This window comes from Anolis sagrei, chromosome 4 (genome assembly GCF_037176765.1).
Source record: "Anolis sagrei isolate rAnoSag1 chromosome 4, rAnoSag1.mat, whole genome shotgun sequence".
Taxonomy (NCBI): domain Eukaryota; kingdom Metazoa; phylum Chordata; class Lepidosauria; order Squamata; family Dactyloidae; genus Anolis; species Anolis sagrei.
This window is the reverse complement of record NC_090024.1, coordinates 224,575,253-224,647,341: the sequence shown is the minus strand read 5'-3', so window position 1 is coordinate 224,647,341 and position 72,089 is coordinate 224,575,253. Positions and strand designations below refer to the sequence as shown.

At 39.0% G+C, this 72,089-nt stretch overlaps 1 protein-coding gene across 3 annotated transcripts; it reads left to right on the top strand.

Annotated features, from left to right (window-relative positions):
* The first annotated feature begins 14,563 nt into the window (after nucleotides 1-14,563).
* On the top strand, nucleotides 14,564-56,466 carry ZNF217 (zinc finger protein 217). Of its 3 annotated transcripts, none has more exons than XM_060772092.2 (6): nucleotides 14,564-14,645; nucleotides 40,236-41,994; nucleotides 46,103-46,228; nucleotides 47,023-48,561; nucleotides 52,356-52,481; nucleotides 53,352-56,466. In XM_060772092.2, the coding sequence occupies exons 2-5, from the start codon at nucleotides 40,593-40,595 to the stop codon at nucleotides 52,463-52,465; spliced, it is 3,177 nt and encodes a 1,058-aa protein (XP_060628075.2). In that variant the 5' UTR covers nucleotides 14,564-14,645; nucleotides 40,236-40,592; the 3' UTR covers nucleotides 52,466-52,481; nucleotides 53,352-56,466. The 3 variants fall into 3 exon arrangements, with proteins under 3 accessions (XP_060628075.2, XP_060628073.2, XP_060628074.2); XM_060772090.2 differs by lacking the exon at nucleotides 14,564-14,645 and adding an exon at nucleotides 19,475-19,610; XM_060772091.2 differs by lacking the exon at nucleotides 14,564-14,645 and adding an exon at nucleotides 19,847-19,934.
* The last annotated feature ends 15,623 nt before the right edge of the window (nucleotides 56,467-72,089 follow it).

Genomic DNA, 72,089 nt, shown 5'->3' with positions numbered 1-72,089 from the left:
CGCAGAAAAAGCTTTCGACCAAACAAATTGGGACTTCCTATATCTAATGTTAAAGGAGATGGACATTGGCTACTCTATATTAAGTGCAGTAAAAGCAATCTACTCAAGACAAACGGCAAAAGCACTAGTAAATGGTCTACGCACGGAAGACATCGAAATAGAAAGAGGGGTGCGACAAGGGTGCCCCCTGTCCCCCTTATTGTTTATTCTAGTGCTAGAAGTCCTGTTAGAAGACCTAAGAAATGACAAAGAGCTAAAGGGCCTTACTATTAGAACAGAAGAATATAAAACCTTAGCGTTCGCAGATGATGTGGTCTGTATTATGGAAAATCCAGCAGAATCTATTCAAAAATGGATACTAAAGATCGAAAAATTTGGGAAAGTTGCTGGATTGAAGATAAATAGGAACAAAACAAAAATTATTACAAAAAACGTCAAATTAGAGAAAAAAGAGAAAATCTTTAGGAACTCAGGGATAGAAATTGTAAATAAAGTCAGGTACCTGGGCATTATAATCTCATCCTCTAATATACATCTGTTTAGGGATAACTATGACAGGGTATGGAGTAGTGTACAAAAGAAGTTCAAAAACTGGAAATACCTAAATTTGTCAACACTTGGAAAGATCGCAGCCATTAAGATGAGTATACTGCCTCAGATGTTATACCTTTTCCAGATGATCCCAGTTATCAAAACGAACTCTTGCTTCCAAAAATGGAATAAAGATATTCGGAGTTTCATATGGGATGGAAGAAAGGCCAGGGTGAAATTAAAAAATCTTACGGATGCTAGAAACAGGGGAGGATGGGGACTGCCAGATATACAGCTATACTTTGAAGCCTGCGCACTATCGTGGGTCAAAATATGGGCCACCTTAGAGCAAAAGAAGATACTGACGTTAGAAGGCCACGATATAAGAAGAGGGTGGCACGCCTACCTCTGTTATGGAAAAGCTAGAATAGAATATAACTTCACTAATCATTATGTCAGAGGAGCCCTGTTAAAAGTTTGGAACAAATATAAAAATGTTATGTACCCCCAAATACCCATGTGGGCATCGCCAGTGGAGGCCCACCACAAAAGAGAAATACCCAAAAGTAGATGGCTCAGTTACAGACAACTGCTGACAAAAACTAATAACGAATGGCATCTGAGACCAATGGAAGAACTAAAGGGAGATGATAAAGAAATAAATTGGTTACAATATATGCAAATTAAACAATGTTTCAAGGAAGATCTCAAGGTTGGGTTCAGTGAAAAAGAAAACTGTTGGGACATAATCATGAAAAAAGAGAAAAAACTGATTAGAATATTATACAAAAACTTGCTTGAGTGGAGCACTGAGAAAGAGGTGGTAAAAGAAAATATGGTCAAGTGGGCTAGGGATGTTGGTCATTCTATTTTATTAACTGAATGGGAGCAAATATGGAAAACCAAACTAAAGTACACTAAATCCATTAACATCATCGAGAATTGGTTGAAGGTTTTCTATAGATGGCATCTGACCCCGGACCAACTAGCCAAGTTTAACAAAAACCCTAACAACCGATGCTGGAGGTGCGGAAAAGAAGCCGGCACTTACTTCCATATGTATTGGAGTTGCAAAAAAATAAAAACTTTCTGGAGAATGATACATGAACATACACAGAGTATTATCAAAACAAAATTTGACATAAAACCTGAATACTATTTATTAAATATAATGGAGATCGGACTGGGAAAAAACGAAGAGAAAATCTTTTTCTACTTATCATCTGCTGCTAGAATATTAATAGCGCAAAAATGGAAAAGTAAAGAGATTCCCTCCAGGGAAGATTGGCTAAAGAAGATAATAGACTACAGGAATTGTGACAGCCTATCGTGCCTAATAGAGGAGCAGAGTAAGCATAAACAAATAAATTGGAAATATTTAAAAGAATATCTAAAAGAGAAAATCAAACTGGACATATAAATTTCTATGGGGAAAGGAAATAAGAATTACAAGAGAAAAGTAAAAGAATGAAAGAAGAAAAACAACAACCCTCTGTGGACTGAACGGAAGTTGTATATGTATGTGTGTTTATATGTGTTTACCCCATCCCCATTAGCCCCTCCCCCTATCTTTCCCAACCCTCCCCTCCATTTCCTACCCATATCCACCTCTAATGCTATACCTCACAATCTGTCTAAATTTTCTATCACAATGATTGTTCCCCCTCTTTCACTGTAAATGGAAAACTACACAAAAAATATTAATAAAAAAAAAAAAGGAAAATATATATAGAAAAGCCATCAATAGCATCATGAACAAGGCAATACATTTGTGTGCGTGTGTGTGTGTATCAGGAGTGACCTGAGAAACTGCAAGTCGCTTCTGGTGTGAGAGAACTGGCCATTGCCCAGGGGATGCCCGGATGTTTTACCATCCTGTGGGAGGCATAGAAATCTGGAGCTGACAGACTGGAGCTCACCCCGCTCCCCGGATTTGAATCACCAACCTTTCGGTCAGCAGTTCAGCCAGCACATGAGTTTAACCCATTGCACCACTGAGGGCTCCTAGGTAATACAATGATGCTATGTGAAAGATAGCTCAGCTGGGGCACACTGCAGAATTAATGCAGTTTGACACAACTTTAACTGCCATGGCTCAATGCTATGAAATTGTGGGAGTTGTAGTTTTTCAAGGTCTTTCGCTATCTCTGCCAAAAGGTGTTGGTGCATTACCAAACTACAGACCCCAATATTTCATAGCATTGAGCCCTGGCAGTAAATATGGTGTCATGCTGCAGTAATTTTACTGTGTAGATGCACCCTTGGATTCCAGGACGTATAGATTCAGCCCTTTCACCTGAGGTTACTCTCCCCTTTTTTTCACTTGTGGTGGACTTGTGAACAAACAAAAAAGTATTGGAACCTGATTCAAGCCCCTTCTACTCTGCCATATAATGCCATTTCAAACAGCATTATATGGTCAGTATACTCATATAATGCAGTTCAATGCAATCCAATTGCATTATATGAGTCTCCACTGACCATGTAATGTAGTTTCAAACAGCACTATATGGCAGTGTAGATGGGACCACAGATGCTGATGAAGACATTTTAAAATCAGAATTAACCTGAATTCAGGACTTTTTTTATTGGGGCTTCAAAATGAGGAAATGACAGATGTAAATTATAAGGTATTGCATTATATGATTTTAACAATGAACTCTCAACAAAAAAGAATGAATTTAGTTTTATGTGGTAAAACATAGTAATAAAAATAATAATATAAAAAGTAGAGTGAATTTAAAGATTTTTAAAATGGCAGAGATGGACAAATTGTCTATTCTATTCAGAGAGAAATCTTCTGAGCTTTTAAAATAAGATTGGGAACAATCGCTATCCTATATAAAGAAGAAAGGAGGAATAGCATCACTTGCATTTTACTGTTTTCTTTTTAGCAGTAGTTCAAGTGTAGTTAATTGTAGTGAGAAGTTTACTGTATTTTTATTAATATATGTAGCTTGTGAGTGAGAAGTCAGTTTTAATATGTTTGGACATGGGGAGATTTGGAGAGGGTAGTCTAGTCTTTTTTTGGGGGGGGGGCTTTGGGCATTTGTTTTTTTAATGTATGTTTTTTCTGGGTTTTAAATATTTTAATTATTGTAGTTTTAATGTATTGTCTAAGGCTTTCATGGCCAGAATCACTGGGTTGTTGTGAGTTTTCGGGGCTGTATGGCCATGTTCCAGAAGCATTCTCTCCTGACGTTTCAGAGGTTGTGAGGTGTGTTAAAAACTAGGAAAATGGGGTTTGTATATGTGTGGAATAATGTCCTGGGTGGGAGAAAGAACTCATGTCTGTTTGAAGTAGGTGTGAATGTTTCAATTGGCCACCTTGATTAGCATTTATTGGCCTAGAAGTTTCAAGGTCTGGCTTCTTACTGCCTGGGGGAATCCTTTGTTGGGAGGTGATTAGCTGGCCCTGATTGTTTCTTATTTGGAATTTCCCTGTTTTTGAGTGTTGGTCTTTATTTTCTGTTATGATTTTAGAGTTTTTTTTTAAATACAGGTAGCCAGATTTTGTTCATTTTCATGGTTTCTTCTTTTCTGTTGAAATTGTCCACATGCTTGTGAATTTCAATGGCTTCTCCATGTAGTCTGACATAATAGTTGTTCGAGTGGTCCTGCATTTCTGTGTTATCAAATAATATGTTCTATCCAGGATTATTTTGTAGTTTTGTCTTGCAGTTGTTATCAAAGCACAATACAAATTCTCAAATAAATAAATACCTTTGTATTTTGCAAGGGCTTGTTGAATTAGCTTCCGTTTCCTTATCCACCCAATCAATATATGCATACTGAGAACTGCCCTGAACTGCATATACTTGACATTCCAAATTCATGAGAAGTTACCCTCCTGTGACATGCATGCTTCTGTTCAGATTTTAAAACTCTTCAAATCATATAGTTGGTTGTATAGAGTCAAAGGATTTGCTCCTCCTCACAGAAGAATGCTGGATTCTTCCTTTAACGAAAACCAGTGTAATGATTTATAGAGTCTGTGGTTCGAAAGGAGAAAGGTATTAATAAGATTCTTAGTACAATTGTTTCACACTCTGGCCACACTTCCTACTGACCTTCACTCTGGAAATGTTCACTCTTGGGAAGGGTGCCGCAGAACAGAGGATGGTTTTCGAAGAACTGGTATGTCAGGTTTAATACCTAATGAACAAAACACATCATCTGCATCGTACTGGCAACACCAGCTTTCGTTTGTACAAGGCTACTCAAGTGAGCAAAATTATGCATGCCCAAGAGTTCTGAGTCCAGGGAAAGAATAGATAACAAGCATAAACAAGGTTTCCATGGTGCAATTTGTAGTGGACCGAAGCAACAACAAACAAGACATGAAAAGCTTTGTAGCGTCGAACTCTTGCCTCGTGTTTACTGTCGCTTTTAAATTATCTACAAGAAATCAAGAATACCCGTGCAATGCCCAGTTGCCACTAGCTATGTATTAATGAAGCTTTGATAAATAGTACCTGCAGAAACAGGATGGAAATACCATAAAAACACAGTATAGCAGTTGCAAGAGTGATTGCTCTGCTCATGTCAAACACTGAGGAGCGAAACATTTTCCCTTTTTATCAAGTCACTCAAACTTAGCCACTTTATGCCTAAAGATAAATGGGTTGTTCCTTAAAAGCAATCTGTATTCTGAAGTTTCTGCTGCTGTATGGATGGCACTACTAGCTGAAGACACTCTTTTGAAATTGAAGAGAAATCCAGTCCGAGTGGAAAATACTTTTCCTTCTATTCAGTAGCTGTTTCTATGGTGTGTCTACACTGTAGTATTAACACAGTCCAACACCACTTTAATGCAATGGAATCATGGGAGTTGTAGTTTGGGAAGACACAGCACTCTTAGACAGAGACCACTAAGGGCCTTGTAAAACTACAGCTGCTGTAATTCCATAGCACTGAGCCATGGCATATTATGGTATTAGTGGTATTATTATTTATGTCCTACTTTCCTCTCTTAAAGGAGAGTCAAAGCAGCAGTTAAAATGTGTCAAACTGTATTAATTCTACCATATTGATGCACCACATATTACCTTTTCACATTCTTCTCAGAACAAAATGTTATTGCACTCTAATATCACATTCCTAAACTGTAGAATTAATGCAGTTTGGCACCATTTTAACTGTTATGTGGTTTGAAGCTAAGGAATTGTTTGAGTTGTAGCATTACATGGTCCTTAGCTTTCTATGTTACGAGGTTTGGTGCCTCACAAAAATATAATTCCCAGAAATCCATAACACAGAGCAATTGCAATGAAATTATATTAATTCTACTGTGTTGCCTAAACAATTAATTTCAGATACTCAATTCACAAATTAAATATTCTAATTTCTTCTGTACAAACCCTCTTATGGAAAAAACATACTCCAGTCTTATGGTTTCCTCCTTCGCTGCCCTCTTTGTCAACACAAACATATTAAGAACATCTTAATTGATTTTAAAATTTCTATTAGCCGCATTTTTAACTGTTTATTTGAATTCTGCTTTTAACTGTTCCTTTGAAATCTGTGTAATTTTTTTAATTATTCTTTTTATGAAACTGGTTTGTTATTATTGAATTTTTATTTCTTGGAGCTGTCACGTCTGTTGTGGTACTTTTACGGCATTGAATGTTTGCCATTTTTGGTTGTGACCTGCTCTGATTCCCCATGGGGAGATTGGGCAGGATAGAAATAAAGTTTTACTTACTTACTTTTTAACTTATATGTTTATGTGGCAAAAAAGTTTAATCTTTCCTCAGAACTATCCAAGAAGCATTGTCTTCAATTCAGGCAAACAGAAATGCTGGAAGGAGAAACTGAGGGCCCATCCAGATAGTACCTTTATCCCAGGAGCTTCTGCAGCAAACAGGAGGATGGCCAGACGCTGTTCTCTGTAAACCTGGAAGTAATCACAACAAATGGCAAAAAACACAAGATTTCCAGGTTTTTAAGCTGAATATCCGGATATTCACATCTGTATGTCCCTGCAATTGGATATCACAGGATTTTTTTATCTTGGTTTGTTCCTGGGTTTTTAATGCTTTCTCCTGATTCATCCGTTCCTTAAAAGAAAGTGACGCTTGAGTAGAAGGCAAAAACTTTGTCTTGGGAAGAGGAACTTCATCCTTCACCTGTTTGTAGCAAAAAATTAAGTTCTTGGGGTGCAACAAGTACTTTCACAGTAATTAGTACACAATGAAACAGGAACATACACTTTCAAACCAGGAACAGAATGTCATAATTACTATAATTACTCAGACCTTGTTGTGTGGCCATCTGTGCAGACAGGTCTCATGGTGTACTTCTGCCAGGGAACAACAGGATGATGTTGTTGGGTTATACGTGTTGGTTCGTCATTGGGTGTATGCTGATAACATGTGTACAATTGATGACAAAAACTTATCACTGGCTGTTGAAACATGGATGTGCTGGAGAGGAATGTAAATACTGAGAGCCAAGGTCATGCAAGTGGCTAATAGGAAAAACCACGTGTAATGCAGGAACAGCTCTGGGTTGTTTGATGCCATAATTACACAACCAAATCTGTCTGGACAGATGGCCAGGCAGTCTGTAAAAAGTGACAATAATGACAAAGTTCCGTTCCTAGCTTGAAAGTGTGTGTTCCTGTTTCATTGTGTAGTTCTGACTTGGATAGAAGTAGCCTTACTCCAAAAACTTTGTTTGTGTGCCTGAAACTTGATGAAACATGTGGAGGACACAGTTTTTTTTGGACTGCACATAAATAGTACCCTTTGCAGAGATGTGGATATGAAAATAACCTCATATCCGCTAATATGGAAAGCCGAATAAAACCCAGAAACAGAACCCTGTTGTTGGATGCCACAAGTACACAACCAAATCTGTCTAGACATATGGCCAAGCAGCCAGGCTCTAACAATAGTAGATAATGACAAAGTTCTGTTCCTGGCTTTAAAATGTGTGTTCCTGTTTGTGTACTGCTGACTTGGATAGTAGTGGTTCTATCCTATGAGGTTTGTAAGTGTGGGAGATACTTCAGGGGACAAGTTTTCTACCCAGGACAAAAAATGGGACTTTTGCGGTTCGCCGTATATTCTAACATCCTCATATCCGCATCTCGCAATATGTATATAGTAAAGGTAAAGGTAGTCCCCTGACATTAAGTCCAGTCATGTCTGACTCTGAGGTGTGGTGCTCATCTCCATTTCTAAGCCGAAGAGCCAGCGTTGTCCGTAGACACCTCCAAGGTCATGTGGCTGGCATGACTGCATGGAGCGCCGTTACCTTCCCGCCGGAGCGGTACCTATTGATCTACTCACATTTAAATGTTTTCGAACTGCTAGGTTGGCAGAAGCTAGGGCTGACAGCGGAAGCTCACGCCGCTCCCCGGAATTGAACCTGCAACCTTTTGATCAACAAGCTCAGCAGCTCAGTGCTTTAACCCACTGCGCCACCAGGGGCTCCCGTGCAATATATATATATATATATATATATATATGTATAAAACTGCCGGTTTCCAGCGAAAGTTCTGCCTCCAGCAGCCATCTTGGGAGCCTCTAAATCTTGGAACAAAGCATGATATTTGGACAATGGAGGCAGCAATCCTGGGACCAACAGGTGTATATGTGGACCTCTCCTGAAGTCCCGGGATTTTTTGCCCCTCACTAAAGCCTGTGATAAAGTGCTGTCTGGAAGCGCCCCAAGAAAGAGAATTTATTATTTATTTAGCAGTTTTGTATACCGGTCTTCTCACCTCCATCGAGGGACTCAGGCCGGTTTCCAACAACAATATTACAAACTATCATTAAAACATCATAATCCAAATAACACTAAAACATTAAAATAGCAAAGTACAGTCATAATTACAGTGGTCAGTCATCATGTATTGTCGAAGGCTTTCATGGCCGGAATCACTCAGTTCTTGTGGGTTTTTTCGGGCTATATGGCCATGTAGAAGGAAAGTCAGGGAGCACAGTAGATGTGCTTTCCTGGTCCTTAGTTTCTCCAATTTCCGTGTGTCTTGGAACAGTTTCTCCCCGTAGAGATGTTCAATGTATTGTCGAAGGCTTTCATGGCCAGAATCACTCAGTTCTTGTGGGTTTTTTCGGGCTATATGGTCATGGCCATATAGCCCGAAAAAACCCACAAGAACTGGGTCAGTCATCATCCTAAAATAATTGTTGGTCATCATCCATCCATATCACAGGATCTTGAGAAGAGGAATGACCCTGTTTAACCATTTCCTATGGTAGGTGATCACAGCTGAAACCTTTCCATCTTCTCCAGACATTAGGTTAACATATTTTAGGAGCAGGGCATTTTCAGTGGGGACTCTACCCTAGATCCTTTTAACTGGGGACCTTCCCCTTGTCAGTTAATTGTGAGTTGGCCAGAATGTAATCTGGACACCTCCTTTTTATTGTGAAAGTTTCTGCAATAAAGGGGCTGTCTGGATGGGCCCTTAGATTCAGTTTGGTTATTTGGAGTGCTGATTCAGAAAATTGCGTTGGATAGACCACATCAGCTCTAGTTTCTGATACAGAACATATGTCACCCAGTAGTTGCCATCTACTGGCGGCCTGAAAAGTTAAATAGCCTCTGTGTATGTCTGTATATGTTTGTATGTCAAAAATTGGCATTGAATGTTTGCCATATATGTGTACACTGTAATCCGCCCTGAGTCCCTGCGGGGTGAGAAGGGCGGAATATAAAAGCTGTAAATAAATAAATAAATAATTGTCCACAGAAAACCCTGTTTAATAAACTTCAGTACTATAAGAGAGTTTCACAAGGCCAGTTACTTTAATTGCAACAGTGTAGCAATGGTTAGACCGTGGACCATATTTTAGTTCTTGCGCTCCACTGGTGGTCAATAGACCACAGGTTGGGAACCACTGTTCTGCAGTGTAGAATCACCCAAATTGGCACCGTATACAATGAATGGCAAATGAGTAGTTCTATATAAAAGATACACATCTTCTATAGTTTCCTATGGCTGTCTAGGGCCTCATCTACACAACTGTATAAAATCTTACCTTATCTGCTTTGAACTGGGTTATATGGCATCGTGGACTCAGATTATCTGCCTTGATATTCTGGGTTATATGGCTATGTGGAAGGGCCCTTAGTATCATGACTTTACCTCTTTTTCCTCTCTGTCTCAACAAATATGGAAAAGTATCTATTCTAAATAAATATTATGTTATTGTATAAATAAATATGTTGTTGTTTACACTGGTAGCATTGCTGTGTTCTGCTCACTCCAAAATGCTGATCAGTTTACCTTAAAGATGATTTGCCTAGAATAAGTTTTTAAAAAAATATATTTGTATTATTTTAAATTTACAACATCCTATAACATTTTGAACATATAGTTACCTGAAACATGTCAGTCAAGCAAATGAAATAAAACATAATTTAGTAGTAATATCTTCATTGTTTAAAGAAAAAACTTAACACGCAAGAGGGAATTGGGACTAGCAAGAAATAACTCAGGCATTGTTAATAGGCTTGCTGCCAAAGCAACAATGAGGGAGTTATTATTTTGATTCCCTTGTAACAGCCACTGAAATTAGAATATCTCATGCCCCTATACAACTGAAGACATTTGATAAAGATGACCCCTAAGTGATATGTTTAGCTGCTCAAATAAACTGTCAAAACTCCGCCCTCTTCACCAGTTCCCTCATTCTTTCTGTCTTCCTGGAAAACAAAAATCTAATCCATCAAGTCCATCCTCCAACCCCTTTCCTCCAATCCTAGGCCAGTTATTCTACTTTGCTGAGTCCTTTGTGCTTGCTAATCCAAGAAGGGCATTTTCTTACCATTCTAATTTGGAAGTTCTGCATTGCTCTCCAACACTTAGTCAACTGTTTGTTTTCTTTTTAATCTGGCTCTCCACCTAAATTACACGCAGACAAGATTTGACTATAGAATTCCACAAAATTCTGAAAATGAAAAATAATCTGCTGTTTTAAAAACAAGGAACCATATAACAACCCTATAGGCCAGTATCATTATAAATATCATTATAAGATTGTATAGACCAGTGTTTCTCAACCTGGGGGTCGGGAACCCTGAGGGGGTCGCGAAGGGGTGTCAGAGGGGTCGCCAAAGACCATCAGAAAACACAGTATTTTCTGTTGGTCATGGGGATTCCATGTGGGAAGTTTGAGCCAATTCTATCGGTGGAGTTCAGAATGTTCTTTGATTGAAATGAACTATAAATCCCAGCAACTACAACTCCCAAAAGTCAAGGTCTATTTTCCCCCAGACTCCACCAATGTTTACATTTGCGCATATTGAGTATTTGTACCAAGTTTGGTCCAGATCCACCATTGCATGAGTCCACAGTGCTCTCTGGATATAGGTGAACTATAACTCCCAAACTCAAGGTCCATACCCACCAAACCCTTCCAGTGTTTTCCGTTGCTCATGGGAGTTCTGTATGGCGAATTAGGTTCAAATCCATTGTTGGTGTTCAGAATGCTCTTTGATTATAGGTGAACCAGTTTGGTCCAGTGAATGAAAATACATCTTGCATATCTGATATTTACATTATGATTTATAACAGTAGTAAAATGACTGTTATGAAGTAGCAACAAAAACAATGTTATGGTTGGGGGTCACCACAACATGAGGGGTCACGGCATTAGGAAGGTTGAGAACCACTGGTATAGACGTTTGGAATGCTTTGCAATCACCAATAAACCATTTGACAATTCTATACAGAGGTCAGTATAATTTTTTCTACCTTGGATGTCGAAGCCTGAAGTTCAAAGCATATAGAATCATGGAATCATAGAGTTGGAAGAGACCTAGTAGGCCATCCAGTCCAACCCACTGCCAAGAAGCAGGAAAATTGCATTCAAATCACCCCTGACAGCTGGCCATCTAGCCTCTGTTTAAAAGCCTCCAAAGAAGAAGCCTCCACCACACTCCGGGGCAGAGAGTTCCACTGCTGAACAGCTCTCACAGTCGGGAAGTTCTTCCTAATATTTTATTTAAATTTAAAATTTAAAATAATACAGATGGAATCTCCTTTCTTGTAGTTTGAAGCCATTGTTCCATGTCCTAGTATCCAGGGCAGCAGAAAACAAGCTTGGTCCCTCCTCCCGAAGACTTCCTCTCACTTGTTTATACATGGCTATCATATCTCCTCTCAGCATTCTCTTCTTCAGGCTAAACATGCCCAGCCCTTTAAGGCGCTCCTCATAGGGCTTGTTCTCTAGACCCTTGATCATTTTTGTCACCCTCCTCTGGACACATTCCAGCTTGTCGACATCTCCCTTTAATTGTGGTGCCCAGAACTGGACACAGCATTCCAGATGTGGTCTAGTGGTACAGATGTGATCTAATAATCTACATTCAGAAACTGAATTCTATGGCAGTGTAGATGGGGCCTTAGAAGGAAGGCTGGAGTCACATGTGGAACCGAGGACTTTCAGATGGCCATTATACTGTATATTTTGCATCCACACATTCCTTGTTTTTAATATTAAATTTGTTACATATTCTTCCAATCCTTCTTCTATGGTTATCATATGGCTTACTGGTGGTTGCAAAGCATTCCAAAGCATTCCATACAATCCTATAATGATGTTGGTTTACTGTATATGATTTTGGTATAGCATGGTGTTTCAAGCATTGGATGCAACTCGAGAGAACAGAGTTTGTATCCCTGTTTGGCCATGGAGACCTACAAGATGACCTTGTATGCAAGTCACACTTTCTCAGCTCCAGATGAATGCCATAGCAAACCTCCTCCTAAGAAATCTTGCCAAGAAAACCCTATGATAGGGTCGCAATAGCTCTGAATCACTTGAAGGCATGCAACAACAATGGCTTACTGGAGAATGCAAAGTATTCCAAACACCCCTAGAGTTTTATAGTTGTTACATGTGTGTGCGCGTTAAACATCAGAGAACCAGAGATGCTGGACTCTTCTCTCAACAAAACAGCAGACCTAAAACTAGTGAATCCCAAACTCACAGATCTAAGATTTCCTACAAAAAATTACGTCCCTTATATATATCTATATTTCATCCATGGAGAAAAGAGTAGATTAAATCATGAGGTGGAAAAACAGAACCATAAAACCAACAAACTAAACCACCTTTCTTCACCCAAGGTATATTTTTCATACTTAGAAGAACCATTTTCACTTCAAAAGTTTATCAGAGAGAGAAGATTATCATTTATTTCAGGGTTTGCTAAACTTTAGGATGATTCCCCACTGATAACACAGGCCTGTGACATTAAGGGTCATAAAACCGTTTAAAATGTATGTTCTGGTTTTATAGGAATTTAGCATTTTATGTCCAAAAATGAGCTCAATTTTGCTCCATCATGTAAGAATTTTCCCCTAACTTGCTTTGACATTTATATGCAAATCGTTTTGAAATGGAATTTGTGAAAAGAACAGTGTGTGATACATTTTTTACCTATTTACCTATTTTCTTCCTAAATTAAATTTAATTTCTTCCTATATTTACCTATTTTCTTCCAGTTCCTCACAACTATATCTCATGCCTGAGCACCCATTTTCACTTTATGGCTTTGTCAGCAAAGGAAGGAGAGAAATGTTGTCATTTATGAAGGGTTCTCCAAACTTTGGGATGATTCCCTAGTGATAGTTTTCTTTTACAGTTTCTTCCACAAGACAGCCAGAGCTCCCATTTTATCAATTACCCCCCTTTTGTGGCAAAATCCCACCAAACCCCTTTAACAATGCAGTGTAAGGCATAGTGAAAAGGACTGCCAGTTTAGCCCTTCCAAAAGTCACTTGAGAATATGACCTCAATGCCTCAATACATCTTCAACAGGATGAAATATCACAATAGTAAAGAAGTGTGGCAAAATTACATGAGAGATTGCCAAGGGTGCATCTCCACTGTAAAATTAATACAGTCTGACACAACTGCTGTTTAAAGTTTTGCAATGTCTTTAGCTTTCTCTCCTAGGGTGCTCACCAAACTCCAACTCCCGCAATTTCATAGCATTGAGTCATGACAGTTAAAGTTGTGCCAAATTGCATTAATTCACAGTGGAGATGCACCCCAGTTTCAGGCTTTGACAATGCAAGTCAGAGGGAAAGTAATTTGAATGCCTGGCATAAAATTACAATTTAAGGTTGGTTTTGTCATTCTAGTTAGATTTATTAATATCACATTTATTTATTTTTTTCCATATTAAAAATAAATATATATTAGGATGATTTTAATGCCTTGTCTGAATGTTTAAATTTTAAATAAATATATATTAGGATGATTTTAATGCCTTGTCTGAATGTTTAAATTTTGATTTTTGTCATATATTTAATGGTTTTAATGATTTTAAGTCAAAGTTATATGTGCTAAAACAATCATTGTCAATGGCAAAAATGGCTATGGAAGTTTCAATTGTGTTAAATTAATGTTAATAACATGGAACTTTTTAGTTTTTTGGCGGCTCAGGGAGCTTCATCATTTAACCAGGCGTGTTTGGTTTTTGTGATTTGTGTTACTGTATGCCAGAATTTAATTTTTGCCAATAATATGATGTAAACTGCCTTGAATTCCCCCCAGGGGTGAGAAAGGAAGTATATAAATACAGAAAATAATAAATAGATAAATAAATGCATCTCTTTAGCCTTCTAGGAATCACTCTACCTGGGCCCTTTGTATCCCAGAGACACCCTGGATGCTCAAGCCCTATTATAGACAGTGATGCAGGAAAATGGTGCCCCTTATATAAAATGGTTAAATCAACCTTTGCTTTTTGAAATGTCTTTGGATATATGTGTGTGTAGAGAATATTTCTAAGTTGTGAATACTTAATCTGTGCTAGCTGTTAAAGATGAATGCATACATGCATGCATTGAAGGGGGAACCCAGCATTTGCTTGCAACTCCCCAAACTAATCTGCTTCCTCTCCTTCCCGCCTCTTATCTGTGGCTGTTGTTGCTGCTGCTGGAGGAGGAGAAGGAGAGAGAGGGGGGAAAGAGGGGAGGGGGAAAGAAGGCAGGACCGCCCCTTCTTTGGGGGTCAATGAGGCCAAAGCAAGGCAAAGAAACCTGATAAAAATCATCCTTTCTTCTCCAAGATGGCAAAGCACTCCTTCCAGCTAGATTGCAGTGTTTTGCAGACATCTGTAAGAGGGTATGTATGACAAAGCAGCAATGCTATTGGGGTTATTTTTCTATGTGCAATGGCTTGATTGCTTGACATTTTAACATTAAACCTCTGAGACATGGCCCTGTTGATGTGGAATATATCTGCATGCAAAGGGGATCGTTGAGGCTGATTATTTATTTCTCTCAAGTTAGATTCCTTTGCAGGACAGAGTGATATGCATTCAAAAAAGAGAGAAAAAGAAAAGAAGTGATGAAAGAAAGGACAAGACATATAACTAAACCATAATAGGGCTCTGACCATCTCCCTCCCTCATGGAAAGAAAAATTAAAAAGGTAAATATAAAATATTGTACTATTATGGTCCAGCTAAATAATAGTCACAGATTATTCTGTCATTAGCTTCCAAAATGCTCAGAGAGTCCACAAACAGATAAAATTGATATAGCTTTGAAAATCCACTTTAAAGGCCAATTCTGCAACCTTGGCAATCCCTTCTTCCATTGTGTATCCTGCAATTCAGTTTCCAAATTTGAGCTAACAATAATCCTTGCTACTTTTGACATACATTCAAGAAGTGATCCATATTTACTATTCTAAATCTTTATCCATGTGTGATTGGTGCATTATTAAAGGATCCCCATCAAATTCCTAGCTTTCTTTTGGAGATGGATGGGGCAAAACTCCAGTTCTTTCATTTTCCAGAGCAAGCCCCTTGATTCCATTTTGAAACAAAAGAGGAGAGAAACCATGGAAATCTAAACCCCATTGATTTTGGGGAGGGGGCTTACTCCCAGGTGAAAGATTGCAGCCTGAGGCCATTCCTATTAGCCATTTATAAATCCCACTCTTTAATTTTGCTGTGGCTCAAGGGATTCCTGGATAGTAACACCACTGGAGCCTGATGTGTTTTGTGCAATTGGGTTTTCCAATCAAGGTATCTCTCTGTTGTGGATTTTGCCTTATTTTTCTCCATGGCATCAAAACAGGCCTCCTTATTTTATTTATTTACTTGATTTATTTATTCATACCCCGCCTTTCTCACCCTGCAGGGGACTCAAGGCGGCTGACAAACTCCGGCAAAAATTCAATGCCACAAGATTAAACAATACTAAAACAAGCTATAAACAGTTAAAACATATAAACAAATCAACACACATAAAAGCAATAAAACAAATTAAAAACATAATAAATTAAAAACATAACTAAGTGCCGAATCATTGGTTTCCATACTTATTTATTTTCTCATGGTCCTTGCTCAAGCTATTGAGGTCAATTCCATAATAATTCTGTTTTCCGAACACCTGTGTACAGAGCCAGCCTGATGTCACTGGGGAGAGAGTTCCACAACCGAGGGGCCATCACTGAGAAGGCCCTACCTTTCGTCCCCACCAGTTGCACTTGCGAGGGGGGTGGGACCGAGAGCAGTGCCTCCCCAGCAGATCTTAAAGCTCCAGTACACTCATAAAGGGAGATCCGTACAGACAAGTATCTCCTTGGAGATGAGGCCCCATCTACACTGCCATATAATGCAGTTTAACTGCATTGAACTACATTGTATGCATCGACACTGACCATGTAATGCAGTTTCAAACTACATGGCAATGTAGATAAGGCCCTTGCAATCCTCAGCTTGATCCATCAAAGTTTACTCCTAAGTAGGCACACCTATTCAAGCAGGGTGAGGTGTCTTGCAGAATCCCAAGAGGTCTCTGCTCTGGAGGCATTCCCAATTAAAAAGAGACTGGGGTGGAGCAAAGGCAGAAAAAGAAGGAAGAATGCTAGGTTAATCCAGTTGCAACTTTTATTCCTGGGTTCATAACCCCTTGCAAAAATTGCATATACATCAAAGACTCTTGATCAATGGGTGGGTTTAGAGGTGTGTTTGTGCTTCCATGTTACAGCTCCATTTCTCAGGAAGACTTGCATGGAAACAATATAAACAAACCAAAATAAATCTCCCTCCTACCATATATATGAGGGGTTTATAATCCCACCCAACATAGGACAGAGACCCTTGAGATCAAGGGTGGATTTAGAGGTGTTCTTGAGCCTCCCATGTTATGGCTTGATTTCTGGGGAAGACTTGTGTGGAAATAATATAAACATTTAAAAACTAATTACCCTTGTAACATATATAAAAGGGGTTTATAATCCCACCTTGAAATCTCCAATAGGCTGAAGACCCTTGAGATCAAGGATGGATTTGGAGATAGTATTTTCTATCCATGTTATGACAAATCACCTTTGTAACATATATACCAGAGGTTCATAATCCCTCCATGAAATTGCATATAGGCTGAAGACCCTTGAGATCAAGGGGCGCATTTCGAGGTGTGCTTTTCTGTTCATGTTGATTTCTCAGGAAAACTTGTGTGAAAGCAATATATGTACTTAAAACAAGTCATCCGTGTAACACATACATGAAGTGTTCATTATTCCACCCAAAAATTGCATATAAATTAAAAACCTTCGAGATCAAGGATGGGATAAGGAGGAGTGCTTGTGCTCCCACATTATTGATTGATTTCTCAGGAAATCTTATGCGGAAATGATAGAAACACTTAAAACAAATCACCCTTGCAACATATATAGGAGGGGTTTATAATCCCATTTTGAAATTACATATAGGCTTGAGATAAAGAATGGATTTTGAGGCGTGATTTTCCTTCTATGTTATGATGTTATTTCTCAAATCATCCTTCTAACATACATAGGAGAGGTTCACAGTCCTACTCAAATAATAATAATAATAAAGATAGATAGATAGATAGATAGATAGATAGATAGATAGATAGATAGGCTGGAGGGCCATGAGATCAAGGAGTGGATGTGTTTTTCTATCCATGTTATGGTTTTATTTCTCTGGAAGATCTGCATGGAAACAATATAAACACTTAAACCAAAACAAAGCAGACCCAAAAATTGCAAATAGGCTGAAGACTCTTGAGATCAAGGATAGGCGTCAAGGGCCTATATAACCACACAGCCATATAACCCAGAATATCAAGGCAGAATATCCACAATATCTGTTTTGAACTGGGTTATCTGAGTCCACATTGCCATATATTCCAGTTCAAAGCAGAAATGTGGGATTTTATGCAGATGTGTGGAAGGGGCCTATATTATGGCTTGATTTCTCAGATGTGCATGGAATCAATATAAACACTTTAAATCAAAAGGAATTAGTTACCTTTGTAACATATATATGAAGTGTTCATAAACCCAAAAATTGCATATAGGCTTGAGATCAAGAGATGTGTGGGTTTAGACGTGTTATTGCTGGCTTGGCTTTCTCAGGAGAGCTTGCATGGAAATGATATCAACACTTAAACCATAATCATATGCATAATTTACATATAAGCACATAGGTTGGATATCCCTGAGATCAAGGGTGGGTTTAGATCATCATTTCTCAACCTGGGGGTTGGAACCCCTGGGGGAGGGGTTGCCAAAGACCATCAGAAAACATATTTCTGATGGTCTTAGGAACTCCTTTGGCAGAGAAGGCTGAAGTTCTCTAGGCCTGTCCTCTTCCTTTTTGGAAAGCTGTTGAATCCTCCCACCAAAACGTCTCTGTTGGGGAGGGGAGAGCAGGCATGCTAGGAGCATGGCAGTGTGGTGCACATATGCGGGTGAGGGGAGTGTGCGAGGTTGGAGGGAGGCTCACTCCAGGGAGTCCGTTCAAGACATGGGGCTACTGTGTGGGAAGTTTGGCCCAATTCTATAATGGGTGGGGTTCAGAATGCTCTTTGAATGTAGGTGAACTATAAATCCCAGCAACTACAAAGTCTATTTTCCCCAAAGTCCACCAGTGTTCACATTTGGACATATTGAGTATTTGTGCCAAGTTTGGTCCAGATCTGCCATTGTTTGAATCCACAGTGCTCTCTGGATGTAGGTGAACTACAACTCCAATATGCAAGGTCAATGCTCACCTAACCCTTCCAGTATTTTCAGTTGGTCATGAAAGTTCTGTGTGCCCAAGTTTGGCTCAATTCCATCGTTGGTGGTGTTCAGAATGCTCTTTGATATAGGTTAATTATAAATTCCAGCAACTACAACTCCCAAATGACAAAATCAATCCCCCCCCCCCCCCAAGGTTCAGTTCCATCATTGGTGGTGTTCAGAGTGCTCTTTGATTGTAGGCTAACTATAAATTCCAGCAACTACAACTCCCAAATGACAAAATCAATCCCCTCCCCACATCCCACCAGTATTCAAATTTGGGTGCATTGAATATTTGTTCCAAATTTGGTCCAGTGAATGAAAATACATCCTGCATATCAGATATTTACATTATTACATTACATAACAGTAGCAAAATAACAAGTTATGAAGTAGCAATGAAAATAATTTTATGGTTGGGGGTCACCACAACATGAGGAACTGTATTAAGGGGTCACAGCATTAGGAAGGTTGGGAACCACTGGTTTAGATGGTTTGATTTGGAGGAAAACATGCTTTATAGATTTATAGACAGGATACAAAGACTTAATAATCTTTGCATTGATCACATTCAGGTTCCCCTTTTCCTCCAAATGCATTTGTGTTTAGAGAAAGGGGCACATGGTTGCCCTCTTCCTTTGCAACACTGCTTCTTCTCCAGCTAAGCATCCCAACCTCTTTTATCATCCTCCTTATTGGGAAATGCCCTCCCTTTGCGCTCCTTGGAAATCCTCCTCCTCTTCCCCCAACCCATTGGTATCAGGAGGACAGAAGGCAAAAGGATCAGGTGTGTGTGTGTGTCTTTGTGTGTGTGTAGCAGCAGCTCACGCAACCAGCCTCAAAAACTCCCAGTAGCCCTCCTCCTCCTCCTCCCTTCATCTTCCTCCTCCTCTTCCTCCTCCCTCAAGAATCCCTCCTCCCTCTCTCCTTTCTCATTCAAACGCTGCAACTCCTGTTGTGTCAGTTTTATCTCTTTCCTCCTCCTCCTCCTCCTCCTCCACCACCACCAAACCCCACCACTAGGCAGAAGAGAAAGCAGCAGCAGGTAAAGAAACCTAGATTATTATTATTTTAAAAAGAGATCCTTTTTATTTATTTATTTTTGCAAAGTCTTCTCATTAGGCTAGATTTCTCTCTCCCCCCCTCCTTTCTTTCCCCCAAAGACCCCCCCTCCCTTTTCAAAAGGAGGAAAGAAGCAGATGAGGAAGAGAAAGAGTGTAGCTTTTTCTGCTTCCTCTTAAACTTCTGGCTCTGTGTGTGTGATTTCTGCCTCGCCTTGGCTATTTACAGCGCCTCTCTTCTTCTTCTCCAATCCCTTTTCCTGCCATTCCAGTAGATGTTGGGGAAACTTCTATAGCTATCTCTATAGGTATTCCTTTTCAATACTTAAATATTATTATTGTCGATCTGGGTGGCAAGGGAAAGGGGTCTTTTTTGTGAGTTATGGATATTCCTAGAAGCAAGGTCTGCAAAATGTGTTTGGCTGAAGGTTGGGGGGGGGGGGGGGATAGGAAAGCAAGGGGAGGGGGGTCAGAAATGCTAATGAAAACTTTATTGATCCGTTTTGGCCAGTTTCGTTTTTGAATGCTTTCGAAATGAATTGAATCTACTCTTCCTAAACTATTGCAATTTTTGAATAAAAAAGATAGATATGCACTTCTATTTATGTAAAGATACTGGAGATTATAGGGTGGTTGGGGAGGAAGGAGAAAGCCTTAAAAATAAGCCACCTTCTTGGCTCTGGGGAAACAACAATAGGCTTAGGCAGAAGAGGAGAGTGCATATGCATAAAGAGTGTGGTTTCACTTCCCTGTGCAGAAGGCTCACCTTATCTATACATGGGGGAGACATTTCTTCATATTTCATTGGCTCCCCTTGTTTTTTGGGCTGGTTTTTAATATAATTTTTTGTTCCAGTTGGAGAAATCCTTTCTCTCAAAGCAGCTTCTGGACATGCAGTCCCTTCTCTCCATGCTGTGTGTGTGTTGAATCCCCTTGTGAGTCTCTGCATTGAAGTGGAAGAGTTTTTGAAGTCTTGTGGCCAGGAAATTTCTATGCTGGGCTTCATGTTAAAAGGGCATTTGGGGGTGTTTGTTGTTCAGAAGGACTTATTCAGCCAGTGGAACAACAAAAAAGGACAGTTGTGCCTTATCTCTTTTCTTTCTTTTTCCAATACTGTCCTTTCTAAAGTGACCTTGAAAGCTTTTTTTCTTTCTCTTCTTTTTCTAAATACTTCTTTTCCTAGGTGGAAAAAAAGGAGGGGGCAAGGAGAAGAAAGGCTCTATAGTACAGAGTCGAAAGAAAGCAGAAATAGGAACTTCCAGACTGTAGATGAAGTGAAATCATTTACAGAAGAATGTGAAAAGGGAAGTTTATGTGTGTGAAGGAACAGAAGGAAATAGCAGACTTTAAAAAAATGCAAGAGGGTGGGTGGGAAGCTCCTCTCATTCTTCACAATGTATTTCGTTAGTTAGGCCTTGAAAGCTGGCTTGATAGGATCAGAGCAGCCAAGGAATTAAATGCCTAAGTACAAAATTGAATGCCAGCCATTGACTTGATGACCAACACTTGCATTATGTGGGCTGGTAAAGATTGGGCTTTTTGTATGTCTATGGCCCCTTCCACACAGCTGAATAAAATCCCACATTTTCTGCTTTGAACTGGGATATATGGCAGTGTGGACTCAGATAACCCAGGGCCTTTCCACACAGCACTATATCCCAGATTATCAAGGCAGATAGATAATAATAATAATAATAATAATAATAATTTTTATTTATACTCCGCCACCATCTCCTCAGAGGGGACTTGAAGTGGCTTACATGAGGCCAAGCCCTGCAATGTATTACAGCAAAATAAAATACAGAACAACAAAAATAACATCACAATAAAATAAATAAAACAATCAAGTAAAATAAGCAGTGCAAAATGACATAATATAAAATCAGTGGAAAATCCCACAAGATCTGCTTTGAACTCAGGGCCCTTCCAAAAATATTCCCAAAATATTAAGGCAGAAAAGCCCACATTATGTGAGTGTGGACTCAGATAACCCAGTTCAAAGATTTTCTGCCTTGATATGGGATGTAGGACTGTGTGGAATGGCCCTGGGTTATCTGAGTCCACACTTTGATAATGTGGGATTTCTTGCCTTGATATTCTGGCACATAGGGCTGTATGGAAGGCCCCCAAGTTCAAAGCAGATATTGTGGTATTTTTTTGGCTTGATATTTTGGATTATATGGCTGTGCGGGTTTGCAAAAGTATCTGAGCACTATGCTTAGTAACAATGGCTTGCAAGTATTCTCCATGTTTTGTTGCACTTTAAAGGGATCTTTCCTATAGATTTGGGGTGTGAAATCCTTTAATTTGTGGTCCCTGTTTTGCTGGATTGGATATTTTCTTGGGAGTGCTGGCTCAAATAAGTAGGTTAAACTGCTTTCTTTGGGAAGTGGGGGAGGGAAAATGGGTGGAGTTTGGTCTCTTCTCCCCCACTTAACTAGTTTTATGTGAATTGATGAGTCAGTATTTAAGATCTGCAGTAGGAATGGAAGAGGAGGATGTGTCATCAGATTTCCTTGTTCTTTAATATAGGGCCCTTTCACACAGCCATATAACCCAGAATATCAAGGCAGAAAATCCTAGAATATCTGCTTTGAACTGGAATATATAACAGTGTGGATTCTGATAACCCAGTTCAAAGCAGATATTGTGGGATTTTCTGCCATGATATTCTGGGTTGTATGGCTGTGTGGAAGGGGCCATAAAGAACTATAATTTACTCCAGAGAATTCAGTAATGTTCTTAAATCATATAGTTGGGGGAAGGAGGATTCTCATATCTTTCTCCAACGAATGATGTGACTCTTGGAGGCTTTATTTCAAGTTAAAATCATGCATTACAAATTGATGTAATTGAGAGGATTTTATAGTTGCTCAGTCTGACTTGTGTTATTACATTATTACGTTTTGCAAAAAGTTCTTGATTTCAGTTGTGTTGTAATAGGAGGTCTTTATACATAGGATTTTGTTTGATTTTGTGGAAAGAGAATAAGGTTATCCTTTTTTGGGGGGGGGGGGATTTTTCAGTGCCCACTATTTATGAACAGTAGATCTGATTTTTTTTTTTTGTATAAGGTTGATTCAATTATGTCTTCATTGCTTTGGAGCTGGTTGAATGACTTGACATGAGATTAGGTGCAACAAAAGGGAAGGCAGGGGAACAACAGCTGCCTTCCAGTTCTGAGGCACTATTGCTCTTAGCAGGAAGGCATTTTATCTTTTAGTGCTGTGTTGTCAGGTTTAAATGTTAAATATTTATATTCCTGTGAAAGGTTGTTAGACTACACTTGTGTAAAAAAGAAGAAGGAAGAAAAAAAGCATAAGAAACTCCACCCTTGATATTGGGAGCCTTTTACAAACATGATGGCATAGATTTCTTTTCCTGAAGATCTAATGGTGAAATAGTGAATCACTCTTAAGTTTTAGCTATGCTGCTTTTTTGGCTGGAAGAGGGAAAAATACACACATCACCACTAGTTTGTACTTGCTTGGTTGCTGTGTGGTAAGAACTTTTTAAGGCGTGGTTTTAATGGTAGCGAAAGATTTTTTGCTGAGAAACACGTCTCTATTTTTGGTATGTGGATCTCTGGAAATGCTATATATGAAGCAAATAGAACAACATTCAATATTCCTTTTAAATGAGTGATTTACTTTAGCTGAGCAACTTTTTCCCCCTTCTAAATTCTTCTACATTGTGTTAATAAAAAATAAAGACCAAAGCTTATTTTCCCCCAAACTTTTGTATACAGAAGACATATTTTAATCTATGAGCCTCATGTAGAAAAAAACAATCAGTATAAATGGCTTGCTCATGGCCTCCAGATATTTTCGAATAGTGGCAATGTGTCTTTTGTTGTTTGTTAACTGCACTTTGCTGCATTTGGCAACCCAATTTAGAGTGGATGGGGAGCCATTTCCTGGATTTGTTTTAATTAATCACTGTTACTTCTTAACTTGTGGCTTGAAATAAAAAGTACAGTGGCCAAGAGGTAATATTTGTAGGGGTTTTGAAAGGATGGCCAAAAGAGATTGTATAAGATTCCAGATGGGGAGCTATGGATTGCCTGGAATATCTCCTTTGTTTTGGTGGCGAATGGAAATGCATGGGGGTGGGGGAAAACGGTGGCTGGAAGAAAAAGGGAGAGAAGAGACTCTTCACTACCCTCTTTGAGTAGTTTGTTTTGTCTTGGACAGTTTTATCATATTCCTAGCTCTGTGTTACATAGGATTTCTGTTAATATGTTGCACCCATCTATAGAGTTGCATTGATTCAAGATTTATTTGCTGCCTCTGTACAAGATCAAAGTGAAAAGCAGGCCCCTTGCCTTAATCACATTACTTGGAAGTAAGTCTCGCTGCTATTAGTATGGCATATTTTGAGTTAGTATGTACAGGATATAGGTGCAAATTATTGCAAGGTTGCCTAGAGGGGTGGGGGAAAAAGAAGCTGGAAAAGGGAACTGGCAAAACCACTTTTGAGTATTCCTTGCCCAAGAAAAACCCTAGGAAATTAATGGGATTGCCATAAATCGACAAGCAACTTGAAAGTGTGTGTGCACACGCACAATAATAGCTGTGCAAAATGGAGACAAAGAAGATGCACACAATAATGTGCAAAATGGAGGTATTGCAATTAAGCTTTATAGGTCAAAGATGTAGTAATATAGTCCAATTATATATATAATCTCTCTCACATACACATCCATTATTGCTTTCTCTTTCCTATATATACATATCTCAAAAGGAAAGAGAAAGTAATTTTGTGCAGGTATGCAGAAATGTTCTACAGTGGCATAAAGTGTATTAATGTTAGGGTGGGAGAACTTTTGCTGACACATAGGGCTTCTCCTGTGCATTGCCCATAGTTAAAATGACTAAGGTTTCTTATCTGTAGGCAAATTTTAAAAAGACGCTTGACCTTTGAGTTTACTTGCTTCCACAGATGATTAAATAACTATGGCTATTGGGCTGTCATTGACTTATTTATCTCATGTCATCCTTTCCAGTTCGCTCTTCTATTTAAATGTAGAAAATGAGCAAAATTTCTGCCACAGCAGGGCTGCCATTACCAAGCTTACAAGCCCTCCTTTATTCTCATTCTCTTGATGAGAACATCAGGAGTCTAGTACAATTGGTCCCCTCACCCCTCTACTTCACATAATTACATTTGCTACGCCTTTGGCATAGAAGATATTTATGCAAAATGAAGATTTTGGGGGGATTTTTTGTATTTTTATTGACACTCTGCTCTTGCTCATATCTCCAGCAAATAAAAAATTAACAGTGAAATAATACAGAACGAAATATAATAGTAGAATAATGGATGACCTCTTCAGAAATTTGTAAGGCCTGGCTTAAACTGGGGAAAAGAAAAACTCTATATGTGTGTTTATAGAGTTTCTGGGCCTTAGGAATGGGAAGAGCAATCTGTACAGTTCTTATGTGTAAATGCAGCTTAACAATTGTAAATTGAGCTTCACTAGCCCAAAGCTATTGAGCTGGCAGCACTTCTCCTATTTTCTTTCAATTTCCAGTCTGGAAGGACATGTGGTTATTCTTAAAGTCTTTTCCTCTTTAGGTAGTTGATTAGCAGTAAGTTGACTTTTTCCCTTCTTTTTCAAAGATGGTTTCTTAATAAAGTTAAATAGCATTTTGTGCCACATTTTAGTCTGTCCAAGAGTAGTAATCTCTCACATTTCAATTGCTGTAAACTGTTCATGCCAAAACATACCATCAATTACAGTTTAGCATACTTAAAATAAAAGGCCAGTATGTATTATTGTCTGTGTGTTTGAAAAGGCCAAATAATAATAATAAAAAAAACATCTTAATGACTGACTTGGCTTGATGGGCATTTGCCAATGGTGGCATTACAGTTTTCCTAGCAGTTTGGGTAATGTGACAAATGCTTTTCTGGCAGATCAACAAGACTTCACACAGTTGATGTTCAAACTAACAAGCTGGCTTCAGAAACTGTGCAGCTTGCCATCAAGTCATATTTGTGTTGCATTTCTCTACAGACTTAAATGGGGGGAAAATTCATTGAACAGAGTGGGATGTCAGACTTAATATGCTTAGGGGATGTTTCTGCTACAATATTGTGTTCTGGTTTGGCTTTAGACACAGTGGCTGAGTATTCTGTAAAGCATGTGGGACCTAAATGCCTCAAAATGAAATATATAGATTGCTTCCTCAAGTGTTCCTCTCTAGAGACTAGGCACAAAACCTAGGATATATCAGCCAGGGGACTGCCTTTGTGTTCCTTTTCCCTGACCCTACCTATGATAGGAGTAGATGTAGTTTCCAGCCACTGTTTTATTACATACACAGCTGGTTTGAAATGCAAATTCTTCTCCTGTTGTCCTGCCTTCCTGAAGAATACATTGTGCTTGTAGGTGGGACAAAGGAAACTAGAAAAGGAACTTTGAACACAACCAGATTTGTTGCAACACATTTTCACATGACACTCAAAATACATTTGGACACACTGCAGCTGTATAATGCAATAAATATTTGTACCCAATAGAAAACCTTTCGATTTTGTTTTCAACACGAATTGGGCCCCTCAACAATAATTCTGCTGCCTTGAATATCATGTTCCTCATTGTTTAGCAAACACACCTTTCATACTTGTTAAGGTTTGAATGACTACAATTAGATGGCTTAAAAACCTAGATGGCTTAAAAATGTCCACCAAACTCTTCCAGTATTCCGGTCATGGGAGTTATGTGTGCCAAGTTTGATTCAATTCCATTGTTGGTGGAGTTCAGAATGCTCTTTGATTGTAGGTTAACTATAAATCCCAGCAACTAAAACTCCCAAATGACAAAATCAACCCCCCTCCTCCCTGAATATCACCAGTAAATTGCTTCTAGCATATATGTTGAGTTAGAGAGGAAGAGAGTGGTTGTTATAATAACTTTCTGGCCATTTATTTTTAGAAAATTCCCTATACCACAGATGTTTGTAATTGCCTTCCTATGTCCCACAAGTAGACTTTCAAAGATTGCTAAAAATTAGTTGCATCACAGTTTTGATTGGGATAATGAACTGTAATTAACTAGAAGCTACTTGACATACAGTTTAAAATGAAACTTTTTTTGAAGCTTCAGTTTTTAGTGGGTTATTTAGAGGGGGATAATCATAATATTGAAAACATTAACTTGGGTTATATGTTGATTGTCTAGAGCAGCACTTCTCAACCTTGGGGTCAGGACCCCGGGGGGGGGGGGGTCGTGAGGGGGTGTCAGAGGGTTTGCCAAAGACCATCAGAAAACACAGTATTTTCTGTTGGTCATGGGGATTCTGTGTGGGAAGTTTGGCCCAATTCTATTGTTGGTGAAGTTCAGAATGCTCTTTGATTGCCTGGTAAACTACAAATCACAGCAACTGCAACTCCCAAATGTCAAGGTCTATTTTCCCCAAATTCCACCAGTGTTCACATTTGGGCATATTGAGTATTCATGCCAAGTTTGGTCCAGATCTGCCATTGTTTGAGTCCACAGTGATCTCTGGATGTAGGTGAACTAAAACTCCAAAACTCAAGGTCAATGTCTACCAAACTCTTCCAGTATTCCAGTCATGGGAGTTCTGTGTGCCAAGTTTGATTCAATTCCATTGTTGGTGGAGTTCAAAATGCTCTTTGTAGCTTAACTATAAATCCCAAATGACAAAATCAATCCCCCCCCCAACCCCACCAGTATTTAAATTTGGGCGTATTGGGTATTTGTGCCAATTTTGGTCCAGTGAATGAAATTACATCCTGCATATCAGATATTTGCATTGGGATTCATAACAGTAGCAAAACCATTGGTCTAGAGAAATGTATCTACAGTATTCCCAAGTTTTTTGTATTTTTGGTTCTGTATGAAATTTATGGGTTCACTGTAACTTAGGCATGGGCAAACTTCGGTCCTTCAGATGTTTTGGACTTCAACTCCCACAATTCCTAATAGCTGGTAGGCTGTTAGGAATTGTGGGAGTTGAAGTCCAAAACACCTGGGGGTCAAAGGTTGTCCATGCCTTCTGTAATTGGATAGGCAACTAATATATAGACAAGCACATTTCTTGAAATCTCTTGCTTGCAACCTTGTTATGCTTTGCTGCATTCTTCAGTTAACTTGCAATGATAGAATTTTCCATTGGTCTTAATATAATATGTGAAAAATTACTACTTTGAACAATCACTTTTAAGTCAGCAGTGGGCCCAAATGTGGAATATGTGGCTGATGCCATTTCGTCCTGTGGGTATGTGAAAATTAAACATTTGAATGCTTCTCCAAAGTTAAGGTTTGCTAGTTTTTGTACCTGTAGGAAACTGCCGCTTTAAAATTGGAAAGAAAGAAATAGATAAAGCATTCAGATATTTGATTTCCTCACCTGGAGCGTGATATGGTATAATGTACCAGCAAATTAATTCAGCAGTGGGCCTGCTGACCGTTTGGCTTTTAATTAACATCATGGTATTGTCTGCCAAGCTTATGTGAGATTTGCCAAGCCACCTGAATAAAGTGGTTCTGATCTCGAGGAATTAACCATTTTGTAAAGCAGGTGGATGGATCTTGTGTTTACATGATGCCCTGAACAAAACTTCTAGTTCGGTGGGAAATGGTAGGCTGGAAGAATCTCCCTAATGAGCAGTAGGATTTTGATTTGGAATCAACCAGTTGTTGTAATGGGATTTTATTTGAATATGTATAGCGATTTGGCAAAAAAATACATTGGGTCAAATTTATTCCCTTTTTACAGCTGCTCCATTCATAAGGCACATAAGGAATGCAAGGCAGTGTTACAGTCAAGTATAGCTACTCCCTGTTTTTCTGTTTTAGAAAGATTCTAGCACTGATTATATTGTTGCTCATAAATAGTAGTACATAATTGTAATAGTAGGGTGTTGTTGCACAACATTGGAAAGAAGTTAAAAGTTTACTTGATCAATCTTGGGTTTGCCTAATACTTAGGATACTGAGATTGTTCTGTATTTTTAAAATAACCTTCAAGAATACTTTTTTTGGTTCATAAAGTGACTTTTCTCAACTCAGGGAAGGATCATCTTAACTGTGGTATCTTTTGGACCCATTACTAGAGCTTGATTTTTGATGTTTTTAAAATAACGTAAATTGTTATGAGCATATTATAAGCTTCTGCTCAAAATGACTTATTTATTTACAAACATTCATTTGACAAACACAGTTCACAATGAAGCAAAAAATGAGGTTTTTTTAAAAAAGAATTTTAGGAGCTGCTTGTTATTCCAAAGTACTCCAAATTAACCAAGATGTAAAGATATTGCATGGAATATTACTTGGGGGAGATATGTGAAAAAATATTTGAGTCCTCGTGGACAACAAGTTAAATATGAACCAACAGTGTCATGCGGCAGCTAAAAAAGCCAATGGAATTTTGGGCTGCATAAATAGTATAGTCTCTAGATCCAGGGAAGTCATGCTACCCTTCTATTCTGCCTTGGTTAGACCACACCTGGAATACTGTATCCAATTCTGGGCACAAGATGGAATATTGTTGACAAGCTAGAATATGTCCAGAGAAGGGTGACTAAAATGATCAAGGGTCTAGAGAACAAGCCCTATGAGGAGCAGCTTAAAGAGCTGGGCATGTTTAGCCTGCAGAAGAGAATGCTAAGAGGAGACATGATGAGGTCCATATATAAATATGTGAGGGAAAGTCATAGGGAGCAGGCATGTTTTCTGCTTCCCTGGAGACTAGGATGCAAAACAATGGCTTCAAACTACAGGAAATGAGGTTCTACCTGAACATGAAGAACTTCCTAGCTGTTCAGCAGTGGAGCTCTCTGTCCTGGATGGCCATCTGTTGGGTTTGCTTTGAATACAGTTTTCCTGCTTCTTGGCAGGGGGCTGGACTAGATGGTCCATGAGGTCTATTCCAACTCAATGATTCTATGATTCTATATTACTTGCAATATCTTGCTCTCTTGACCACTTGCTAACTTGCAACAAATACTAGTATTAAGTATCCCCTGCTAAAAATGAGAACATATATATAGAAATCAAACTAACTCACTCTTTCTTCCTATTTCACACACTCAGCAAGTAATTAGCATAACCTGGGATTACTTATGTGATCATTTTTCTCAGCCTAACATACTAAAATGTTTTTCCCCAAAGAAAGAACTGCACAATAATGGCTCTTTTTATTACATGAATCAAACACTGGGTTCCTAATCAATATGTCCCAAAGAGGCATGTACAAGAGGAGGGAGAAGGGATTTTTCAGGTTTTGTTTCTACCAATTTGAATTAATCGGTATACGTTAGAGCAGGTATGAGCAAACTTCAGCCCTCCAGGTGTTTTGGACTTCAACTCTCACAATTCCCACCAGCCAGTAGGCTATATGGCCATGTTCTAGAAGCATTCTCTCCTGATACTTCACTTGCACCTATGGCAAGCATCCTCAGAGGTTGTGAGGTCTATTGGAAACTAGGAAAATTGTGTTTATATATATGTGGAAGGTCCAGGGTGGGACAAATAACTCTTGTCTGTTGGAGCTAGGGGTGAATGTTTCAGTTGGCTACCTTGATTAGCATTTGATGGCCTGATAGTTTTTAGGTGTGGTTTGTTGATTCCGGCCATGAAAGCTTTTGACAGTACAGCTGATAGGCTGTTAGGAATTGTGGGAGTTGAAGTCCAAAACACATGGTGGGCTGAAGTTTGCCCATGCCTGCACTAGAACATCTAGTCCTAATTAGAATGAACCCAGTTCAGAGAAAAGGAAGTTCCCATCCTAAAATTGTTCAGGCTTTTCTTTCTTAGACATGGGATTGGGCAAATGGGAAAGAAGTCATTAGAAGTAAAGGAGATGTGATTTAAAATATATAGTTTTAAGACTCTTAGGCAGGTTGCATTCCAGGTATTCACAGGGTAGATGATTTGATCTATTGCTATGACTTGATAGCTGAGGAAATACTATCATTAAAGTATTCATTCATCAATTCCAAGTGTCCCAATTGTAGTAAGACTCCTCTCTCAAGCCCATCTGGACTCCCTTTGCAAGTCTCTTTACAGTTATAAAACGACTTTGCCATACAGCATAGATCCTGTTCTTCAGTGAAGGGTTGCCCTGTGTGCCCTCCCCTGCAGTGCAAGGGAACATGGAGAAGAATTATGAAATGTCTTTGAATGTTGTCTTTTGCAATCCAAAAAAATAGGAATGCTACGGTATATGTTTTTCTGATTTTATCTAGACTGAATTGGTTCAAATGGTATATATTGTATAGAAAGAATTTGTTGCTGCTATGTAATATCATACTTACTGTGTGTCAGGATTCCATGACCTGGGTCAAGTTGGTTATACATTTATCTATGGTATTCAATATATTGTGAGACAGATGTCTGAAGAAAGATACTGACAAGCTGGAATGTGTTCAGAGGAGGCAACTAAAATGATCAAGGTCTGGAGAACAAGCCCAATGAGGAGTGGCTTAAAGAGCTGGGCATGTGTAGCCTGCAGAAGAGAGGATTGAGAGGAAACATGATAGTAATGTATAAATGGAACTCTCTACCGTGAAGTGTGGTGGAGGCTTCTTCTGTGGAGGCTTTTAAACAGAGGCTGGATGGCCATCTGTTGGGTGCTTTGAATGCAATTTTCCTGCTTCTTGGCAGGAGGTTGGACTGGATGGCCCATGAGGTCTCTTCCAACTCTATGATTCTGTGATGGTGTATAAAGAACAAGTGTATGAAGTAATATGGCACCTTGGAGAAACTTTAATATTTATGCACAAACTTATATGAGCTAGAACATATCTCAGATGTTTGGGATGTTTGTGTGCATGCAGTTTTAACAATACATTCACAGTGTGTGTGCATGTGGGGAAATTACAGATCTGTTGCCATTCCTATGTAATTCCCAAATAAGAATAGAAAATGACTTCCTCACATCAACCTCTGTGATATTATAGACTGTTCAAAATAGAATATATAGTAAGGACCTATCAAAATCATATAGAGCAGTGGTTCTCAACCTGTGGGTCCCCAGATGTTTTGGCCTTCCATTCCCAGAAATCCTAACAGCTGGCAAACTGGCTGGGATTTCTGGGAGTTGTAGGCCAAAACACCTAGGGATCCACAGGTTGAGAACCACTGGTATAGAGGATACATTGAAAACAAGACAGTTGCGGAGACCCCTTGGGATCCTATTGGTGCTTCAATGCCTACTCCACCCCCTTGTCCTGGTCTATAGCATCATGGAAATTGCTCTTTGGGGTACTGCCATGCTGAAAAGATCAGTTTGTTTAGAATCATACAATTATTATTGACTATAAACATAGATTCACATCAGTTTCAGGATCGTAACACCACTGTGCAAGCTAGTAACTATTGAATAGGATGGCAGTTGTATTAAATCATTTTAACACATCTTTCCATACAATACAAGTACCTTTAAATGGCTAATAGTATGAAATGAAACAAACGCTGCCTAGTGCTATACATTGAATTTTTAACCTATTATGTCAAAGATTCTTAAAAGCTTTCTGGATATTCTGCAGGTGTATGACTATTGACAATCAGCTAATTAAGTGCCATACTTCATGCAGCTGGAAAAAAAGTCTATGAAACCTATGGAATAATAAATCTAGTTTTCTGTGGCAAAAGGAAAGACTAGCCCGCCTATTTTTGTGACTCGTCTGTATGAATGTGTCCATTGGCTATATACATTAAGGTTTTGTGGCCGTAATTCAACTGGCTAGACTTCTGTGCACTAGGGTCTAATATAGGGATGGCAGATGGTGTTGTGGGCTAATTTTTGCCTCTATTCATTTGCATGTTGCAGTGATTTGAGCGTTGGACAGTGATTCTTGAGACAAGGGGTTAAATCCCCATTTGGCCATGGAAACCCACTGGGTGACTGGGCAAATTACACTTTCATCTGTAGAGGAAAGCAAAGACAGCCCCTCTGAATAAATCTTGCTAAGAAAACTCAGTGATAGGAGTGCCTTAGAGTGTCACCATACATTTTAAAGTACTTGAAGGCACATAGCAACTTATTTGACAGCATGTACCACCACATTTTTGGATGAAAAGCAGAAGTAGAGTTCACTGCTGGTTCTGGCTCTGGTTCCAGGTTTATTGGTGTGAAGTGAGGGCAGGAGCAGGGGCAGGTTGGGTGCCTTAAACAAAACTGACACTCCTTGAAACCTTCAGGAGAAGCAAGTGAAACTTTGGTGGCATTTTTAACCTGAATGCTTTTTTAGGGAGGTGAGACTGTGGGTGTGTGGGAACGTTGTGGGGGCACAGAAGGGTTGGGGTCCATAGGGTGCACTTTCCCCCTGACTTGTTCCTGTATGCATCAACCTAGTAAAGAAAAGAGCTTGGAATGTTGCAATTCAAACTTAACAAACATTGATAGCAGATATAGAATGTAGTGCTCTTTAATATTCTCAAATAACAAGACCCAAATATGTATTGACTAGATTATAGGAAGATATCTAGCTTTAAATTTTTCAAAGGACTTCAAAATGCTAAAATGACAAATTTGTTTTAGAATCATTAAAATAGTGGTTCCCAACCTTTCATCCTCCAGGCGTTTTGGACTTCTACCCCCAGAAATCCCGACCAGTTTACCAGCTGTTAGGAATTGTGGGAGCTGAAGTCCAAAAGACATGGAGGACCAAAGGTTGGGAACCACTGCATTAAAAGGATGCAATGTAGAATTTTATAATATAATTTTCCCATTATTTAAACACATTAACCATTTAGGGAGCCACTACCTGTATAGATTCCTTCCAAGGCTGGAGTAGCTAAAGAGGTTTCGGAAGATGCTAAAAGCCTGAAACTGAAATCAAGCTTAGTCAGATAAATTCCCAATTTTTCCTTTTCAGGATGAAACAATGTTGTTGACACTTGGATAATCCTATAACACAAGCTTTTATTTCAGATCTAAATTGTGGTATACTCTAAAGCAGATATTTTACTTCCTCTACAAAGTTAGGGAAGTTTTAGGTATTGCATGCAAAGCAAGATCAAAAATCAGAGTTAAGTGCCAGGTCAGAATTAAGCAATACCTATAGTGCAATCAGTTCTGCAGAACTATCTGAAACAGTGTTGTTGTTCAGGAAAAGGCAGTAGTTGTGTTTAAGAAGCTATCACAACGTAGCATTAATGCAATAGCTTTTTTTAAAAAAAGGATATCTTGTAGCTCTTAATACAACTAACAGAAATGAAATTATTACCTGGCCCAGCTGGGATTGCAAAATACTGTTCTTAATTAAAGCTATCTAGTAATCACTGGATTGAATGTTCTTGAAAACTGTAAATAGAACACTAATCAAAATATAACTGTGTGTCTACTGTATATATGAGTGTGTGCGCATGTGTGTGTGAATGTGTACCACATATCGCACAAGAAATATTTTTATTATATTTTACATCTTTTTTTCAGTAGAACTTGCAATAACATGTTTGGTCTCAATTCTCACCCCATAAACACGGCACTAGATTATACTGTGAACTTCCAAAACATTTTACAAAAAAATGAGTAAGAAATATAGGGTTGTATCTGGTTGTACAGTTTGAAAGTCTGCCTGTTAACATGAATGGATTCTAAAGTATTGGCTGTGTATAGTAATCTTTCCCAGTTTGTTGTTTTCCTGATGTTTTGGACTTCAGTTCTGAGGGTTCATTGCCATTGGCCATTGTAATTGGAGGCAATGGAACTTGCTGGCCAAAACATTGGGTGGGTACAAGTTGGGGAAAGTTGCTATGTAGGAAGAATGTTATTTGAGCAGCTGGGCAGACAAAAAAACACTTTCCATCTCATAGAAAGCGAGGATCTCAAGCAGTTATACCCTCTTGATATTTTCATAAATATAGTTTAGTAACATAACATGTCTTTTGTTAATATTAATTGGAAAAATATGGAACAAAAGAATATATCCACAGGTGGCCATTTTGACTATGCAGCAAACTAGCAGCATTCAAAATCCACAGGACAGTGATAGTTTTATTGGGCCAATGTACAAAATATATCATGGAAACTTTTGAACCTCCATTGGCTGCTTCTTGATCAAACAAACAGGAAAAGAGTAATAGTTTTCTCACTGAGGTGTGTTATGTTTAGGTGTTCTATGTAATAAGTGAACTGTGTGCATTTCAGTGATGATCATGCAGTCAATCTGCCTGAGCACTGAGGTAACTTCATGAGGCAAGGAAAAAACTAGCATATACAGCAGAATTGGGTACAGTAGCAATTGATATATGCTGATTTGTCAGTTGCAGAGCTAAAGTAGAAAAAGGCTGATTACCTGGCACCTTGTGGAAAGCCAGAAGGTACATGTTGGACCTGAATGTTATTTGTGTTTTGTCTGTACAAATGCAACAAGTATGTATTATATGAGAGATTACGTGCCAGGGCTAGGGATGATTCCTTGACTTATCTGTACATTAAAATAGTTTAGCATATTAGAAGTATGAGATAGTGACTTCAAAAAGAAAGAAAGAGATGGAAACATTTAAATGCATATTAACTGATCTTTCAACATGAGTCTGTGCATATCATACAGAGAAAGAAGAACATGTTAAGATTTTTTTGTTCTGGTAATGTTCCCAATGTCCACTGAGCCTCAACTGTGGAATTGCTGACACAGATATCTAAAAAGGCTCTGAAAAAATACATCCAAAAACCTACTATCATATTTCATGGAGTGATCTCTACCATCCCATTTGTGTACCACAAATATTCCCTTCTACCACCTCTTTCTTTAAATGCTAGTGTGATGTTTTGAGGGGTTAGGTGTGGCAGAATAGACTGTTTGTTACCTGTCTCAGAAGCTTAGGAAATGTATTAATGAATTCCCCACTGTTTTCTTTCTCAAAGGTAGACATGCTCCTGTTTTTTCTTAGCACTGTGCAGTTTAAATCCAAGAGGAACTTGAAGTCTGAACTTTAAGTAAATAGTCTAGTAAAAGCCAGGACACAATTGGATTTCATGGAAGCAGTTGTTGGGCAACTTGAGAAACAAAGTTCTGCAACTCTTTCTGAATGGACTTGTCAACAAGATGTTGAAGGGATGTCATCATTAAGGCAAATTCTCATTTAATAATCCATTCGGAATCCAACTAGAGCTGCAAAGAGGAAAAAAGACTATAGTTGCAGAGAGACAGATGACACACTTGTTTTTTAAAAATCCTTAAGGAGACAATGAGTTCCAAACCTGTTTATTTTCTGAGTAAAATCTAGCTAATCATAGAATTACAAGAGTTGGAAATGACCCCAAAGGTCAGGTAGTCTTATCCACTCCCTGTATAGGAATCCATGGACAAAGTACTGTGCCCAACCTCTATTTTAAAAGCTTCATTGCCAGTCATCATAGGCTATCACTCGTGGCCAAGTATGATTATCTTACAGGAGTAGCGTCTTGGTAGTGATCTGTAAGTGACTGCAGTGACCTATTCTGGATCTGCATGGTCTTTCACAGTGAGGAAATACATTTCCAGATGGAAGACGGTCCCTTTGCTTGATGCACCTTCCTCTTGGTACGTTTCTCCAATAGCCAGTAGAGAGGGCTGATTAGAGTCACAGTCTGACAACCTCAGATGGGTATTCCCCATTTCTTACTTAGAGCAATTTGTACATCAAATTTTTATCAAAGACGTGTTAATGATGCAGATGGCTGCTTTGATTCTAATCTCTGCATTTGCTTGTAAAAGAACAATGTAGCAGTCTTTTCATTATGATTCTAAATATCTCCTTAAAGTACAGGAGTAATGCTTGAAATTTTAGAAGGGGAACAAATATCTGCAGAGATTGGGGTCAAGCCAGGGCTATTGTTGTTTCACTTGTTACACGACTGCAGAATTATCTGGGTGCACCCCTCCCCCCCCCCCCAAAGGGGCATAGAAATCATACAGTGGTAGAAGATTTGCTTTGTGTCTTGTGAATTATGTTGGCAGTCTGTATTTATTCAACTTTTTCTTAAAAGTGAGAATATATTTGCTTGAGCACTGAACCCTAAAGCTAGAAAGTTATTGTGTTGATTTATTGTTCAGTCTCAATTTTCAATGGACTCGGTGATGTACTTGGGTGTCATTTCCACATAAAAAGCCCAGTTCCTGCTCCTAAAAGCTTCCTGTCTGGAAAGTGTGGGAGAGAGTCTGAGGCTGCTGTCTGAACATTTCAGTCTTCATATCTTTCCCCCTTCAAACTGGTTGTCATCTGCACTGTGTTAAGATGAAGCAGTGTGAGTCTGAACTACTAATGCAGTGTGTAGACGCATACTGATGTTGGAAGAAGCAATTTTACCTTAATGGAATTTTTAATATGTTAATTCTGTCTTCTTTGTCTTGAAGAACACAGTTTCTAAACACTGAACTTTATATTCATCCCAGTTAGAAAATCTGATGTGTGATTTCCCAAGGGCCATTGAAGACTCGTCGTTCAAATAAAATGAACACTGAAACTCCCAAGTGTTCAGGCTTTTACAATATGCAATCCTTGGGAGATTTCAAGTCAAGTTTCATATCCAAATAGAGTGTGCTGGCTTTGTATATTTATTTCATTTATTTTTATTTACTTTATTTGTATCCTGCCTTTCTACTGATACAGAAACTCAAGGCAGATATTTCACAAGGTCATCCTAGTTCCCAAAAAGAACATGCGCATTCTTTCTGCATTGTGATATGTGGGACTTGAAAGCAAAAAAATCAAATAAAAATGTAGATATAGCAAGGACATAATGTTTGGTAGACATAATGGTACCAATTGCTTAACTCTGGTGATGTCAGCAAGAGTACTGATGTGGAGCAATGTTCATGGAATGGCAAGTTAGGACTACGGAGGCCCAGAATTGGCTCTCCAGTTGGCCATAAAACTCAGTAGATCAGTGGTTATTAACCTGTGGGTCCCCAGGTGTTTTGGCCTACAACTCCCAGAAATCCCAGCCAGTTTACCAGCTGTTAGGATTTCTGTGAGTGGAAAGCCAAAAAAATTGGGGACCCACAGGTTGAGAACCACTGCACTAGATGATCCTACATTTCAGTACTTTCAGGCTTTCTCCCAAGGTTTGAAAGACCTGGGTTCAGTCGTAACCACTGGGTTCTTAATATACCTGTATCGAGAAGCAAAAAAAATGGTACAGGTTGGCAACCCTTTATCCAGAATTGTTAGATAATCCAAAATTAAAATTAAATCCAAAATTAATGAAAATTAAAATTAAATCCAAAATTAAAAATAGTGACACCTTTGCTTTCTGGTGGTTCAGTGTACACAAACTTTATTTCTCTCCCCTTTAAAATAATCATTATATAACATCTTCAGGCTATGTGTATGAACCAAAAAATGATTTTTAAAGATATGATTCCCATTGCCAAAATATTTCACTGTGTACAGGCATATGCAAACATATATTCCTAAATCTAAAATACTTATGGTTCCAAGCATTTTGGATAACGGATACACAACTTACATTTCAAAAGGGAATCAGACATGGAAGGGATTGAGGATTCTGTGATCTACTCCATTGGTTAACCAGCCAGATGCCTTGTCTCTTCCATTTGTTTACAACAACTTTTTTACAACTTTTTTTACAACTGCAACATAAGATATTGAAGGCTTAAGAAGAAATGCACTGGCTGCCTTGTATAATTTACCTGAACATGGATTTGTACCTAGTTCTCCTCCACCAAAACCTGGCACTTTAGTGTGACAAACCAGCTAAAGTATACTTTGCCACACTAATTCTTGGCTGTGCTTGCAGCTAATCAAATAGTAGATTGTTTATTGCCTGTAAACAATGTTCCTGAAATAGGCAGAACTAGGTCTTTTGGAATAGACTCGAACACAACCTTTCTTATAGGTAACTGCTACAACAGTGCAGCTTTATTGCTCATTAAGCCAGATTGATCTGTGCGAGTACAGTACCCTGTACTGCAAGGAAGGTTAAGAATGAAACCTGGAAAAGATAAAACAGAAGGGTAGTGAACGTTCCCTATAAAGGTTAAAGAAAATTTAGTTCAATGTACACAAACTTTGTTTAATTCACAAAACGATTAAAATATTAAATAAAATCAGGCTATGTATATAAAGTGTATATGAACCATAAATGAACTCAGTGTTTACACTTGGGCCGTATCTTCAAGACACTTCATTATCTACATATCTGCAAATACAGGTACTCCAAATGTCTAAATAAATAAATAAATAAATAAATATCTGAAATCCAAAACATTCTTGATCCCAAGCATTTCAGAGAAGGGGGATACTCATCCTGTAGGAATAAAACTAAACAAGAAAGACATACGATAATTTTCACATGGGGAAAGACATATTTTCTTTTAGCACCAAAGACTTGACATTCTGCTTGAAAACTTTCTGTTGAGGAAACAAATCACACACATCACAGCACACACACTGTTCCAGACAAGTCAAGTCCATTTCTTGCTTCTAATCCACAAACCAACAGACAGTGCTGAGCTTGTTATGCAGTTCCTCCAATCCTAGCCTTTCTCCTAAGGCTTTCCTGTTTTCCTGAATTGTGGCAGAAGGAGTTTCAGCAGCCGCTTAACAAATACTAGTAGCCTAAAATAGCTGATTTGCTTCAGTCCTGAGCAGGAAATTTATAAAACTCAGCCATGGAAAGGGAAGAATATAGTAACTTAATATTTTAACAAATTAATTCATAAAGTTTTCAAGCCCTGCTGTTTTTATTATGGCAAACTGTAGCCTTGCACCTTGACACCCTTATTAGGCTTTCATTTTCTATATTGGAAGCAAATGCTGTGATGTTTGTATTATTAGCTCTGATGGACCAATAAAAGTAGAATGACTTGGATTCTGCTTTCTTATCTCTTTTTTAAATATCAAACATATGTTTAATATTTAAGTTAATACCTATAATGATGGTTGCATTCATGTATTGCAACTAAACACAATTTATGGTTAATTTCCTATCTAAACTGCTTGTTTCTGATGCTAGCCAGTAGTCTGAAGAGTAGAAGTTAAAAGCTCATCAGATGACTGACCATTGTGATAATAGTTTGGATTCAAAATGGTTGTCAAATCAGCACCATCCATAAGTGCATAGTGACACTACAATCATATTAAACATTCAGCCATTTTTGAGAAGTGAAAGCTTGCATAACACAAAGCTAGTTGTGATTTTGGAGGTATGGCAACGGTATCTTCAAAGAATTGCTTCATGTGATTTTGTTTTCATTTGAAATGAAAATTACAGGATCCTACAGGTGAATGAGCCTAATAATTAAACGTTTTTTCACTGAGGCAGTTTCTTCCATCTGAGTGTTAGGGGATAATCTGAATGTTACATTAACTCCCTTAAGACAGCTTCCTTGCAGAGATTAGTAACTTCCTTTGATAGTTGCATCATTTTAAAGATACTTAGTGAAATCTAAGTTCACTAGTTGTAACTGTGGGTTATGCAGGGACTTTTTTTCAACTGCCTGTAAAAACTATTATTTTTCTTAAAGCTGTCTTAAAAAATCAGGAAGAGTAATTTTGATTATTGTGTATGTGTGTTGGAAAAATTGTAGTCATTTACCTGACTTCCTGCTCTTAAGCTTCTTTTCTTGCTTCCATTTTGTTTCCTTAGTCAATATTTATATGTTTTTTTCCTCTCTCATAGGTGGTGGAGATGGTGCTGCTGAACTATTTCCTTATTTCTTCAGCCTTGAGAAGACTTGAATTATTGCAAGTGGAGATATACATAGACCAGCTTCTTTGAATGCAAGTTAAATCAACTGGAAAGAACTGGAAGGGAGCACAAAGAATTCTCCACTTTCCATGGGAATGTTTTTATAAATAGTTTGTATTGTGTGTGGCTAGCTGCCTTTACAGATGAGCAAAAACATTCAACAGACTTTTCTTGAAAGAGCGGTCTGCTATCAAACATCCACAAGCAAACAAGTGGAAAACCATTGAAGTGGCCTTATTTCCAACACAAAACACTTTCGCCTTTCATGTTGATAACAACAAAGGAAATATGCCTACTCAACCTCTTTTAGCATATATGGATGGGCCAGATGGAATAGCCAGCACTGTTGGTTCACGTATGGAAAACAATGATGCCACTATGCCAATAAAAGGGTCGAACACCATCTCCTACAAGAACTTGCAAGACAAATTCTTAATGCAAGGCGAAGGATGCATGCCTTTGGATTGCATGTTTTGTGATCAGATTTTCAAGCATCCTGAAGACCTTGGTAAGCACGTCTTAACACAGCACCGGCCAACACTTTGTGAACCTGCAGTTCTGCGCGTAGAAGCAGAATATTTGAGCCACGTTGATAAAGGACAAGTGAAGACAAACTTGCCTTCTTCAAATATCAATGAAAACAATAGCCAGGATTTCAGTTGTGTGGTTTGTGGCCAGACCTTTGATGAGGGTTTTGATGTTGAGGCCCACATAAGGAAGCATAAGGACTCTTTTACTTACTGGTGCAATGTGTGTGGAAGGAGATTTAAAGAGCCTTGGTTCCTCAAAAATCATATGAGAACACATACTGGGAAACCTGGCTCTAGAAGCAAGACCCAACAAGGGTCTGAAAGTCCCATAACAATAAATGAGGTGGTGCAGGACCAAGTGACAGAGAGCATTACATCACCTTATAAAATCTGCATGGTTTGTGGCTTCCTATTTCAGAATAAGGAAAGTTTAATTGAGCACAGTAAAGTACACACCAAAGATTCAGTAGCCAGTGCTGAAGGCACGCAGAACAACAAAGATGGTGATGAAGAAAATTCATCACCCAGAGAGGAGTTTTTGCAATTTCTAAACCTGAAACCACGTTTACCTCTTAACAGCAGCAAACAAGAAAAGCCCGTGAAATGGATAGCAGAATTAGATCCATTCAGTACATACCAGGCATGGCAACTGGCTACAAAAGGAAAAATTTCTGTTGGCCATGGGCAAATAAAGGAACCAGGGCAAGAGGGAAGTACAGACAATGATGATTCATCTTCTGATAAAGAAGAGCTTGGGGAAATTTGGAATCCAAGCAAAGTGAATCAAACTGAAAGCACAGGAAAGACCAAGGCAAGCAAAAGTGGAAATTATGCAGGGTTCAGTAGTGTGGCACAAAACAAATTGAAATATCCCTGTAGTGAAGTGCCTTCTATGGACATAGACTCTAAGTTGTCCCAGAACAAAGATAAGCCCACACTTTGTTCGGAGTGTGGCAAAGCCTTTCGAACATACCACCAACTAGTCCTTCACTCAAGAGTCCATAAGAGAGACCGAAAGAACAGCCTAGAAGCCAGTTCTGTGGAAGGAAAGCAGCCGAAAACAAGTCATCCAGACAGTGAGACTCTGGATGAGAATGCAGCAAGAGAACAGGTGGAGGGGGGCTCTGAAGATGGATCTGAGGATGGACTGGAGACATTAGGTAAGATGGGCTATAACTATTTATAAAATTATTGATTTCCTTTTACTCAGTTTAGGTGCCCCTCACCTCCCAAAGTTGGGAAGAGTATCTTATATATTCATATTTAAGTTGAGGACAGATTTGAAGTCAAAATGATGGATTTTGCTATGACCCATTGGTAGACTGAGGCTAAAATGTAGGGCATGTAACAAGCAAATCTTTTCTTCTTTTTTAAAATTGCAAAGGGGTAACATATTTAGGGTGAACTAAAGAGAGGGAGAAGATGTGCTTATTTGATAGGTTGCAATTGGGGAAAATAGTTCAAATAGCACTGCTGGTCTTCAAGTGTTTACATGTGTACAAATAGAGCCAGGGAAAGAAATATCAATAAAGAAAAATGAGAATATGATTTGATCCAAACTTGGGTGAGAGGAGAGCAAAAGAAAGTGACCTGAGTCTATTAGAGTTTCAGTACAAAAGCAGTGACAAGCAGAAGAGCAGAGAATCCGCTCTTGGTCTGGCAGGGAGAAGGAAGCCTCCCCGTCGCCGACGAGGCCCTTCGTGGACGGGGAGGAAGCAGTATTCCCTCCCTATTACTCTTTCCAAACAGGAGAAAAAAGCAGCCTTCTCTCCTTCCTCACTACCATTGTTCTGTTCCATCTGGAGTGCCCCAAATAGCGGGTGTGCTCTATGGTTCCTGTTGAGCTCTACTTGGGCTGAAAAAGAAGATGGAGAAGGAGGATGGGCTGTAATTCTTCCTCCAGTTTGGGTAAGTGAGGATTAACACAATGGGAATGCTGCTTCCATGCTCTTCACATTGGTGGCACAATGGGTTAAACCCTTGTGCTAGCAGGACTATGGACCAAAAGGTTGGTAGTTTGAATCTGGGGAGCAGGGTGAGCTCCCATCTGTCAGCTTCAGTTTCTCATGTGCAGACATGAGAGAAGCCTCCCACAAGATGGTAAAACATCCAGGCATCCCCTGGGCAACGTCCTTTCAGACGGCGAATTCTCTCACACCTGAAGCAACTTGTAGTTTCTCAAGTTGCTCCTGAAACAAACAAACACACACACACACAGAAAACTCAAAAACAAAGCATTGACATTGTACTCAGGCTTCTAATAGTGACAGGTTGTATTTCTTGATTTTCTCACTTCTCCTTTTTTTCTGGTTGTCTTTATGCACTTTGTTCATTGAGCAATCAGCATTGTCTTGTTTCTAGCATCAACCCATAGATAAGTTGACCTGGGCTTTTAGAAGTTGACTAACGTGTAGGATTGTTAGCAGCCTTGAGTCCCCGTGGGGGAAAAGGTGGGGTATAAATAAGGTTAATAATAATGATAAGGTGGATTTTTTAAATCCTTTTTTATTACTATATGCAGGCAGTCCCTGGGTTACAAACATCCAACTTACTTCAGACTCTTAGTGAGAGAAAACTTGGTGGTTCCAGAAGGCCTTTGAAAATGATTAGCCCCAGGCCCTGCTCTACACTTTATCCACTTCTACAGCCTTCATTACACTAGCCCTTGCCCAACTTTTTTTCATAGATGACTTAAGTCCACCTCGTAATTCTGAAGAACTAACCTACAGAACCCAACTTGTTTGTCACCCGGGGACTGCCTGTACAATTCTTTCTTGAACTGTGAATTCTCCTTATCCCCTGAAGGCATGGCTAATAGCCATGCTTGCTAGTAAATTCTGGAAGTTGGAGTCTAAAGTGATTTATCAAAGCCAGATTCTTTACTTATTGATAATGATATTGTAGCTTTTCATGCAGACATTATCTGATATAGTATTCATGCCCTTCTTCTTAAGGGCATGATCTCACAATTGTCATGTTTAGGTCATGGCCTAAGTTCTTCCTTGTATCTACACTGAAAGGAAGGATAATTTCGCAAGCCCCAATGCAGAAGCAATGTACAACATGTTCTACATACACTTGATTGCATCTCACCCTTTCCAGAAATGTACAACCTGTAATTCAGGATGGTGCAATGAAGCAATAGACATTTCCCTGGATGTTGGAACTTATTTTTCCTGTTTTAATACCACAGTTGTTTCTCAACTGGAGATAATTCTGTTAATTTTTTGGCAGTTGACATTGAGCTATAAGCATTGTCACATTGTAGGGCAAGAGGGGCAGTTTGGAAAATTAAAAAATAGCACACCTGCAAGGGACAAAATGTTGGCTGTAAAAGTACTTATTGTATACATTCATGTATAAGTTGACCTTGTTGCACTTCTAGGGCAGATTTTTGAATCAAATTATAGATATTGATATGAACCATAGATAAACTGACAGTCATTTTGTGGAAAGGGGAAAGCACTATTGCCAACTTGAGGCTAGCTGATCTGGCCACTGCCACCATTTTCCCTCCCAAGCTTTCTAAAGCAGCCCAAGAAACAGCATTGTGGTGGTTGGAGCATGCCCACCTTTACATAAGATCAGAATCAACTGTGTCCTGAACCCAAAATGTCACCTTCAGCGATTCCTTTCTATATCGTGACCAGTTCAGTTTCCTAGCCATAGTTTTCCAGAGTTCACAAAGTTTTGTTTTTTCTCACTATCACTTCAGGTGACCAAAACTGGAAGCTTTACAAAAGTAATTTGAACAATCGAAACTCTCAGGTTGAGAATAAGACTATGTTTGCTGCTCTCTAGTGGTAAATCCTGGGAATTACTTATATGAAAAACAACATTTCCTATTCTTTTGAATATGCCTAAAGGAATATCAATTGAAACGAAACTCCCTTTAAAAGAAAACAAAGGTGTACTGGATTGTTGTAGGTTTTTTCGGGCTATATGGCCATGGTCTAGAGGCATTCTCTCCTGATGTTTTGCCTGCATCTATGGCAAGCATCCTCACTACCTCTGAGGATGCTTGCCATAGATGCAGGCGAATCGTCAGGAGAGAATGCCTCTAGACCATGGCCATATAGCCCGAAAAAACCTACAACAATCCAGTGTTTCCAGCCATGAAAGCCTTCGACAAAGGTGTACTCCTTGAATCTCACTATTTACATCTAAGTTACAATAATTACCAAGTACAGACAGTCCTCAAGTTACAAACATCTGACGTATAAATCACTCATAGTTAAGAATGGGGGTGAGACAACAAGAAGTGGGAGAAATTTGTTTCTGAAAGAGGTCTCATGGGGAAAAGGTGTGGCCACTGAAACATTTTCACCAATCCTTTCCACAACAAGACAATTTTTTGAAAATCCAATTATCACAGGAACAGAAAGTGAGGTGAAGTGAAACAAACACCACCAGGTTGTTAACCCTTCCCTTTGCTCTCCAAGTCATGTGTGTGTGCATATGTTGCATAGGGCAATTTTAGTGAGACCACCTACAGACTCAGGGTTTAGATACATATAAAGAAAGAGGTAGAAAGACTTTAAAAAAACTAAAATGACTGTGCACTGTGTCATTAAACAGTAATGTTCTTTTTGGCTATAGTTTTTACATACTGTATATTCGTGTAGTTTCAAACTCTAAATTACCTTACTTGTGTGAAGCATCAACTGTTAGAATGTTATGATATTGCCTTGACCAGGTTGTGAAGGATTCTAGGAAAGCATATGATAGACATGCTGTCTACAGCATGTCTAATGACTATAGTAAAATTTCTATAGTATCTATTTTATTTTATGAAAATATTTATATCTAACCTTATATCTAAAGATTGCAGGGCAGCATACAATGAAATCATTTTTTAAAAAATTTGAAACATTTTAAAACAGGAATATTTCAATATAATATTAAGGGTATATTAAACAATTTGTCTTGTTTAACTTGTTAGTTTAAAATGGGTTGAAACAGATTTGATTGAAATCAGTTTGGCCCTTAATGCTATTGTCGAAAGCCACCTTTTCATGTGGTGCCAACAAAGCACCATTGATGTCACTGGTTAACCTACGAAGGGGAAAATATTCCCCTTTAGTTGGGGTGCTACAGTAAAAACACTGTTCTCATAATATTACTCTCAATGATCCTTTCTGGCAGACCTCAATCATTCTGCAGACATGTGTTTATATATTGTTGTATTTGTTTATTTATTGCAAAACATATTGGAAGCTTTTATAATATTTTTTTCCTTTTTGTTTCACCTTTCCTCCAAATCTAAAGATAAAAATGAAGAAGGCGTGGAAAGAAGAAAAGTTAAAAACCTCGGGGCTTCAAGAGAATGCAGCTATTGCGGAAAGTTTTTCCGTTCCAACTATTACCTCAATATTCATCTTAGAACTCACACAGGTAAAGCAATGTGGATGCTTTGGAATACTTGGTTCCCAACCTTTGGTCTTCCAGGTGCTTTGAAGTTCAGCTCCCAGAGTTCCTGACACTTGGCCAGACTGGCTTTAAACCTCATGTATTCGGATTCATGTGTGAGTCTTTAGAATCTGCAAAAGATCTTGTAAAATTGAGTGGCTGAAACAATAAGTTGTGATGTTGTGAATATTTAGTTGGGGGTAAGTCGCTTAGACCTCAGTAGGCCTTGTTACTAAGAGACCTTATATACAATCAGATTTCAATGAGCCCTAATGATCACTTTTTAAACACCATCCTGGAGTGTTTTTTAAGACTGCCTGGAGCTGATCTCCAGAAACGGAAGCAATTGGAGATCCAGGGTCAATTGCATACCAGTTCTGATGTTAGCGCCATCTTTCCTATGCCACTTAAAGCAAATAGCTCCAAGCCTGTATCCCACCTTTATGGATAGACACTCAATTGTTACTTGTTCGTCCAAAGGCTTGTGTTAAGTCTTTTTGATAAGAATGTTTGGAATATTTGCCACTTGTTTATCTGTATTAGACGCTTGCACTTTCCATATGGCAAAATGTGTGTATGTTATTTAGCTGAAACTTATTCTACACCAAAACGATCAGCCACAAAGTTATTTCTAACTTTGGGGGAAAATGCCAGTCTCCCTGTTACGTTTAGTAGAAGTTGGGAAGAAGAGTATAATGATTATTTTCATATTCTTCTAATTTCTATTCATATTTCATATTCTTCTAATACTTCTAATTTCTGGTTCACAACTTTTTCAGGTGAAAAACCATACAAATGTGAATTTTGTGAGTATGCAGCAGCCCAGAAAACATCTTTGCGATACCACTTGGAGAGACATCACAAGGATAAGCACGGAGAAGCTCTAGCCGATGGGAAAAATGACAGCAAAGATTTGTTACCTTCTCAGGAGTTGGGCTTCTTGCCAGGCAGCAGGCGTGCTCCAGAAACCAAAAATCTGAAAAGACTCCTCCAAGGTGCCAAAGACTCCAAAGAAGGCCCACCAGTAAAACAGAAGAAAGCAATGCTCTCCGCCTTTCAGAGTGCACTGAAAAATATAACTCAGGATACAAACAAAGGTACAGAGTGTGATGGCTCAAATGCAAGCCCATCGCTTCCTTCCATTGAAAACATAAAATTGGAAAAAAATGCAGTGGAACTTCAAACAAACAATATTGTTGATAGGACTGAGAAAAGGATTTCTGTGTCACCAGAAACCATGCTTTTAATCAATGCTTTAAAAGGAAAAACAAATACGCCTCTTGTAAGTGATATAACAGATGATTCAAAAGGCAGACTGATAATTCAAGAAAAGCCCTTAAATTTATCTAGAGGGTCTTCTCAGGATGTTCTAGTAACCTCTGTTTCCCGAGGCTCCTTATCAACCAGTACCTGCCCCTTTTGTACTTATCGGACATTATATCCAGAGGTTCTGATAATGCACCGGCGACTGATGCATAAACCCCCCAATAACCCTAATACTGTTAATAAAAGTAGCCTCCGAAATAGGGCCATTCTTAAAGGCAGACGTACTGGATGCCCACCATGTCTCCTGGGTAAGGATGTGGCCCCATTGCCTCTTGATTCTGGAAAAACCAAGAATTCTCTGCTTACCCATTCGAAAACCCCACATGTGGAGAAGGTTAAACAGTGTCCTGTTCTACAGAATAAAACACCTGTTTTTTCAGGGCTAAATTCCTGTGGCTCAGCACCAAATAACTTGAAATCGTGCAAACCACAAATGATTGGAATTCACATGAATAATTCTAGAAAACAGCATGAAGTTCATCTGACTCCTAACACTCCAATACAGGAAAGAGGGAAAAGGATGGATCCTAAAGCAAGATTTCTGGCTTCTCAATTAGGTGTAGCAAGTAGCAACATCAATGGTTCCCTTGAGACTCCGTTGAATGAATCTGCTTGGACAAGCAATCGAGAAACAGAGTTTGTCAGCAACCGACCTGCTGGGAATGCAAACTTGGAATTTGATGGACAGACTTCCAAAAGGATGAGACCTAATCCCTTGACTTTGGAACAGTTTGACTCTGCTCTCTGTCGGAGAGGGAATGATGCCAGCAGATTTCATAGTACAGGCAGATATACAGGCTTACTATCTCAGGAATGTTCACGCACCGAATCCGTCACTCCTTTTCTGCCAGCCAAACAAGGGCTGAGGACCTCTGAAGTAGATGGTGTAAATCCAGTGACTATTCTAAAGCCTTACGAAACCTATGGTCCTGGGCCATTTTACGCTTCCTGTGGATCGAGCAGCGGCCAAATCCAAGGCTCTTCAAAAGAAGGTATATACTGTCTTTCAACAGTGGGAGACAAAATAATGATTTCTGCTTGATAAAGTAGATTACAAGGAGTTAAAGTACTGAATTATCCATAGGAGAGAGAATTAGATTTTCATTTGATATCCAGTAAAAAAATCTTTTACTGCTTTGAAGGTTTCCCCAAATTGTTATGTGATCTAATCTTTTAAAATGCTGCCATGAATTAGAATAGTTGAGGGTTTTTTTTTTTCAGGAGCACACACACAAACACACATGTAGCCCTGGTGGCACAGTGGGTTAAACCACTGAGCTGCTGATCAAAAGGTCAGTGGTTCGAATATGGGGAGCAGAGTGAGCTCCTGCTGTTAACCCCAGCTTCTGTCAAATATGAGTACATCAATGGGTATCTCTCTGGCCACATGACCTTGGGAGTGTCTACAGACAACGCCAGCTCTTCATCTTAGAAATTGAGATGTGCACCACCACCCCAGAATCTGACACGACTAGACTTAATGTCAAGGGGACCCCCCCTCCCTCCCCCCTCTCTCTGTATATATTAAAAGATGCTCAATTAATAGGTTATTTTGTTTTCATTTCTCTGTTATGTTCTGTAGTCACAATTTTGAAGAAATTACTTCTAAATAAATGTTTTGTTGTCCATGGAAATGATCTGAAGAGCTATACACTCTCCCTTCCTGTAGTTGATCAAGTCACTGAAGTATCACATGTGAATGCATCAGGTTTTGATTTTCCTTTGATACTTCCTGGGCCCTTCTATAGAAATTAATAAGGGAAATCTAGGATTTTTCTGTAGCTCTATATGGAAATCTCTTCTCCCCACCCCCGCCCCCTCAAGCTTGCATCCTACCTTTCCCTTAAGGAGTTTGGCATGCTGCGCAAGGCTGTCCTTGTCCTTTCTACTTTCTTTCTTCATGACAATACTGTGAGGAGTTAAGTCCCAGTGAGTGGGTTAGTGAAGACTTAAACCCGCATCACTTTACTCCAGGTTCAAAATTATAACTACTGTGCCACATTGGCTATCACAACAAGAAAAACTTGTCATAAGGATCGAGTTTCTGCTTTTTAACATTGGCCTCTTTTTGTGTGGGGAATGGAGTGTGTTCATGTGGAATGTAACATGCAGCTGACCAAAGATTGGTGCTAGTAGAGGGTGTGGATATTAGCATATTGCCAGGCTGATTTTTTTCAAAGCAGAGGGGCGGGGGAAGAGAAAGGAGGTATTTTTTTACTGGACATCCAGAGTTGGCCATTAACTCTGCTTGTCCTTTGTTGTGGCACCCTGGGGATAATAGGCTATATTCTCCTTGAAACTACCCAGTTATAGCACTTTGATGTCACTTTTAAGTGTGTGTTGCATCCCATGGAATCCTAAAGTTAGGGGATCAGAGAAGCACTGGATCTCTCTGGCAGAAAATTCTAAATACCTCACAAAATGACAAATCCCATGATTCCATAGGTGGGAGCCATTGCAGTTAGTTAGTGGCATCAAAGTGGTATGAAAGATACCTTTTCACATTGCCAGGGTTTTTTAAAGTTTAAAGATTTGGATTTCTTGTGATCTAGGTTACAGCAAACACTTATTTATTTATTTTCCTTCTTATCTGTTTGTGGTAAGTGTGCCGGCATTGTCACCGCTGTCACAAAATTCTGTGTTTCTTAAGGCTGCTCTCACTTTTTCCTGGAACATGGAGATATCTCATCCCTTGTTCCTTTGTTGGCCTTTGGCCAATGACCAGTGTTCTTTAATAGGGTAAAATCGTGGATTGGTTGTTCATCAGCTCTTACTTTCCTGATGTCACGTGTTTCCAAAAGTCAGGGATTTAGGGACAGCGCTATGTTTTTAAAAGCAGCTTCCTCCAAGCTGTAGAGTGGATTTCAATTCTCTGCATTCATTTTTTGTGTTTGGTTGCCATGTTGTAGCACAATTACAGTAAAACAAAGAGCTGCAATTGTTTACTATGGTTGTGTTGTGTAACATAGGTTTACTGTTTCAATTTCTAAATGTAAATCCGGTTCTCTCTTCGAAGCTAGACAAAAGTATGGGTGTTAGATATGTGTGTGTAGCAGGTAGAGTAGGAATCCTGATGACATCCAGTAGCAGCTGATGCTACTGATGCATTAAAGAGCTATCCAGTATTCTGACCCTATTTAGGAGAATAGGATTCAGCACTTCGAGTAAAAATCTAGATTAAAACCTGGCATGGCTTTATTGCTCACAGCCCTAGAAACTTTTACGGCTCCCCCCCCCCCCAGTCCATATCTAAGTATAGAAAAGAATATCAGGACAATGTAAATCATCTTGGTTGAAATCTAGGGCAAACTCAGGATAGTAAGCACACTGTCTGTTATATGGGGCATTGGAAGGGATGGACAATATTCAAAGGAAGGGATGGACAATATTAAAAGAAAAGCTGATCCTAAGTAGAAACTGTATTTCCTCAGCCTAATGGATCAGGTAGTTGCAGTTGCCACAATTTTCATTCCTCCAGAATTCCCCAGAACATTATAGTTGGAACTGAAAACACTTTTCTGCTCAGTATTCAGCCCATGAATGTATGGATCAGATGCTGCCACCTGCTGTAAGATTTTGGCATTTGGCTAACTGTCGTATTACTGATTTAGATCCGGTTAAAATCATGGGAGGAAAATAATCTTGGATAATGGATCATCTTGCCTTATGTTGGTAATAGCATAGAATCACTTGAGATATGTTGGTTTTTCTATTGTACCTGTGGTGCAGATGTTGTGCTGTCTTGACTTCATCTCATATAACTCCAATAAAGCAGCATGATCGAGCACCATTTACTACTAGTAAGCTTTTGTAGGAAATAGTGTTATCACCAAATCACAGTATTGCCAATCATAACTTTTTCACCACATTCTCAGACCCTTCCCATGTGGTTTCTGCACTCTTATAGATTTATGTATATGAACCATTTTTATTCTGTTCTTCCTCACAGTTCATAAAACAGTACATCTAGTTCATAAAAACAAGACAGTCCCTGTCCACAGGCACGCAGTCTAAATTACATGGTACTAAAGAGAAAAGGCATGGGAAGGGAGGATGAAAAATGCAAACTTGCACACCAGTTCGTAAATCATATTGCCTAGAAATGACTGGTTGAACTAGAAGGATGGCTGAGATTTCATGATTGCATACTTGGGAGTCCAGGAGTTGTCTTTTGTATATTTCATGAAATTGTAGGTGTTCGGGTTGTACTGGAGGTGCTTTGCTGCTTCAGATTGGAGCTTTAAGCTAATACATAGCTTTACTAAGTCCATTTTTGATCCACAGTTTTAGCAATGTTCTTCATTGTTAGTAGATATTACTCTCCCACGGAAGTTGTTTTGATTTTAAAATTTGAATAACTGGCCTCCATCCCATGTCACAAACTGCTTGGTTCCAAAAGCTGTTGATTTTGTAAAACAGTGCAGTGGTTTCTGAAGGAAAGACATCTCTAAAAACTTTTTCAGCTCACATAAACTATTTTCAAAGCCCATTTACTCCCACGCTCTGTATTTGATTCCAATATTTTAAAATGTCATCATCTGAAAGTATATTTCTTGGACCGGGGGGGGGGGGGTTGGACTGGTCTCTTCCACAAGGTCTCTTCCAACTCTATGATTCTATGGATGGGCAGAATTGCATAAGAATTTCAAGATTTATTATTGTAGAAAAGGCACTGGTAAAAGTACTGTATGTTACTTAAGCAATGGTTGAAGAACGTGTGACGTTCAAAGTTCCTTATACCACCAACGTATTTTTTCTAATACCTCCCAATGATTGTTTTTATCAGGAAAAAGGCCAGTGTCATATCAACACTTGTCTAGCACCATACTACAAAAGCGAAGTCATGAGAGCTTTCTGGACAATGCACACAATCGACTAAATAATAAACGAACATGAGTGGCTGCAGTGAATGGTAAACTACATTTTTTCTCTCTTCTAAAGGTTGTGTATAAACTATAACTTAATATTTGCAATTACGACAGTAGTCAAGGAACCTTTTGGAATATTGATGAAAGATCACAGCATTGTGTGTTGATCAGTAGTGTTTGCTGTTTAGCATGTTAATAAGATGCAACCAACTGTATTTACCAAAAGCTTTATAAAGCGCACAATGGAAGTCATATTGGGCTCCCAGAGAGCAAATTATTTTAGGTTGATGGTCTGGATAATCCAGTGATTTCTCTCCTAACTATCCTAATAGTCTGTATAATGTACCACCTCCCTTAATACTTTGAATGGTTGTTTGCTAATGTATCTCAAATAACATTCTCATTTAAGAGTGCTCTGAATAGTTCATTGTATCCTAGATTTTTCTTTCTTTCCAGGAAATGTTGCTTTACTTACATATTTAAGTCTGTCCTGCATTTGCCTTGTTTGTCCACATATCATAACACATTAATCTCTTATGTAGCAGAGGAACTGTATGGGTGGTTTTGCAGCTGAGATTATTTACTAGAATTTGGGATTTAGCCCTCTATGCCCTCTTAAATCCACCTGCTGGTAGATTTTGGGAGAATATTCAGTGTGATAATGATGACTGCCGAGAAAGCAGTACTTCACAGTATAGTGGAGAATTTGCCTTGGGGATTTTTCAGTGACAGGCCTATAACAGGCCATAACATGTAGTTTGTCCTCAGAGTTTTAGTTTGTATCTGGAACATCAGTACAGTTTTTCTCTAATTTTGTAACAATGCTCTTACAAATATATTTACATGTAGAAGTTTGTTTTAGACCTGTTGTGCGAGACTCATTGCAACAGAACCTTTTTATTTGTGTATTGCAGATATGAGGATGCAAATTTTGAATTCCCTTGCAATTCATCTCTTGAGAATAATGGATGATGAAAGCTACCAAATTAAGCTGTGATTGCCTATGTATAGAGAAAAACACACACACTACAGTTCTGTTATGGAAGGTCTGATTTGTGTTTGTACAATGTGGACACAATCAACATTGTCCAAAACTGGGTTGCGAAGAATTGGTGAAGGGGTTCATCACGTCCTGATCTTCAGTAATATTTTTCTTAGAATTAGGATAGACCAAATATTCATAATAAAAATATATTTTACATACTTTTGTGCTGCTGAAAAGAACTCTCACTTCTGAAGATGTGTGTGTGTGTAATCCTTACACCTCAGGTAAATGTGTTGGAAGATTTTTGTATAAGGAAAATGTGCTTTAAACTATGTACATTTTTTAAAAAGTTTCCAAATGAACAGTGTACTTTTATATTCATCTTGTGCACAATTTAAAATACTCTCAGAATAAGGTAGGAATATGAACACCAAACAGAGTCTACAGTCTGTTTAAATAAGATATTCTTCTGTTAAGAGGGAGAAAGATTTTGCAGAGCCCTTGATATACAGCCACAGTTACTTTCCAATAGTGAAAGTATAAGATTTCTAGCAGAATGTTTTTTGACTTCCAACTATTGCTGGAGATTGAAGTTCAGTTAATCATCAATTTTCTAAATACTCATTTTTGGCTCAACGTACACATCACAACTGTGTGCTTATATACGCAAACACACATGTTTTGCACATGTCCCCAAAGCACACAAAATCCATTCCCTTTAAAATTTATACAACTCACAATTATTCCAAGTAGAAATAATGTTTTTATTTTCAAATGGCATAGCTCTTAGTCTAGCACCTAAAGCTGGAAGCTGTTTCCATTCTAGAAATCGGATTGCCCCCCGGATGGTCTTGCAAACCCTTGCTACCACACTAGACTGCTCTGGCCTTTTTTTTTATTCCAAATTTCCATTTCCACTCCCACCAGGAAAGGAGAATCACAAATTTTCATGTTTCTCTTTGCTTGGCAAGGGTCCTTTTTCATGTCTCTTGCTATCATTTGTAAAGTAAGGGCATGCAAAGGAAATTGCACCCATCTTCCAAGTTGGGGGGTGAGTGGTGAAGAGGAGGAATCGACCAGAGGTAACAGCAGGATTCCTCCACATGCTGTTTGTCTTTCCAGTTGGGAGCGAGTCATCTTCCATTCTGTATCTCTCCCCGAGTCAGGATACAAGCTTGGGATGCACAAGGCTATATCCAACTTTGTTATGTTCTGTGCCTACCTCTTGCTGAGAGATTCAGCGGTACAACTTTGAACAACGTTTTGACATTTCGATTTTGAAGTCATGGCCTGCCCTTTATGATACAACCAACACTATTTTTGGCAAAACCACGACGGGTTATATCCTGTGTGCTTAGTAAAGCCACAAGTTGATCTGATACATTAATAAAAAAAAGTTTTCTGATGAATTTAAATCATTTATCCACTGTGCCTGATTGAATATTGAATAAGGCAACTCTGTTCTAAGCCAAGGAGTTGTTCATATTCATGATGGATGTTCCAAACATCTTGTTAAACAGCTTATTATTTTTAATTTGCTATTGACATGTAGACATTTCCAGGACAAAAATGGTTTCCAAAATATGTTTTGCACTGTTGAATGTGTTTCTTATCTAATGTAAAACAAAGAAGAACATTCCCTTTACTCTGATATGCAACTTGGAGATGTTTTAAGTATTTTTGTTACTTCCTGTGTATTAAGGAATATGTAATTTTGATGTCTCTGTAAAACTGGCAATGTAACAAAGTGCTGTGTATCAGGAAATTGTACAAAATTCTTTTCCTGTTCATAAGCTGAGCCATATGTACATAAAATCTAGATTTCCCCCCATAGTTTTGCACTTTTATAACCTATTTTTTAAAGATGAATACACTTTGAAGATGTTTAATCTATTTTCTGGATTTGCCAATGAGTCTTATAGAATATGTACTATTGCTTGCCTGTTTCTTTCTTTTCTGAGTGCTCCTTTAAAAAAAACTGATTGTAAGAAAATAGAGATGACCAGAGCTATACTCAGTAACAATTATCAAAACAATCTCATATAATTTGGTGGTGCAGTCTTTTTGAGGCTTCCCAGCTTTCTTCTCCATATTGGAACACACACCATAGTTTCCACATCTAATTCTGAAATGCCTTTTGCTACTTTTTGTAGCAAGGGATCCATTATAGCATAAACACATTTTGCCATATAGAGGTAATATTGAAAAGACTGGATCACACATTTCCTCCTGCGTATGCCAGTGTGGATTTTGCAAGGAGATAGGACGTTACCAGGAAAAGGAGTCATTGTTGTTTATTCGTTCAGTTGCTTCCGACTCTTTGTGACCTCATGGACCAGCCCACAACAGAGCTCCCTGTCTTGGGTGTCCCTTCACAATTTCGCTCATGGCATCATAGAGGTGCTCAAACTCCAGCGCTGCAACAAGGCAGTAAGCCTTTGCTGAAGAACAGGAGCCATGTGACCCACATTTTCAGATATTACCTTATGGCACATAATGAAGAAACCCCTACATTGTGAAGTATCACAAAAGGGGCCTTTAACTGCAGCCATAAGACACAGTCCACCAACCACAGTATGCACATCCTAACGGGGAAAAATGCAGTGGTGCTTTATAGATTGCAGTTCTGGTCTCTGAAGTAGATTTTGCCCATCAGTATTAACTATGGGATACTACTGTGTTCATTTGCTTCTTGTCAATAACAGTGAGTATACTGGTACAAAATGTTCATTTGTTATATTTATTTCCTTCCACCTTGATTTATTTTAATTGTGAAACCCTTATGTTCTTGAGCTATGGACACCACAGAAGTCTTTTTAATTTATGATGTATTTTCAGTTTAGCGATTTATGTTGTTATATATGGATGTAAATACAGACTTTGTGGAGGTTTTTGCAAATGTTCCTCTTGTCTTTATTATGTACTCTGAGCACATTTATATGTACTTGACAGGTGGGATTTTGATTTCTCATTATGATTTGAGGGTGCTAGTGTGATTTTGCTCTTGAATGTATTTATAAATAAAAACTTTTGAGGGATCAAAACATCCTCCTCCATGTGAGTTCAGGAAAGAGGCTATGTGAGGTGTGTCTAAATGTGCTTTCTACCCCAGATTTTTCTTAAGTAAATCAGCATTCTCCTTTCACTAATTTAGACTCATAGAGTTGGAAGAGACCACACGCACCATATAGTCACCCCTCCATATTTATGATTTTGACTTTTGTGGACCTCATTATTCAGATCTCATTGTTCTCTCTAAATCCTCTAGTGTGGCTACGGTCAGCCTCTTCCAATCATGCTTGGGGACTTTGAGATTTCTAGAGACAACATATCTCTAGGAATCTTTAGGTCTTCCAATGTGATTGCAAGTTGACCATACAATTGTGCCTAAAGGAATTCTGATAGATTTTAAAAAGCCTACCACAGTGTCTTTATTTGTAGTTCCTCACATTTACAGGGGTCCTGTGCCCCTAACCTCAAATGTTAAGGCCTGATTCATAAATCATTCTTTGTCCATCTGGTCCTGCAGAGGTGTGTATAATGAAATCACAATTAAAACAAAACAAAAAAACAATCTTCCCTTCCCTGGAGTCTAAAACCACTATTAAAATATGAAGACCTGACAATTTGGATTGTTTGTGAAAGGATCAAAAAGGACCAAGTGAGTACTCCTTGAAGGGAATGCCACAATTGAGGTTCAATTTCTTGGAATGACTGTCAGGAGTCATTTTCTCTGCTATATGTCAGAGCACAAGTAGTAGTACTTGCAATCTTCAAGAAGGCTCACTTCTAAACCACTGTAAAAAATAATAATCATAATCTATCACTCATGGCCGAGTATGATTGCCATTCAAGTGTAGGATCTTGGTGTTGGGTCAGTAGGTGATGGTAAAGACCTATTCTTGATCCGTGTGTGTGTGTGTGTGTGTGTTTGTTTTTTTTTTTTTTTTTGCTGTGAGGACATCAATTTCCAGATGGAAAGTGGTCCCAACAAGGGTTGTCTTGATAATCCTCTTGACACATTTCTCCCTTTCACTTTCCATTTGTCCCTCTTTGAATTCCACAATATTTTTAACAGTTGACCTAGGACGCTTGAGGGCCAGAGATTCCCAGTTCTGTGTCTATGTCACCGTTTTTAAGAATATTCCATCTTCAAATCTGCTGCTGTCCACCAACATTCCATTTTTGAGTTGAGAATACAGTAATTGCTTTGGGAAATGGTGATCAGGCATTTGGACATCATGGTCAATCCAGTGAAGTTGATGACTGAGGACCCTCTTCAATGCTAGTGGTCTTTGCTTCTTCCAGAACACTGGCATTTGTCTTCCCAAGAGATTTGCAGGATTTTTCAGAGGATGGTTTCTTCACAAGCTGAAATGACAAAGGCCTTCAGTTTCTTTCAATGTTTCTCAATATTTTCAGTGTGTTCCATGGGTAGATGATCTGTGAGTGTTGCTTGGAGAAGGGCTCATTTAAAGGGCTCATGAAGGCCTTGGGTGTTCATTTTATGCCTTATCTTTCTTGCTTGAAGTTTGTGTTTGGGGACTATCTTGATGGCTGTTGTGGATCAAATTAAACTAGTCTGGTCTGTCCAGCAATTATCAGCACCTGTCATGGCTCTTGCGAGAAGCACATAGCGGCCTCCGACAAGTATAATTACATAGTCTTAAGAGGTGCCAGTGCTTTGTCCAGGGTGCTTCCATGATGTGATGTCAAACTTGAATATTTATTTATTTTTGTGAAAAGTGTCTTGGTGATCACAAAATTGTGTTTTGCACATTTGATGAGAAATAGGATGTCATTCAGTTTGCTATTTCCAACCGTATCATTTCCTATAGACCCAGGCCACAGGTCAAAATCTCATCCAAATCTTGCTTTAAATAATCACTTGGGAGGATGATTTTGTCCTCCCTAGGTTTTCCACTTACTGCTTAAGAGACCTATTTGAAAGAGATTGGAAAAGTTACAGTTTTCAGACTCCACCGGCCATACTGATGGTCATGCTGCCTAGGAGATTTAAAAGTTGTCCTCAAAACACATTTCCCTCAGATTTTTTTCAAATTTCTCCTCTAGGGTACTTTGGTGTCTGAAAGCTGGTGAGGTGGTCAAACTTGAAATTGAGAATTTAATTCTGGCTATGTGCAAATAAGTATCACAAATCCATTTTAATTTATGAAGCAGTGCAACATTGCAATATAAGTTGCAGCTTTATCTTTCCACAGAAAATGGGAGAAAGATCAAACAGGCGGACACATTTAGGATCAAGTTGCATCTTAGCACAAAACATAGGTCATAGAAAAAAAGCATATTAAAAACACCATTACTGCAAAGATAGCTGTAACAGTCTGGGTTTATCTACCCTGCATAATTAATGCTGTTTGACACCACGTTAACTGCCATGGCTCAGTGCTATAGATTCTTGGGATTTGGTGAGAGAAGGTGAAAAACCTTGTAAAACCACAATTTCATACCAATTATCTGTGACAGTTAAAGTGGTGTCAAACTGCATTCTATAGTGTAGACCAGTGGTCCTCAAACTAAGGCCCGGGGGCCGGACGCGGCCCTCCAACATCATTTACTCAGTCCTTGCTCAGTGTCAACCTAGGTCTGAAACGACTTGAAAGCACACAACAACAATCCTATCCCATCAGCCAAAAGCAGGCCCACACTTCCCATTGAAATACTAATAAGTTTATATTTGTTAAAATTGTTCTTCATTTTAATTATTGTATTGTTTTTAAGTGTCGTCCCCCCCCCCCCCCACTACAAATAAGATGTGTGCAGTGTGCATAGGAATTCATTCATGTTTTTTTTTTCTTCAAATTATAATCTGGTCCTCCAACCATTTGAGGGACTCTGACCTGGCCATCTGTTTTAAAAGTTTGAGGACCCCTGGTGTAGATGCACCTGTTGACCCAACACTTATGGGGAAAGTAATGGCAATGGGGAAAGTGAAATTTTCTCCCTATGAGACGAGGAGAGTGGCATGGATGGAGAGACTTTCCTTTGTTTCTGGGTCTAAGCATGATGAAGCTATGCTTGCCCTCTTTCTCCAAAGCTAGTTATGATAGCCTTGTGAGTGTCAATAGCCATCTCCATCCTCTAAAATATAGACTACAGCACTAAGTACTAGCCAGAACTGACCCTGTTTAGCCTTCATGATTAGACAGAATCTGGTGCCATTTAAGTATGTAGGCCATATCAAAGTTTCCTGTCTAATTTGGCAGACATCATTTGTTCTGCAAAGGTTATTATGTCTTCAAACTCCACACTGGAGAATATGTGATAGTTGCTTTATTTTCTTAGTGCAGATCAATCATACCTTTCCAAATTTCAGCCCTACTTCAGGGGAGGCCAAATTGGTCAAAATTAATCTGGGCACAATTTCATTTGGGCTCTGGAGCAACACAGAAGTTCCCTAGACAATCCTGATAGGTGCAAGACACAATTTCTGTCCATTTGTTATATATGTACTAATAATTCCAACACTGTTTTACTTGTCAGTTGACCCGCTGTGTGTAATGGAGGATTTCTGCCTTTAAAAATAAAACACTACTTGTAGATCTGACACTTAAAAAAAATTCATAGAATCATAGAGTTTGAAGTTACCACAAAGATCATCCGGTCCAAACTTCTGGTCAAACTTGGCAAGAATATCCTCTGATAGATTCAATTTAGGGTTACCATAAATTGCAAATGAGATGAAGGCACACACCAACAACAAATATCGAAGTTCCCCTCTCTCTCCTGAGCTGTAAGCTAAAACAGGTGGATCCTTTTGACCTGGCCCCATTAGCTACTGGGGTTTGATTCCCAAAAATATTTCTGAAATAGAATTTGGTCCTTAGTCTGACAGTTTCTCTGCTCTTTCTGGAGAGCTTCTGCCTTACATTATGTATAACACTTGGTTTGAAGGGCAAGCATTGTCTGATAAAATTAATATCTATCAAGTGTGTACCATTTCCAGTCCAAAAATTGGTTCCAGTTTATGAAAAATTAAATTGAATATAAAACTCCATAGCGTTTGGCTGGGAGTGGGAATTGCTAATCTTTGAAAAAGTTAAGTCAACAGGTTTCCTAAAATAGTACAGTAGTTTCTCAGTTAACTGGCACCCATGAGGAATGGCAAATACCGGATAAATATAGTTTCTTATTGCTTGAGAGTTACGCTTAAAATGGGTCTAACTAATACCATACCCCATACTAAACCATACCATAAACAGTATTGACTTGATATTCATATTGAAATACAGTAATTAATGACAAATAAAGACAAACTTAATTTCATGGAACAAAGTTTTACTGTATTATAAAAGCAACACTAATTTTTTTTATAAAGTATTATTTGTTTTGAATTTTTTGCCTGTTGCTTGAGAATTCTAGTTGCTTGAGTTCTAGTTAATTGGGAGTTTGCTATATTATGAAGTCCTTTCTCTTTCAAAAAGTGCTATTAATCTTGGAACCACAAGGTGGCAATATGAGATTAAGTTTGGTGTCTGATGTTCAAAGCAAAATGGGGAAAGACCTTTCTTCCAACAGAGCAAGTCTATCTGAAGGTTACAATACAGTCCCCATATCCACAGGTTCTGTATCCACAGATTTAAGTGTTCATAGTTTGAATAGATAGATAGATAGATAGATGTTCCTAAATGCATACCTTGGTTTTGCTATTTTATATATGAGATTCAATTTTACTACACCTTTGTATAAAATTGGACATAAGTATTCATAGATTTTGGAATCTATAGGAAGATATGCCAAGGGCCCACTGTGTTTGAAGCCATAATGTTTGCTTTCATTTTGTTGTATGGAGGTATACATTCTGGTAAGTCCTGGCACCAGCTTCTTATCCTCAAATGGATTTCATTTTAGTTTGGAGAGACGGAACAAACAAGACTTCTTCTCTTCTCTCTTCTCCCCTCCTTCCCTTCCTTTATTTTGAATACTCCTTTGGTAAATAACATAGCCCTGTAACTTTAAAAACAAAATAAAATCATTTTCCTCAAATGTTGAAGGCTGACTGTACTTACCTAATAGGGAATGCTGACTAAAGTTAACTGAAAAATCACAAAATGATCACCATAAATATGTGACAGTTTATTATTTATTTATTTACAGTATTTATATTCCGCCCTTCTCACCCCGAAGGGGACTCAGGGCGGATCACAATGCACATATACATGGCAAACATTCAATGCCGTTTTTGACATACAAGACATAGAGGCCGTTCAGCAGTTCCACTTCGGATCCTCCCGGAGGTTGCTCGATTTGGCCACAGGAGAGCTGCTGCTTCGTCCACTATGACGTTGAGCCTTTTTGATCGTAGTATTTCCTCCTCTTCCTTTTTGATCGTAGTATTTCTTCCTCTCCGGCATTTTTATGGTGTCATAAATTAGCCTCCCCGCTTTAAGCAGACCCTAATTTCTCTACTCACAGCACATAGCTGTTTTCGAACTGCTTAGGTCAACAGTGAGTTGGGCATTTTTAATCTATTAACAGTCTCGTGCTCAACCCCAACGCAGGCTTTGAACTTGCCACCTTTTGATCGGCAGTGATTTATTGCAACTGATTAACCAGTTGTGTTACCAGCCCGGCCCAGAAAGTTCATGTGGTGTGTGTGTGTGCTTGTGTGTACCAGAGGGGGACCAGTCAAAATTTATGTGATCTGGCTGGTATATGGTGCTTGAAATATGGGCAAGGGGCATATCATTATCAAGGCCCTAGTGTTAGAGAAAGGCCCACTGCTGATCTGTTTCTAGCACCGCATAGAAAGTTTAGCCACCACTGGCTGCTTGGTAACTGGGTGGAGGTAGGAATACAGTACCCTCGGATATTTGGACCTCTCTGCCCCTTGATAATATATTATTACATTCAAGACAACTGCCAGAGCTGTCCCTGATTTTAGATAGAGTGAAGCTTCAGTTGATTGATATCGAGAAGACAAGAGTAGCAGTTTCCTGGGTTTTTCTGTATCGCTCTCTTATCTGTTTCTTTGACTTGAGGACAAAGTTGCCAATGAATGTACCACACAAACTTCTTGCCCTCCTTCCCATAAACTAGTCTGTTGCTTCAACTGTGGTGGAGTATACTCTTATCTCCCAATCTCATCTAATTTTAGAAGTTAAGCAAGGTAGGCCTATTTAGGATTTGGATGGATGTGAGACCATCAGGGAATAGTGGGGTCTCCAGGTAGAACTTGAATAACCTATATAGCCCTTATTTCTGCCTAAATATCCTAACAGCCCTTCTGATATTGGAAGCTAAACAGATTTCTGATTAGGACTTGGATGGGGCACTGCCAATGAATAACATGCTGCATAGGCTATATTTCAGAGGGAGGAACTGGCAAAAACATCTCAGAATTTTCCTTAAGTATTTCAATGGGATTGCCTTAAATTAACGAGTAACTTGAAGGCTCACACACACACATGCAGTCCTTATATGGGATTGGACCTCTAAACTGCAAATATAAGATGTCCTGAACAAAATGGAAATGTTTTATGATAACCACCTTAATATGTTTGAAATGATGTTTTGTTGAAGGTGGGAAAAGCTTGTTTTCCAGTGCTTCAGATATTAGGGCATGAACCAATGGATTCAATTTTTTTTAATAAAAACACCCATCTAAATATGAGGAAAACCTTTTCAACAGTAAAAGTAGACTGCTTTGAAGGATGGCAGAAATTCCCTGGAGGTCTTTAAACAGAGGTTGAAGGTCCATCTTTAAGGATCTTGCACTGACATATAATTCTGAAATCTGAAATGCTCCAAAATTTTCTACAAAGGTGGCTGCAGTTGTGACACCTTTGCATTCAGATGATTCCATGTACAAAAACTTTGTTTTATGGACAAAAGTATTAAATATTGTGTATAAAATTACCTTCAGACTATGTGTATAGTGTGTATATGAAACATAAATGAATTCCATGCTTAGATTTGGTTTCCATCTCCAAGATATCTTATGTACATGCAAGTATCCCAAAATCCGAAGCACTTCTTGTCCTAAGCATTTCTGATAAAGGATGCTCAACTTGTAGCAGGTTGGACTAGGAGGCCCTTGAGGTCCTTTCTAACTCTATGATGGCAATGAATTGCACGGTCTAATACTGCACTGTGAAGAATTGCATCTATTTATCTGTCCTGAATATCACATCTTTCATCTTCAGTAGAAGCCTCCAAGTTTCTTTATTATAAAAGAGGAAAAACAGCCTCTCCAATCTAGCCTCTATATCACACATTTTATATACCTCTATTGTCTCTGTCGTATTTTGGCCTTGTTTTTTTCGATGCTAAAAAGTCCCAAGTGGAATAAACATTACTCATTGCTTTCCTCCTTTATTCATGTTGATATCCTTTTTTAAATTCATGCGTCCCTTGTTCATTTCAGGTGCATCTTTCCAGTGATGCAATGTTCTTTTTTTTTCAGAGACACAGCAGAAGGCATAATCCCAATGGTAAAGATAAAGGTTTCCCCTTGATGTTAATCTAGTCATGTCCTGTTCTGGGACGGGTGAGTGGGACGGGTGGGTGTGGTCATCTCCATTTCTAAGCCAAAGAGCCGGTGTTGTCTGTAGACATATCCAAGTTCATGTGGCCCGCATGACTACATGGAGTTCCATTACCTTCCTGCAGAAGCGGTACATATTGATCTACTCACATTTGCATGACTTTTAACTGCTAGATTGGCAGAAGCTGGGACTAACAGCGGGAGCTCACTCCACTCCTTGGATTTGAACTGCCGACCTTTCGGTCAGCAAGTTCAGCAGCTCAGCAGTTTAACCCGCTGTCTGCTGTGCCACTGGGGGTTCCATAAACCCAATAGCTATGCTCAAATAGAGCAGACTTGGAGACTGTAGGGAAGTTCATGATATTTGACAGCTCCAAGGTTTGTCTGCACTAAGCAGTTTATTCTGATGTATATCTGCCTTGGAACAGCCCCAGATTCCATAGATTCATGCCAAATCTGGGATCATTGTCTACATAGCCATGGACTTCTATCCAAGCTCCAGACTAAAATAGTTTTCATGTCGGAATGGGATGCCCATTGACTGGCAGGAAGGGGAGGGGGCTGATCTCTCTTCCTTATTGCTTCTGTAGGTGCCCCTCTCTAAAACCAGCAGAGGCACCTTCGATGGTCAAGAGTCTGGATAGAGGTCCATGACCAGCTAGGAGCAGTTATGGCAGCAATTATGGCCATGATCATTCCTCTTTCCCTGCATTGAGGAGCACAGGGAAAGAGTGGACAGTGGATCAGTTTAAATTGGACTCCATCCTATTGTCTAGTTTGTTTTTAAGCCCCAAGATATGAATTTATGATAAACTACAGAGTATCCCCTGACTGCTAAAGTGGGACAAAGATAGTTTAAACTGAAAACTGTACAATACTCACCAGAAAAAGATGTGCATCATGAACGCCAACAGTCCATTTGTGATGAGTATAGGGATTTTGATCATTGTAGACAACCCTATGCCTATTCTAATTTGTATTGAATTTAGGTCTATACAGTGCTAAATATTCCAGATGGCAAACAAATGACTGGTCCCAGGAAGTTGTTCTTAACTGTCTAACAAAATAAAACTCGCAAACGGTCCTATTGAAATTGCAAAGGGCTTAGTGAATATGTGGATGATCTCCTAAATGATAAACATATGGCCTTCCTGTCCATTGATACTGTGGGGTTTCTTTAGAAAATGAGTTTCACAATGAAAAAAGGTGCTGCTATTTTCATTGCTATAGATAGTAGTCAGTAGTACTTTAAAACATGGCCTTGATTTCTTTTGTGAAATATTTGTTTGTTCACCTTCTCCACAGAACAGAGAGCAACAAGGGGAGGGAGCTGGTAAAAAGCAGGAAAAATTGGTTTGTATTAAAATCTCCTCTGCACTTAGGGCAGTAAATTACCCATGGATTTGAAATGGCCCATAAATTGAGTATTTTAGTGTAAGTGAAGTGGGTTCCAGGGCTCTAAAGTGAGTTTAAAGTGTATTTTCCCCTTTTGTTCCTCTTAATCATCCAGCTGTTCCAAAAAGCATTTCATCTGCTTGATGGTATAATGCCGTTTGAGGGTAAAAGATGTGCCTATGGAGTGCGTGTGTTCTCTGTGTGTGCTTTAAAAATATATGGTGACTTATGTTAGACAAAGGAAGACTCAAAGTGGTGCAATGGTTAAAGCAGGAGATCAACAGACCATCCTCATGATAGAATTATAGCAGTTTGACACCACTTTACCTGCCAAGGCTCCATCCTTTGGAATCAGGGGATTTGTAGTTTGTTGTGACACCAAAGTTCTCTAACAGAGAAGAATGAAATATCTCACAAAACTGCCAGAATTCCTAGAATTTCAGAGCATTGAACCATGTCAGTTAATGTGGTCTCAAATTACTATAATTCTGTAGTGTATGTACAATCTCAGTTTTAAGTCACCCTCAGTAATCAAATATCACTGGCCATACTGGCTGGGGATTTTGGAAATTTGACCCAGAAAGGTCATTTTGCAGAAGTCTAGTTCAGAACACCTGATGAGCCTCAGTAGGAATAACATATAAATAGAACTTAGATATGCTTTACTCCATAGACCTCAGCAAAGGTCACTTCAGCCATGACTACTGATATTGTATTTATTAGCCATCCTCAGCCAAACCATTGCTAGTGTCTCTTCTGGAAAGCAACCAAATTTCTCTAGCTAGAGTTAAGTATGCTAGACAAAAGCCCTGGGACACATTCTTCAGGGGGCCATCCTGCTCAAGAGTTGAAGCGGATGATCTAATGTTTCTTTTCTATCTCAAGCTCTTGGTGATTCATGTGCTATTCCTAGCCATCTCTCCATACATAAGTGTTTTATTTTACCCAGGGGGGATCTTGACAAATGTACACAGTCCAACTTCTCCAAAAGGTTTACTTAAAAACTCTAGTACTACATGAATATAAAAACCTTTCTGTTGATTAAGATATGTGCTGATTACAAATATATATAGTCTAATCTAGGAAATCTTCCAGGTTAGATTTCCTATGTGTGTTGAGAACAACATCACAATCAGGGTTTGGAGAAGTTTCTCCAACTCCAGTGTATGCTTTCCAAAGTTTCCATGCAGATCAAAGGTCAGCTAAATTTGTTTATGGTAGGGTCTATTATCCTTTGGGTAAACTTGTGGGCTATATCCTACATTCCAGTTTGGTGGGTACAGCTCCAATCAATCTTCTGCTATCCCATTTTTGAGCTCCCCCTCCCATTTTCCCTCTTTGCTTATTTCTGTTTCTGCAAACTGAGTTCAAAGTGCAAGACAGAGAAGTGGCAAAATCTTGCTTTACCCAGTAGAGACAGACAAAAGCAAATTGCTGCAAACTCTCTTGCTTGTGTGCTCTTTCTCATTGGGTAGAGACCATCTGGGGACAATCTGGCACAATGTACACTGGATCGGGCCTAGGATGGGTTACAGGCAAGATGGGATCCTAACAGCCATGTGGTGCCAAACACAATTTTCACTGCCATCATGTGTTTGCGGTGTTCGCGTGGCCCAGGACACAGGATGGCACTTACCTTTCCTTCATGTTCTCCATATCATGATGGTCTCCCGCTGTGACAAGGGTCTAACAGTCGATGTTGGCCAGAGCAATGGGGCAATTGGGGAAGAGAGGAAGAGAGTGATTCCTCCTCTCGTTCCTCCTCCCTCTCTAGTTCTCTGGAACCTGGGACAGCAATAAAAACAGTTTTAGCTAATTCCATTGCAAAAACAACCCAATTGTTTACATGTGTTTAAAGTTGGGGATACTCCAAATTCTGGATGAGAATTAGAGTATTCCCCAACTTTTGTTAACACTTGTCAAGACCACTGGAGAACCCTTTATGTGGTCAGTGTAGATGTGTTCACAGATAATTTGAGGAGCATCTTAAAGAGTTGGGTATGTTTAGCTTGCAGAAAAAGAAATTGAGAGGAGACATGATAGCCATGTATAAATATGTGCAAGAAAGTCATAAGGAAGAGGGAGCAGGCTTGTTTTTGGCTGCCCTGGAAACTAGGACTTGGAGAATGGGTTCAAATTAAAGGAAAGGAGATTCCCCCTGGACATTAGGGAGAACTTCCTAACTGTAAGGGTTGTTCAGTAGTGGAACTCTCCACTCTGAGTGTACTGGAAGCTCCCTCCTTGGTAGTTTTTAAACAGAAGCTAGATAGCCATCTGTCAGGGGTATTTGTGCTTTTCCTGCATGGCAGGGAGTTGGACTAGATGGTTCACATGGTCTCTTCCAACTCCATATGATTCTATGAATTTCCTGACTTCTTAACCCCACAACCATATTGCTTAGGCCTTTCTGTCTGTTAAAAGGTGGAAGCTATGGACAAATCTGTACCAATATACTGTGTGGAAATCACAGCACAGTTAGGAGGAGTATCGCACAAGGAGGTGATTAGTGTAGATCAGGAATGGGCCAGCTTCAGACTTCCAGGTGTTTTGGACTTCAACTTCCACAATTCCTAATAGCCAGTAGGTTTTTAGGAATTGTGGGAGTTAAAGTCCAAAACACCTGGTAGCCTGAAGTTTGCCCATATCTGGTCTAGATGGAACAGATTCAGTATTGAAGCCAAAGCTTGCCAAAATGGATAAAACTGCAGAAAAAAACAAAATGCACATAATTTTTTCAGACATTTCCTGATGCAAGGTGTTGTTGCATGCAGCTCATGTTAAAAAGAAGAAGAAGAAAGATAATAAATTCTGAGCAGTAGCAAGCTTAGTGAGAAGAACCAAGAATGCTTTTAATTTGGGAGATATACTCTCGATGAAAAGTTAGGTTCTGTATTACCTCCTCAGAATCCAGGATTAACCTAGGCCTTTTACTGAAAATTATTTCTGAAAGCTAGAGGTTGTCATGTGTTTGGGACTATTTTAATAAATGGCTGTTTGAGAAGACAGCAGTGTGTAGCATTGTTTAGCATACTCAAAAGCTCATGCTAGCAGTTTTAGTGGGCACTGTGCAGCTATTATTTTTCAATTTAATGGATTCTTTGCACTAAGATTATAGCCAGAAGAAACAGTAGGGAACTAAAAGGGAGGATTACAAGTGGAAAATGATATAGTGAGAAGCAGTGGTGAATGGCAAGAGAGTAAATCTAATCTTGGGTTTTAAGTTGTATCCACACTACGTGGTTATAGCAGCTGGATACCACTTCAATGGCCATAACTGCCTTCTAAGGAATAGTGGAATATGTAGTTTGGAAACATACTTTAGATTATCCAGCTCATTTCCCTGAAGTATCGTTCTTTCACAAATAATTTTAATTACCTCTCTGTTTAGCCTGCAGAAGAGAAGTCTGAGAGGAGACATGATGGACAGGTATAAATATGTGAGGGGAAGTCATAGGGAGGAGGGAGAAGGATTGTTTTCTGCTGCCCTGAAGACTAGGATGCAGAACAATGGCTTCAGACTACAGAAAAGGAGATTCCACTTTAACATGAGGAAAAACTTCCTAACTGTGAGAGCTGTTCAGCAGTGGAACTCTCTTCCCTTGAGTGTGGTGGAGGCTCCTTCTTTGGAGGCTTTTAAACAGAGGCTGGATAGCTTTGAATGTGATTTTCCTGCTTCTTGGCAGGGAGGTAGACTGGGTGGCCCACAAGTTTTCTTCCAACTCTATGATTCTATGATCTATAAATCCCAACATTCTATAGGTAAAATAGCATTTAATTTGGTATCAAACAGGGTAGTGTGGATTTACCTTTAGTACACAATAGGTTTGTTTCAGGATTGCACTGGATTAATCCATGTTTGATATTTCGTTATCACATCAGATTGTGACTCTCCAACTGTTGCACTGCATTTCCATTGTTATTGGATCACATCTTTTTATTAATAGGGCAAACCATGAATGGCTCCAATAACACTGCTGTTCAGCTACTGTTTGTGGTATAATGATTTCATTTCATTCCAGTTTCTTTGTTCCTGGAGACATGTGGTGCGAATGGATATGGTTCTCATTTTCTTCCCCTCCCTGTCCTCAAGCAGTATGAAGTCATGTTGTGTTATTCCATTCCTTGGATTTTATTTATTTATTTATAAGTTTTATTCTGCCATAATTGTGCAATTGCACTGCCATAGGGAGAGGGAGGGACTATGGCCAGCATACAACAAATATGCAATCATCCAGTTACAGATGCACCCTCAACTTCCAAGAAGCATTGAAATGCAGTGAATGCACAAGTGTGGCATGAAAAAGAAGAAATATTAACCAGCATACATGTACCGTGTGGGGAAGACATAGTCTGACACAGTCAGGAGTCTGACTGTGGGAATGCGCAACACCAAAGTGGTACCATAGGGGCTATTGGAGAAAAGGTGTGAAAGTCATTATTTCCATACTGGTATGTTAAGAGCCCCCAGTGGCTACGAACAATGCCAGTTTTTCGGCTTAGAAATGGAAATGAGCACCAACCCCCAGATTTGGACATGACTGCACTTAATGTCAGGGGAAAACCTTTACCTTTACTTATGTTAAGACAACAGGCTTGTGCAATAAAGCCCTTAGTCTGATGTTTCTCTCAAAATCCCACCCTCAGATAGGTTTGACACCTTAGAGATAAGTTCTGTTTTGTGTGGACTAAAATGTAGTGCAGCTTCATAACCCCACTGACTAGGAATTACCAGCCACCATGAAGCCAGGCGATGGCATGATAAACATTCCATCTGCATCTTGTGCAGAGCTTCCCCTGCAAACCAATTTTGCTTCCTTCCGATCCAAGTTTTTCTGCTCTGGATTTTCCCAGCAAGTTGTAATGATAACTAATGGAGTTTCTGGAAGAAGGCTGTGTGCTGCCATTCCCATAAGTCCAATGACATCTAATCCTAATGTAATAAATAAGAAGTCTGTAGAGGTTTCTGTCATTTCTGCTACTCCAGTCCATCTGCACTAAGGAAAAAGAGAAGAGGGGAGGGTGGGGGAAGCCTGCCTAAATTATTCCTTTTCAGAATATTGGCTTCTGCTTCAGAACTCCAGGATGTGAAGCATCACCCAATTCGCCGAGAACATTAAGGGAAACGAGGGAGTGCTTAGGGAAACTAAGTGTTAAACAGGGCCATCCGTCTGAAGCAGAGCAGGAGAGAGGAGAGTACCGTTGTCTCAATCATGGCTGGTTTATGGCCCACAATCCTTGAATTTGTGTGACAGCAATCCAGTGCCTTACATAGATTGCATCATAAATAACCCTGGTCCGCAGTGGTCAGAGAATCTAAATGAGAGAAAGGAAAGAGATGTAGAAACAAACAGTGAATTGCAAGCAGGGAGGGGAGAGTTACCTTGACTTTTGCATTTCTAAAAATCAAGACAGGAAGGAATGAACCAAACCCTCAGCTCCTTTCGGGAATGATGCCTCTCAAATGGGCATTGTTTTTATTTTACGGCTCTGTGTGTGTTGTGTGTGTGCCTGAAGTCATTAGATATGTTTAGTGCAGCAGGCCATGTGGAGAAAATGTAATTCAGTTTTATAGCCATAATGAAGGATAATATATGTTGTGTTGTTTTTAATTATATTGTGCGTATTTTTGTACATCACCCTGGAATCCATTTGGAGAAAAGGTGGCCTTAAAGGAAATAATGTATGTTATACGACTCTAAGCCGCTACTTAATATCACTAGCAACAATAGTCTAGATACTGTGGAACCTCCTCTGATTTTATTTTAAAATATCATATTGTTGCAAAATTAGTGGTTTGCCTGGGGTAGGTATTAAGAGGGCTTGAATGACTTCAGATATATATTTTTAATCACACACCATAGGATATTCATTTTTCAAGATTATAACACCATAGAATCTGCTGCCACTTATCCCAGTTGTTTCACTTGTTGGCTGGAGAAGTCTGAAGATTACAGTCCAAAAGTGGAAATTTTCAGTAGCTGTGTTGGATAAGTGATCCTAGGAGGTACAATAAAAAAGTAACTTGATTCCTGCCAGTTTAATCACTGGTCACATCTTTTTTATGAGGGAGGTGACTAAAACTGGGTAAAATCCAATTTCTGATCTCAACAAGAAAAGACCCCTTGATCCAAGAGCATCTATACAAGTGTTCTCTTACCAAACATTCATTGTTCTATTCTAGTAATTGGGTTTAGGTCTTGTGTGACTGGTGGAAACATTCTGAATGGTAAGCAAAATATCCTAGAAGCCGACTTGATTATTTTTTTCTTCTTCTTCCACCACAGCTAATGAGGATTTGGTTGTTGTGTATCTTTAAGTCATGTCTAATTTATTGTGGTTGTATGAGTGTCTCAGGGTTCACTGCAGGATCACAATTGGCCCGGTTTGTTCAGAGAGGACTTACTGTTGTTTTCCTCTGAAGTTGAGACAATGTGAGTTTCTGACATTAGCCCAATGGACTTGAGATGTCTGGGAGACCATTTGAACCTTGGTCTCCAGAGTCGGTAGACCAATTGTAAAATCACTACATCGGACTGGCTCTCAAGCCTATACCTGCTATAAATAAATGCCACCCTGCTGAGTATTCTTTTTGTAGTTTTCGTTATAAGTACATATAGGGGGGATCAACCTGGCAAACTCAGGAAGGGGAAACTGAACCTTTCCCATTATTGCTTGATTTAATGAATTGCTTTCTCCTTCCTTGCCCTACAAGGATGCTTTAAAGTTAATTTGAAAGGCAATATTAGGGGTAAGATTAAAACCTCC

Excerpts from the sequence above, each read along its gene's own strand:
- ZNF217 (XM_060772092.2), top strand. The coding sequence starts at position 40,593 with ATGCCTACTCAACCTCTTTTAGCATATATGGATGGGCCAGATGGAATA. Across the intron at positions 41,995-46,102 it reads GGATGGACTGGAGACATTAG|ATAAAAATGAAGAAGGCGTG; the intron begins GTAAGATGGGCT and ends CCAAATCTAAAG. Across the intron at positions 48,562-52,355 it reads CCAAGGCTCTTCAAAAGAAG|GAAAAAGGCCAGTGTCATAT; the intron begins GTATATACTGTC and ends TGTTTTTATCAG.